The 51420-nt window shown below is 35.6% G+C and overlaps 1 protein-coding gene across 1 annotated transcript; it reads left to right on the plus strand.

Moving 5' to 3' along the window:
• The first annotated feature begins 8840 nt into the window (after positions 1 to 8840).
• LOC150088895 (MAP3K12-binding inhibitory protein 1-like) lies at positions 8841 to 50303 on the plus strand. Its single transcript, XM_090370348.1, has 10 exons — positions 8841 to 8938; positions 13504 to 13573; positions 16171 to 16296; positions 20090 to 20209; positions 26371 to 26482; positions 27380 to 27451; positions 31882 to 32049; positions 41363 to 41460; positions 46607 to 46669; positions 50211 to 50303. Exons 1-10 carry the CDS (start codon positions 8841 to 8843, stop codon positions 50301 to 50303), a joined length of 1020 nt encoding a protein of 339 aa, XP_090226474.1.
• The last annotated feature ends 1117 nt before the right edge of the window (positions 50304 to 51420 follow it).

Raw genomic sequence — 51420 nt, forward strand, 5'->3', positions numbered from 1 at the left:
GGGCATGTCAAACATACAATACCAAACCTACAAACGTACTTTTGACATAGCACAGTATACGAAATTTCTCACATATTACAAGACAGTATTTATAAAGAAGTGTTATGCATAGAGTTTCCATCCATCCAGTTTTGAGAGAGTCCTAATTTACAAATGCAAGTTAAGGCTTTAATTTTTTTTTTTTTTTTTTTTTATAAGATGATGAATTCTGTTAATTTTATTAAATTAACAGAATTCATTCTCTCATTTCCATAAACCAGAGCCATTGGAACTTAATCTACGGGAACATTTACATTTTCATTTTTAAATTAAAAATTACTGATATAGTTTTTTTTTTTTTTTTTACCCCGGGGGTGCGGATTAAAAGGCTTGTTCCGATTTTCATTTACATATTGGCATCACAAGATACTTCAATGTGACATAAATAAAACGTAAATATGACGTCACCCTGCCAGTCAGCGCCCCACAGTTCGGCTGTCTCCCAATTTCGAAATTTGAAATCATGATACCTAGTTATGCATAATCTTTAGTTGTAATAGTAGTAGAAGAGGCATGTGATTCAAGAAAGCAAGCTTACGTAACATCAGCGAAAAAAAAAAAAAAAAAAAAACCCATTTCCCACATCCACTCCCTCTAAAAGTTTGTCCAGTTCCTCATTGAATTTAACAACTGTCTTTCCTCAAATTGAATTTATGCCCCCTCAGGCTCGTAATCTGAGCAAGAGAAAGAATCCCATCAGAATTGAGCCTGCTCAATTCCAATGGGATGAGGCCTCCAGACCTGTACGCAGTACTGAAGGCGTGGCCTGACCATTGCCTTATACAAAAGATAGTCGCCTCCTTTTCCCTACTAGCAAAATTCCTATATATCATTGACAACACCCGATGACCTGCTCTGCCAGCCTGTTTGCACTGCTCAGAAACTTCATATCTGACTGCACAATTACTCCCAGGTCGTTTTCATTTTCTACCACCTAAGTGTAGTACCACTCAGTTGGTACGTTTCTCTGGGGTTACTGCTAACCACATGCAGTACTTTGCATTTGTCAATGTTAAACTTCAATTACCACTTCTCAGCCCATCTGCCCAACTTTTCTAGATGCTGTTGCAGTAGCACACTGCCATCATTAACAACCCTGGCAACCTTAGTATCATCTGCAAACTTGGATATTAAGCCTGATATACCTTCATCAATATCATTGATAAATACACAAAACAACAGTGGGCCCAATACCGAACCCTACCGGACTCCACTAAATAACATTAGCCCACGAAGAGCAGCATCCATTGATTACCATTCTCTGTCTTCTCCCACTCAACCACGCTTTTATTCATTGTAGCAACTTTACTTTTAATACACTGCTCCAATTTGTACAGTATGAAAAGTTGTACAATGTAATTACCCATTTTTAGTTTGTGATCAATATGATATGGAGGAAATACAGTAGGCATAATGTTGTTTAAATATTGTAAAATAAAAGTATGATTCTCTTATATTAGAGAATTTTAATTTTCCAATTTGATACAAGCCCACAAATATTTGATAAACTGTGTGCCCACCTGTTTTGCATTTTTTTTTTTTTTTTGTATTTTTGCATTTTGTATTCCAATACATATATATTTTTTTATTTTATTTTACTTTTTGAAACTTTGATGTTATTATTTATGCATTTATTTATTGGTAACAAACTTCTTTTAATGAATAACTTTCATTTAATTAAGCTAATTTTCCGAACACAAGGAAAGAAGTTTTATTTGACTTGCCACTGTATTTCGTTATTCACGAATCTAAGAAGGGTAATTTTGTTGTTTACATTTAAAATTTATAATGCTTCTTTATGAATTCTAATGTACTGAACAACGAAAGAGCATTTCTTGGATACACCAAAAACAAATAATTTACACGCTAAACTCTTAAATTATCCAATTTTATACAATTTCGAATTAAAAATATTATACAATATTTACATTTATAAGAGTTTCAAAATATTTAAATACTAAGCAAACCTGTTACAACTTCCGAAGAGAAATAACTATTAATTCTTTTCATTTCATCGTATGCTTGTTCTAATATGATTTCCATCATGAATTTTATATTGTGGACAGCGCCAAAGTAGAATAATAATGTATATCAAAGAGCTATAATTTATTAAAATAAATGAAAAGATTTAAATGGTTAAAGAGAAACAAATATATACACTTGAAATAATGGAAATTTGGATAAATCAAACGAAAATAACAAACAAACAAACAAAAATCAACAGACCCTTTTAATGTTCCCTTGAAATAAATACTTCCCTCTCCTGTACTTAAAATTTGTCTATTTTGGTAATTTGTTATTATTAAACACTATATAGAGTGGGTAATCTGCGCGGATAGCACAGTGGTATCGTCATCGTCATCCCCACATCGAGTGGAAAAGGCCGGGTTCAACTGGGTGTTGAACCCGGCCTTTTCTGGCCGGGGGGCGTTTTCGGCCAGAAAACTGGGGGGTTTCGTGCAGTAAAACAGGCAAATAGATCAGAGAACACAATACACGCGGGTAGTTAAAATTAAATTTTCGTATGACCCTACTAAAATAGTAAGATAGTTTACATAGAATGGGTTACAAAGCTCGTGCAGCTGCTTGTTAGCCAAAGCTGTCGCCCAGAAAGGACATTCACTGTTGATCCCATAGCAGAAACCGAAAACACTCGACTTTATAGCAGTGGTAGAACGTGGTGAAGTGGGGAATAGCACTGCACAGTCCAGGCACCAGATGGACTTGGGCAGGGCGTTTGCTTAAAGAATGGTTTCACTCAGGTTGTACCAGTGGCGATCACAGGAAGAGGCTATAGCCCCTATGATCAAAATAATGTGCATTTTTTACTGTTATATGATGATTAAAGCTTAATGGTGTTCTGAACACTTTAGCCCCCTTTAGAAAATCCTGTGACTGCCAGTGGCAGTCTCACATATGGGCTATAGTCCCCATGATAAAAGCAATGAGGATTTTATTTTTTATATTATTATAAAAAATAAAATTATAATTATTATTTGTGGTATAGTTTAGGGCTAAAGCCTCGGTTTACGTAAATAGTTTAACTAATAGTTTAACTATTAGTTTAACTATTAGTTAAACTAATAGTTAAACTATTAGTTAAACTAATATGTTGTTGCAATGATGCTCCCTGAGCATCATTACAACACCAGGATACCTGCCCGCCTACTGCTGAGGAGCCAATAAGCTCCGAAACAGTGCCGTATGGGTGATGGTATCCGCTGAAAATAAGTAACAATAGTCTTCTCCTGTGGTGAAGTGTTACTTATTCGAGGTAGTACAATATCATGGCAACTCATTGTGAAGATATTCACAATATGAGATATACTTAATGATGCCAATTTATGACTACTTATGTAGTTGACTTATGTACAGAAATGATGCAAATGCACTAACTTGTACATTATTATTATTATTTGTTTATTGCTAAGGATGGTACAACAGCCTCCGTAGCCGAGTGGTCAGGAGCGGGAGTGCAGTAGTACGCGCTCTTTGAGTAGACCGGGGTTCAAGCTCCTGACTGCTAAATATGGTCGATCTGCCAACCCGCACTGGACCAGCGTGGCCGATTATGGTCCATTTCCCTGAGTATGAATTGTTGAGTGTTAAGTGTATTGATGTCTAACGGCACCAGGGGTTTCCCCCATCTCCGCGTTGCTTTCATTGTAGGTATACCAGTTCACTGGGAAGGCCAGAGCTTTAATAGTGCGTGGATTTTGTATATGTGTAGTGTTGTGTATCGTTGTTCATCTGGCCGTTTAGCCGCTGGACCCCTACTGAGGCCCAACGTTGCCCACACTTGGCCTCGTGGAGGCAGACCAGGTACAAAATGAAATTTTACTCTGGCAGGCCCTGCCACCTAGTTTCTTGAGATTTCAGTGACTAGGGCCTAAAAAAAAAAAAAAAAAAAAAAAAACTCGGCAGGGGTGAGCGTTGGAATTAGAAAAGCCAATTGAGGTGTATGCGGTTTAATTTGGACGAGGTTAAGTTTTTGCAGTTTGTGTTGGGTTATACACTGGTGTATTAGGCAGAGTAGGGGGGGAGACTGCAGGCTGGGTGGAAAAGACAGAAGTATGGGGACGATAGAGAAGGCGACCGACCCCAGGATTTTCAGTGAGGCAGGCCCAAGCCCCACCAGGAGAAGAATCAGGGTTGGCAGGGGTGGAGAGGAGACAAGACCGTCTCCTCCTCCCCACCAGGGGAAGGGGAGTAAAGGTACCAGGCAAGGGAGCCCGGTACAGATCGCCATCAGGCATTGACAGTTGTGAGCACATGGGGGTCCAAGCGATCTGAACCGGATCTTCTTTGGTGATCTTTTCAATGTAGGAGTCAAATCCCAATCGCAGGATCATACATAAGCAGTCTTGTCCTATGGTTGGTCATGTAATCTGTTCAGGTCGCCTATTGTGCATGTTATGAGGATGCAGCATTGGGTCCTGGTGATATCATTTTCTTAGTTCGTGCGTTGGTCATTTGGTTTAGTCATCCGGTTAGTGGTCCAGTGCAAATAATTTGTAGCCAGTTCATATCAAGTCCTGTGTCAGTTTGTCTCTGGTTCAGACGTAGGTCTTCGTGGTTGTCAGTTCCCTCGTGAACAAGGCTAAATGATGGTCATGTTCGTGGTTGTGGGTTATTTAGTACAGTTTTCTTGTGTATTCTGGTTTTCTCTAGTCCTGGTTTTGGGATTCATCATCAGCTTCTGGGTGCTGCATGGTGGTTTGCTATAAGTGCTCGCCTTCTAGCAAAGAGTTTCTGTGCAAAAATGGTAAGGGCTTTGTATTCTTGTTCCGAGTCGAGAAGATGCTGTTCCATGTTCTGCGGGAAGTATGTGATAGCAGTGGTGAGCCTGCATCGCAGGTCCTCATACTGGTTGCAGTCATACATGAGATGTTGCCATGTCTCCTCGTGGCCACAGAGGCAACGGGGATCCTCAGTGATTCGGAAGCTAGATAGTTTTGCATTAAATGGCCCGTGCCCCGTGAGCAGAAAGGTGACTTGGAGCCCCGTTGGAACCAACTGGGGAGTTTTGGGAAAAACTCTGTTTACGCTAGGGAGGAACTTCTTGGTGATTTCCCCCTTAGTGGATTCTGTCCACCGATCCTGCCATTTCTGTCGGAGGTGGTCGAGCAGTCTGGTTTTTTCAAGCTTCCTGTTGTTGGCGAGATCCAACGTGAAATTCAGGATAGTACACGGTATTTCTTTTGCCCTATTATATGTCAGGGCGCATCTGATGATTTCCAAGTCCAGCGGGAGGACTCCAGCCAGAACCTGGCGTGCGTGCGTGCTGACTGTGGAGACAGCTCGTGTGATTGTCAGAATTATTGCCCGCTGGATGCTGTCCAAGGTTCTTCTATTTACCACTGTGGTTATCTTTTTTTGTACCAAACTGGTGAAGCATATGTGATGACCAGGATGATGGTAGATTTGTAGTGGAGGGACAGGGTCCGCTTGTTTAGCCCCCAGTTCCTCCTGGTCACTCTTGCGACCAATGCAGAATATTTCCGTATCTTTTGTTTAATGTACTTTAGATGGGGCTGAAAAGACAGATTTTTGTCAATGATGATTCCGAGATATTCGATTTCTGTAGCATGTTTTATTGTGGTGCCTTGGATTTTCACTTGCGGTGGTCTGGCAAGGTCGAGTCTGCCCTTCAGCATGAATTGTTGAGGCTTCCATCCTGCAGTGGGTTGATAATGGCTGCAGTTTTTTTTTTTTTTTTAAGAATGATAAAATAACAGCACCGCCAATTCCAACATTTAAGTTTGGCGGTGATGTGATGTCATAGGCCTGTTATTATGAATTTTGAACTTGATACACTGGATGCCATCGAAGAATTCGAAACAATTCTGCCTTATCTGCATTGTGAAAAATTCTCTGGAGAGAGACCATATTTGTATCATCACGGTAATGTTCCATATCACAAAATGTGATCAGTACAGCAGTGGTTTTGAGAGGAATAATGTGGTGAACCTGCAATTTCCAAACTGAAAAACACATCTGAATCCAGTTGAAGATCTTAAGGATTTCTGGAACAACGATTAAGACTCAATAAGAACGTCCTAATCCAAGCAAAAACACATCTGAATCCAGTTGAAGATCTTAAGGATTTCTGGAACAACGATTGAGACTCAATAAGAACGTCCTAATCCAAGCAGAGAACAAGCCGAAACCTTATTTAAATAGCGGAGCAAGATTTCAATCTCCACATGCCAAAATCATTAGGTGCTTGAGGGGCAGAGCAGATGAAATGCATTCGACTGAAAACGAGAGCCCCTAAATCCAAGCAAAGAGAATTCCTCCTTGATGTCTTTTCTCCAACATTAATTCTCGCAGCCAGGTTCCGTGAACTTTAGGACCAGCGCTGCATGTCATGAAAATTTTTTCCAATCAAGTGTTTTTTTTTTCATTTAATGTCCCAGTTCATGTTAGAGGATAATTTAGTTTTCCAGCAGCTTGAACATATTGTTTAATAGTTTCCGCATGATGAGTCTTTAAAAATCACAAAAAGCTTCAATTAATCGAGACAGCCAGACAGACTTCAATTAATCGACAAATCTTGTTGTCACGTTCCTAGTGACAACAAGATTTGTCGCTAGGAACGTCTCAGGACATGTGAGTATATGTTGTGGCTTAGGTTGGGCGACTCCTGACTTTAGTTTAACTTCGCCACGTACGCTGTGAAGAAACGTAACTCTGTAAATTGGCCAGTATTGAGTATGGTGTTATGTTTGCGAGGTATGTGCCTTGTGATGTTTTGTTGTTACTGGCCATTTATTACCCCAGAGTAACCGCGAGGAGGGTTGCTCCACAGTACTCATCCACCCAACGAGAATGTGGGCCACAACAATGTACGTGCCCTTTCGTGATAATGACAAGAGAAGAATCCCTCATCCACTGAGGAGGTGCAGTTCCAGTGAATGCTGCCAGATCCAGTACCACTGAAAGCTCAATCCAGTGGTGCCATAAATAAATATAAAATAATTTAAATTAATTATTAAAAGTGAACAATAATAATTAAAAAATCCAGTCCCCGGAAACTACCGCCACGAACAGTATTGTTGTACAGTACCTTATTGGTAATGGGCTTCTAAGTTTTCACCAAGAAGCCCATTACCAATATGCACACTGAGCTTCTAGGTGAAAACCTAGTAGTGGCTGAATCCAGGCGCTAGCTCTCACGGACGGAAAAATGAACACATTAATTTCATTTTTAGGGAGTATGGGTGACATAACGAGTATTCAAACCTTTTCATATTTGGGGAGTGAAGTGGCATTTTCTTGTTTACTTCTAGATACTTAAAAGTCTTCACGCGATCTTGTCACGCTCTTGATAGGAACAGGTTTAATATGAGATCATTAGTATAAGTTGAAGCATACATTGCCCCCTACCATTAATATCCGGACACCCCTCCATGGATGGCGAAACAGGTCCTATGCATGCAACACGTCACAGAACTTGCTAAAAATATGCACACTGGGCTTCGAACAGACAATTGCAAAAGTGGGCATGCAAGATGACACGTTCAACAGAATTCACAGACTTCCAACGTGGAATGTAGTAGAATGCCATAGTAGAAACGTACCAACTGTGTGGTACTACACTTAAGATGGTATAAAATGAAAAAGACCTGGGAGTAATTGTGCAGTCAGATATGAAGTTTTCTGAGCAATGCAGACAGGTGCCAGGGCAGGTCATGGGGTTTTGTCAATGATATATAGGAATTTTGCTAGCAGGGAAATGGAGGTGATTGTCCCTCTGTATAAGGCAATGGTCAGGCCACGCCTTGAGTACTGCGTACAGGTCTGGAGGCCTCATTTTAGGAAGGATGTAGATTTGCTTGAGCGTGTACAGAGAAGGGCAACAAGATTGGTGAGGGGAATGAAGGGATCCTCTTACCAAGAGAGGCTTAAGTTCTGCAAATTGCAGTGGCTGGCGACTGCAAATTGCAGAATTCAAGGCCTTATACACCTCAATCAGATCACTTGCGCGGTGATCTGATTGAGGTGTATAAGGCCTTGAATGGGTTGAGCACGCTGAATTCTGATGGGATCCTTCCACTTGTTAAGATTACGAACCTAAGGGAGGGGGAATAAATTCAAATTAAGAAAAGACAGATGTAGAATAGATGTGCGGAAATTTGCCTTTAGCCAGCGGCTGGTCAATTGCTGGAACAAACTTCCATCTCTCGTTGTGGAAGTTGATAGGTTAAATAAATTTAAGGAGGAACTGGACAGGCATTTGGAGGGAATGATGTGATATATATATATATATATATATATATATATTTTTTTTTTTTTTTTTGGCTGATGCTGCATAAGCTCATACATTTGTTTTCTTGCATCACATGCCACTACTACTACTACTACGTATCTCCATGCCATACTGCTTGGGTTGTAACAGAGTCATTTCAGGACATGGGTGTGGAAAAGTTGGATTTGCCAGCCCAGAGTACTGATCTGAACCCTATCGAGCATCTTTGGGATGTATTGGATCGTCGGGTAAGTGCACATGGAGATCGCCCAAATAACAAGGCCGAGCTGGTGACTGCGTTAAAGGCCGAGTGGAGGAATATATCACCTGAAATTTATAAAGAGCTGCATGAGAGTATGCTGTGAAGCTTGAAGGCTGCCATAAAACAAAGGTTTCAGCACAAAATATTAAATGACACAATAAAAGCTCTTTTTTTTTGTCTAGGGCAGTGAAGAATGCAATATGCAATGAATGTTTTCTTATCTTGTACTATAAAATATGCTTTCAGTACGAGTAGTAATTCCGTAATACATTACTGTTTGCTGATGCGATGTCAAAATATGTTATGTTAGTTTCTGATCTGTTGTTAACGAATCCAGAAAAGACGTTTGGGAGATTGGTTGTGGTGCATCTTGATGAAGTAAAAATGTAAGTGTGCTAGTTAATGGGCGAAACAATGCTCTGCGATTGATAGGTATATTAATTTCTCGAATACTTTGAGCAGGGGGCCATCCGATGGGAATGTGCCTAAAATCCTTAACTATGGTGTTTGTTTTTGGATCTGGTTTGGCAAAGCAGTTCTTCCAAATTGAAGGAATGGCGCCAGTTTTGGCTCCAACAAACGTTGAATTTTTTTTTATTTTTAATCATAGTACGCAGACTGTATAGGCACTGAAAATTTTAACAATAATAATAGAAAGCCATGCTGGCAACACCTGATGTATGACTGTCCATTATACGGCGACCTACGATGCATCTATGCATCTTCGTTACTAGGATAACATAGCTACCAAGAAACCAAGAGAACCTGTTAGACTCTGAACAGGATTACGAAGCATTCACATGCTTCGCGCAAAACCTCTTCACACGATGAAAAACCCAGCAAGTAGCGAACAGAGGAAATAATATCAACGACAATCAATTGTGAAAAGTTCCTACTCCTAAGATTGCCTTAGCCTCATGGCAACAAACTCTCTTCTTTTTTTTTTTTAATTTTATTTTTCTCTCTCTCTCTCTCTCTCTCTCTCTTTTTTTTGTAACTTGGTCTCCACCCAGGAAGCTTAGGCGATCCTGGCAGCGACCAGCCAGAGAAGCAATTTGTACTGTACAACCTGGCTCACCTCCTAGTGGTGTGTACGGGTAACGTGGGGTCCCAACAGGGGCCCGCGGCTAAGAAGCCAGAAGAACAACATAACCCGACATAAACTCACACTCCACATACTTCTGGCATTTACAGAGTACTGTTATCCTTACAAGAGTACTAAAGGCGCAGTTGTGGGAAACCACGCGTGGCGCCTCACCCCCAAACACTAAGTTGATTTGTTGGACAAATCCTTTATTGTTTTAATGATTTTGTCCCTGAGAGATATTTACTCTAGAAATTCCTCCTGTCGATGATTGGAAGAATTTCCAGTCGTCTTCAACCGGGGATAGAAGTTAGGAAGAGGAAGCAGGGTTTTTCAGCCGGCACAACATGCAGATCAGCCCGTGAACACACAGTTTTACTTATAATCGTCTATAATCCTCGCAGAAGTCGCTGAGGGACTTACAACCCAACAACAATCAATGACGAAACTACTATATCGCCATGTCTGCCCAGGGCCGACCCCAAAATTTGCGGGACCCTGTTCACGAGTTACTTGCGGGGGCCCTGTGTAAAAATAAATACAGGTTATTTTTGTAACAGCGATTTTTAATTTTTTTATTTTTTAAAATTTTACAGTATTCAAATTTTACGGCTCTTGTAGTAGCGATAATATGGGTAACTAGATAAGACGGCGGTAGGCTCGTTGACAGAAATGCGGATGATATTATTATTTAGACCATTTTAACGCGGGGACCTGTTCGACAGAACCGGTTGAACATGCTTATGGCCGGTGCTGTCTGCCAGAGCAGAGGGGGAGGAGGAGGTTAAGAGAATCCCGTTGGTTGATTTAGCATTTAATATAGTTATTAAAGAGTAGAAGGGGGAGATCCCCTTGCCTCTGTTTCTCACCCTCACATAGTAGTAGTAGTAGTAGTAGTGGCACATGATGCAAGAAAACAAGTGTAGGAGCTTATGCAGCATCAGCCAAAAAAAAAAAAAAAATCACACCATTCCCTCCAAATGCCTGTCCAGTTCCTCCTTAAATTTATTTAACCTATCAACTTCTACAACGACAGATGGAAGTTTGTTCCAGCAATTAACCACCCGCTGGCTAAAGGCAAATTTCCGCACATCTATTCTACATCTGTCCTTTCTTAATTTGAACTTATGTCCCCGTAGGTTGGTAATCTGAACAAGTGGAAGGATCCCATCAGAATTCAGCGTGCTCAACCCATTCAAGGCCTTATAGACCTCAATCAGATCACCGCGCAGGTGCCTAGTCTCCAGCCACTGCAATTTGTAGAACTTAAGCCTCTCTTGGTAAGAGAATCCCTTCATTCGCCTCACCAATCGTGTTGCTCTTCTCTGTACACGCTCAAGCAAATCTACATCCTTCCTAAAATGAGGCCTCCAGACCTGTACGCAGTACTCAAGGCGTGGCCTGACCATTGCCTTATACAGAGGGACAATCACCTCCTTTTCCCTGCTAGCAAAATTCCTATATATCATTGACAAAACCCCATGACCCGCCCTAGCAGCCTGTCTGCACTGCTCAGAAAACTTCATATCTGACTGCACAATTACTCCCAGGTCTTTTTCATTTTCTACCACCTTAAGTGTAGTACCACACAGTTGGTACGTTTCTCTGGGGTTACTTCTACCCATATGCAGTACTTTGCATTTGTCAAGGTTGAACTTCAGTTGCCACTTCTTAGCCCATCTGCCCAATTTATCTAGATCCTGTTGCAGTAGCACACTGCCATTACTGTCATTAACAACCCTGCCAACCTTTGTGTCATCTGCAAACTTCGACATTAAGCCTGATATACCTTCATCAATATCATTGATAAATACACAAAACAACAGTGGACCCAACACCGAACCCTGTGGGACTCCACTAATAACATTAGTCCACGAAGAGTAGCACCCATTGATTACCACCCTCTGTCTTCTCCCACTTAACCATCCTTTTATCCATTGTAGCAACTTACCCTTAATACCATTCTGCTCCAATTTGTACAGTAGTCTTCCATGCGCAACAGTGTCAAAAGCTTTCCTGAAATCCAAGTATATGATATCAAAATTATTTTTTGCATCCAGTTCCTTTGTGACCACATCATAATAACCAATCAAATTTGTCAGACAAGACTTTCCCTTAACAAACCCATGCTGTGTTTGAATTATTGCTGCAGTCTTGTCTAGATGATCCTGCAATGCATCTTTAACCAGCGACTCCATTATTTTACCCGGAACAGAAGTTAAACTAACTGGTCTGTAATTACTCGTGTCACCCTTCGATCCACCTTTGTGAATTGGGGACACATTTGCACATCTCCAGTCCGTGGGAACCTCCCCTGAGTCCAAGGATGCTCTCATAATTATGGCTAAGGGTTTGCTTAGTTGCTTTGCCGCCTCCTTTAAAATAACTGGATAGATCCCATCCACCCCTGGTGCCTTTTTTATGTTTAACTTCAACAATTTCTCCTCCACTTTGCTCTCAGTTATTACAAAATCATTAAGCACACTGCCACAATTTGATAACCTTCTTCCATTTTCAAATTGTAATAATTCCTCACGTGTGAATGTAGATGCAAAATACTCATTCAGTTTGTTTGCTATCTGAGCAGGATCATCAACAGTCGAACCATCGATGTCAAGTGGACCAATCATATTCATCCCCTTCCTTTTAGAGTTTATATAAGTAAAGAAATCCTTGCTGTTTTTCTTAGCATCTTTTGCCAAAGATTTCTCGTAATCCGCCTTCGCCTGCCGAACCTCCTTTGTGACCTGATTACAGACTAGCTTATATCTGCCACAGGCTTCTGCGTCACCTGATAATTTATATGCATCCCATGCATTTTTCTTCTCTGTCACGAGTCTCATTAGTTCATTTGATAACCATTTAGGCCTAAACCTTGAACGATATTTCTTAATCGGTATATAAAGTCTAGTAGCTTCCACGATTAATTCTTTGAATGCTTCCCACTTAGAATTTACTGTTTGTAACATCGTCAGTTGATCCCACTGTACAGAACTTAAAAACTGTCTGAGACCACTGTACTCCCCTTTACGGAAGCAAAAACCCTTTCCTTTACCCCTGACGGTAGTTACCTCTTTGAGTAAATCCCACTTCAGCACACTGTGATCACTGCCACCTAGTGGTTCCTTTATCTGCAAATTCTTAATACACGAATGATCACTGCTGATAACCAGATGAAGAGTGTTACTTTCTCTGGTTGCCTCTCGAACATGCTGCTGCAGAAAACAATCATCCAATAACTCCACATTCTTGATGATTACGTATTTTAAGTGACAGTCGTTTTTCAGTTTTCTTTTGAGTCTGTCCGAAACATATATAAAACCTGAGAAACCTTCGTTTACTTTTAAATTCTCCGGATTCGCAATTATTCTCAAATTTTTAAATAACATTACGTTGCCTTTTGTTGTCTTTAGATACATTAATCTGCTTTGTATTTATAGAGTTACTATGAGACATTCTTCCTGTTGCTGGTTTCGATCTACCTTATGTACATTTATTTAAACTCCATCACTTGTTTCTACTGAAACTTGTTGGATTCAGTTGTGTTGTTTGGAACACATGTCGAGGTCTTGTATTGGAAGTGACGTTTGCGTTGCTATGATACATAGTTCGTTTCTTCTCCGTTTGTGGCGCTGTTTGCAGTATTTTTTGTAGAGTATGGAAAATAATGACATGACAATGCTGGACATCGGTATTAGTGTTAGCGTTGTAGCGTGTAGTAGGCATTGTATTTGTCAACTGTTAATGAGCTTGTTTTGAAAGGTCTATGTTAATTAATCAACATAGTAATAATGATTAGCTAACCATTCTCGAGAATTATATAATGCCATTAATAAACAATTCAGTGTAATTTACATCTTTCTCTAGGAAGATCGAAGACAATATGAATTTGCACGTTTGTCGTGTTTTAAAACACGTAGAAGCATTTCTACTTGTGGTGAGTTAAATTAGCATATATATAATAGTAAGCTGATAATTTGTCGAAAAGTAAAATTTTGAGCAATTTCTTTGGATATTGAAGCTTTCAGCGAAATATGCTTTAGTTGCCATGCCACACGTGGGGGGGGGGGGGGGTTAACAGTTGATAGAGCACGTGGTTGGGAGATTGACTAGAATTTGTTTCTGGTTTTAAGAGCCGTTATTTAATCCGAATTTCGTTCGGGAATACTGGGCGAGGTCCCACGTTGGGTGGAAATTAGCCCAGAGAAATGTTTTCATGATAAAATTAGACCAGAGGCAGCAAAACTTTTCTATATCAAAGCCAAGCACAGATTATGAAATGTGAAATGTTTTTTAAAATATTTTTAGAGATATGAAACACTTATTTGAACATGTAATGTAGAATGTGCAGTTGTAAAAACTCCTTTGAAATGTTTCAAGCTAGCTTATGTGGTTCCATGAATTCGTTAAAGAAAAGTCCTTCCATAAGGGATGGTTGTGATAATAAGCAGACAAGTAATTTTATGCCTAAAGTACATGTATATATGGCATTAATGGCAGCCATAATAATGGAACCGTTTGTCAATATACCGGCCCTCCAGTGCTAGCTTCATATATGCAGCATATATAGGTTAGACGATAGAGGGGAACAGAACAGACATTCTAACCTATATATCCATTATGGTTATTGGGTTCCTACTGCCAATATATGCAGTGTCCCTAGACCATTATCCTTATTACTATATGTTAATATTCCTCATCAAACTCTTATAAATACAGTATATATATATATATATATATATATATATATATATATATATATATATATATATCTTTCAACCCATCTGAGGGAGAGGTTGAAAGATATTTCCTTTATTTTATTAGGAAGCCACCTTGGCTATTCAGATCATATGCAGTGGAGGATTGTTTGCTCCAGTGTTGGAGCAGCTAGTGAAGATTTGTCCTGGCCATTAATAGAATTCAGTGGTTCATTATGGTATTGGTTAGCCCATAGCTCCACGTTTAATTTTTTCTTCCAGATTTTTAAGAAAATGTTTTCTGATTTGACATGATAATCACTTGTGATATATCAAAAATTTGTGCCAGATTTCCAGCCAGTGAGAAATTTAGAATTTTTTTTGTCCAGTGAAAACATTTTTCAGTGTCAGAAATTATTGCTGAGAAGCACTGCAGCTGATAAGTAATGTTATATGATATTGTGTTATGCAGTGCTTTTTTGTAAAAAAAAAAAAAATAGGTGCCGGTACTCATTCTTTGCTATCAGGGAAAATTAAAAGGATATGAAAAAGTATTCTAAAACATTATTTCCTGATATTGTTACTTTAGTTGTTGTTTTTTGGTTTTTAGGAGCATTAGCAACTAAGGCCATATTGCTCCGGGGATCATTCCCTGACCTTTCTGCATCCTCCATATTTGGTGGTCACGGGCTCGAACCCCGGTTTAATCAAGAAGTGTGTGCTGCTGCTCCTGCCCACCTAGCTACGGAGGCACCCTAGTGTGTGTTACTTTAGTAGTAATGTTTTTAGAATAACAACAAATTAAGTATATTAACACAGTTTATTAAGCATAAATTTATTATTCAAGTATATAAAAAAATAATAAGTAAAATGTGAGTAAAATAAGTAAAAGTAAAAAATAATAAGTAAAATAATAAAAAAAGAGTAAAAATAATTTCATAATAAAGTTTTTATACAATATTCCAAAATTTTATTGTTCTCATCCACACTATTCCGACTTCTTTTCTTAGTGTTTGTGGCTGTAGCTGAATAACGTTTCCGAATCAGCCACGAATTGACATATTTTGCTGGATCGAAGCGTGTAGTGAGCCTACAATTTTAAGAAATAGTAGCGAAGAAACTGTTTTTGTCATCAGTGAAGCTCTGGTTGTGGGCAGACGATCAGATTCATTTTTAAAAATCTTGTTCACATTCACTTGATTAAATTGGTATTGTGTTGATTTTTCACTTTTTGAGAATTGGATATCTTGTTATAATGCAGCTGCATTATAATGAAGAATCCTAGTTTGAGTTCCAGAAATTCTGGTTGCTTTAACTGTAGTTTGAATAACTAATACACAAAAAATTCCCAACAACAAGAATAATAGAAATTATGAAAAGTTAAAATGTGATCTCCTACATATGATTATATGGCAAAATTACTCACAACATTGAATGTAATGCACTTAATGAATGAAACATTGAAAAATCAGCATGAACAGATTTTTGTTTATGTTGATTCTTCAATATGAACAAAAAAAAAAAAAGTGTCCAAATGAAGAAAAGTGCCCAAATTTTTGTTAACAGTATTATTTTCGTATTGCATTATATCAGATAAGTTTTAGAAGAACATAGTGTCTATTCACTTGATTATAGTACTATTGGTTCTAATGCTTCATTCAGCAATAGAACAAATTTTATAATTTATATCAATAAGGATGTGCATGATATCAGTAAGGCAGGGAAGAATGATTGTTATCTATGATCTTTAAATCCTGTTTTCATACATGTTTTTATTCTCTGTTTTGAAGATTTTGTACTGATGTATTTACTAATTTTTTTTTATACCCTATAACAGGCAAAAGAAAATGGTCTCATAAAAGATTATGTATTGGAGTGTAGTAAAATCGATTTGAACTCTGATCAGTTATCAAAAATATATGATGGATTTATCCATTTGGCTACTGAACTTTCCTCACTACAGGTAATTTATATTACTTTCAGTTATTTAAATTAAGAAATCATACTTTATTATTAGACCAATAGAAAGAAGCTGAATTTTTTTTTTTTTTTTTGCTCAAATTTAAAATGTTTTTTCCTTCTGTTTTTAGATGCTTATCACTATTCCAACTTTAAGCCTTTTATTACCAATATTTTTGTGATCTACTGACAGTTTGTTTTCTTGTAGGTTTACAATATCTTGCTGTTTTGGGATTATTTCTTTATAAATCTGATTTAAGTGTTATTTCACTTTACTTTTAGTTCTTTTTTTTTTAATATATCTGCTTGACCTTTGGTTACCGATCTTAATCGGTAACCAAAATTTCATTGCAGCTGCTTGTATTCTTTTTTATTGAATCTTTTTTTTGTCTTTAAAGTCTGTGATTCCTATATTAATGTCTATATGGCTATAACTTTGTAAAATTTACCTTTTTGAGTAATTTTATTTTATTTTATTGTTTGGTTGTTTATTGTGATGTGTTATATTATAGCCAGAGTCTTGGAAATGTGAAACTTGGTCATATGCATAATAATTTGACTAATTTTGTTTAAAAATATCATATTATTTTGTTTGAATGTCATAGTTTTAGTTTTCTTAAAGGCAGTGGTTCCCAATGTCAGGTTGAAATCGAAATGAGGGGCTCTAAAGTTTAGTATGATTGTAAAGGGGATCAAAAGAGAAAAATTTACCGTTTAACATGGAAAAGTGCCCAAAAATTTTTTGTGCATGTGTTGAAAAGGGTATTTAATATGGTGTTAAAATAGCATTTTATAAAAACTAGATAACTAGCCTTCTACTTTAATAAAGGCCAAATGATGCAAGGAAGCCAGGGTTTTGTTGTATTAGCCATAAAAAAACATTTGTCTGTGCAACCTATATCCAGTCTTCCCACTGCTAAACGGTATTAATCCAGCTACCCCTTAAGTTTCTCCAGACTATCAACTCCAACCAACCATGGAGGCAGCGTTATTCTGGTGCTCAAAAATATGATGATTAAATGTAAATTTTCTGATGATATTAGTTTTTTCCCTATAGTATGCAGTTTTGTTCCCTGGTTTCTGTGTTGCATTTCAATGTGAAAATTTCATTGTTGTTCATTTTGTACCCTCTCCCTCAAGTCCTTATACACTTAACAAGATTCTCTCCCCCCCACTTCCCCTGCTGCAAAATTCCTAATTTTAAAACTCCGTAATCCACATCTTTTGTAGTATGTCCTTAGATAGATGTCCCATTACTATTCTCACAAGGTGTCACCTGTCTATACCCTTTCAAGAAGCTCAATGTCTTTCTTTCTTCAGTTATGTCCTCTATATTCCAAATACAGTTGCACCATTAATCTGTGCAATGAAATTATAATTTCCTTCTGCCTACCTGGATGAAAAGCTATTGTACATCATTGATAAGATACCATGCAACTTCCTGGCCACATCGTACTACATAGTAATTTTGGTTATTCCCCACGAATGCATGAGAATAAATTATGATTGCAAATGGCAATTTATCTATTAAATGATCACTTACTCTAATAACTCACTAGTCTCTCTCCCATATAAACTGGACATGATACCATTTATATTTAATTTTTTTAAAAACACAATTGCATTGCATTTGGATGTACACGGATGAGCCAAAACAGCTCGTACCCAGCAAGGTATGGATGCTACAAGATTTCTAAATGTGTCTTGTGCTATCTCGTACGAACACGTAACCACCAGATCCTTTAACTCCTGTAAGGTCCATGGTTGAGATGCTGCAAATCGGAGTTGTTGCTCCAACACAAACTACAGATTCTTGATGGGATTAATGTCTGGGGAATTTGGAGGCTATGGTAATACCTAGAAGTCTTCCTCGTGTTCCGCGAACCAGTCTCGAATAATCCGGGCAGTGTGGCACGGTGCGTTATCCTGCTGAAAGATGGCACCACCAGAGGGGGGAGACCGTTGCCATGAAAGGGTGTACCTGGTCAGCAATGATGTTTAGGTAGGTGGTAGACATCAGAGTGCTCGGCATATGGATGACTGGACCCAGGGTATCCCAGCAGAACATCGTCAAAAGCAAAAGCATGACACTGCCGCCACTGGCTTGTTTTTGGCCCACGGTGCATCCAGGCACCATCACTTCCCCAGGTAAACGACACACATGTACCCGGCCATCCACATGGTGTAACAAGAAATGCAATTCATTGGACGAGATGACCTTCTTCCAATCATGCAATGTCCAGTTTCGATGCTCGCGTGCCCATTGTAGGTGCTGTCGCCAGTGAACCGTGGTTAGCATGGGCACTCGAAGCAGCCTGCGGCTACGCAGCCCCATTTTCAGCAGGGTTTGATGTACTGTGTGTTGTGACCCATTACTGCAGTCACCAGCATTCCAATTACCTACGAGTTGCGCCACAGTCACCCTTCTGTTGCCACGTACCATCCAGGAGAGCCTTTGCTCACCTCGAGCATCGATGAGCCCTGGTAGTCCAACACCTCTCTGGCGGTTCATGGGTTTCCCTCCTCCGACTATTTTCAGTAGATACTAACCATGGCTGACCGTGAGAATAAATTATGATTGCAAATGGCAATTTACCTATTAAATGACCGTGAGCACTCCATCAGCCGTGCCATTTCAGATATGCTCTGACCCAGTCATCTAGCCATTACAATTTGGCCTTTTTCAAACTCGCTTAAGTCCGCTGCCTTTCCTATCTGAAGAACAAGAGTAACACTGATTAACGGAGCTCAGTATCAGGTGTTTTTTATACCATGTCCCGACCCGCACACGTGCCGTAGTTCACCTGTAGTTTCTTCGATTTGCATAACAACTCGCTGGTCATAATGTTTTGGCTCATTGGTGTATGGCAGTAATTATTTTCTAAATTTGTCCCATTTTTTTATTTTTAATGATCTGATTAAAACTGTGTTCTTCATTTACTCTGAAGTGGCGTCAGCTATGTTTGCATTTAAGAATGCATATGATGCAATCTATTTGAAAACGAAATGCATAAGGCATAATCCTTATGGGTTTTGGTAATTAACTATATAATATCGGTGTAGGTACACCATAGTTAACCCATAAATTTGAACTAAGTAAGTAGTGTGAATGGCATCGTTTTAATTGTATCTCATATTGTGGGTGCCTTCACAACGCGATAGCTGGTATTGCACTACTTCAAATAAATAACACTTCTCTAGTAGAGAAGACTACTGTTGTTTATTTTCAGAGGATACCACCACTCAGACGATCGTTTCAAAGCTATTGGGCTTCATCATCAGTGGGTGGGCAGGTACCTTGGTAATGCAACAAGCCATCGCAGTTGCGAAGTTATATTCACAATATGAGAGATGCCAAAGGGTGTGGTAATAATGTATTTGAAAACGAAATGCACAAGGCATAATCCTTATGGGTTTTGGTAATTAACTATATAATATCGGTGTAGATACACCATAGGTAACTTCGCAACTGTGATGGCTTGTTGCATTACCAGCGTATCTGCCCGCCCACTGATGACGAAGCCCAGTAGCTTCAAAATGATCGTCTAGTTGGTGGTATCCTCTGAAAATAAATAACACTAGTCTTCTCTACTAGAGAAGTGTTATATATTTGAAGTAGTGCAACACTAGCTATCTCGTTGTGAAGGCACCCACAATATGAGATACAATTAAAACGATGCCATTTACACTACTTACGTAGTTCAAATTTATGGGTTAACTATGGTGTATCTACACCAATATTATATAGATGCAATCTATTGTATGATGTTAATTATTAGTTCTAATTGCTATTCCAGAAAATGTTTTCAAACAAGGAAGATGTACAAATGACAGAAGTCCAATCAAAACAGAACTGTTTGCCCTACAAGCAAGAACAGGATCCAAAATTGGTGCAGATATGTGTGAATCGAAAAGAAGTTTGTATACATTAAAATTTTAATAAGTATTTAAGATTGTGTTTTCCTTTAAATATATTGTCAAGTTTTAGTGAATTTGAACCCTATTTTCATACTTTCTTCAGTATACTTATTTTTTAAAGTTTGGCATCACTTGGGATGTAATTTCTTACTGTGATGTTAGAAATAAGTCTAGGTTTGAATTCTGTTGATGAAAACAGGAGATTATATAGAACCTTTTAAAGAAGGACCACATTAGCAATTTCATTTTTCTTGGATTTTTTTTTTTTTTTCTTAATGCAGGCATCTAAGGTTGCTACCCAGAAGTTTTAAAACCTGCTTTTCTGTGGCAACATTGATTAAAGTGTGGAATTTTTCTACTAGATGATGAGGGTGCATACCTTTGTGAGCAGTTTGATGCCAATTCTGTCTAGCTTGCTTCAGTATTATTTTACATACCTCCACATAAGATAATGTTGACTATCCTTTATGATTTCTATGTTTTATTAGTATGACAGATTTGAAAGAACAGGATTTTACAGTTCTCCATAGCCTATTGGCCAAACATGAGGGTACAGTAGTACACACATTTCAGTTAACCATGGTTCTAGCCAGCATAACTGCTAAATATAGCACTATTCTTATAGTCTCTCTATTTTGTAAATCTCCCTTGACCCTAACAGCTGTCCTGGAGTATAAAAATAAAATTTATATATTTTTATGATCAAATGCTAATCAGCACTTTTTCCAGCTGTTTAGGAAAAATTCTAGAAAAGATGGTTCACAAAAGACTCATCTGGATTATTGAAGATCAAGATGCTATATCATGCTAATAATTTGGCTTCTGTTGTAACAGGTCTGCAATTTTTATCCACATTAAAGTCTAAGAACACACTGAAAAAGCTTTTGTTAAAAAAACAACACATGGTAATGGTAACTTTTCATATAGAACCTGGAGATATAGAATCCTTCATGACTTATATAAAGCCTTTTTCTGAGAAGTAACCTGACTCGATACATTCAGAATTTTCTCTATCTCGGGATCTTTCAATATAGTTCAAGAATGTTCTATCCACAATTCACACACAAGAAGAAGGAGTGCCTCAAGGATCAATTTTAAGTGCAACTCTCTTTGCATTTCATACCAGTAACATAACTTGAGATATTCCAACAGTGGAAACTTATATGTATGCAGATGATCTTGCTATTTCCTGTCAATCATCAAGCATTACTACCGTTTAAAAGGCAACTACAATTGGCAATAACTAAAATTTAAACTTGGATAAAATACAACAGCTATTGATTAACTAAAGGAAAAACTACAGCAATCTTCTTCTTTGTCCTTGCCTTCTTCCCACGTTCATATGGGGTCGGCATTCCCTTCCTTAATTCTCTTCCTCCATTCCTTTCTAACCAGGGCTTCCTCTCTCCTCCATTTCAAATCTCTTTCTCTTTCAAATCCTCTGCCACCTTGTCCTTCCATCTCATCTTAGGTCTCCTCCTCTTCCTCTTCCCTATCACCGCCAGCTTTTCACACCTCTTCTCTACATACTCCTCACTTCTTCATTCCACATGACCAAGCCACCTCAAACTAGATTCCTGTATTTTTTTACTCAGAGGCCCCACCTTAACCGTACCTGTAATGTAGTCATTTCTTAACCTGTCCTTCCTCGTCACACCACACATCCATCTTAGCATCCTCATCTCCGCCATTTCCAGCTTCTTCTCCTGGACCCTTGTAATTGGCCATGTCTCAGCACCGTACATCAATGCGGGTCTAACCACAGTTTGCCCGCATTGATGTACATCTTTCTCTAGTTCAGCCATCCACATTGCACTCTGTGCTGTATTTCTGCACTCATTCCTCCATCCCTCTCAACGTTCGATCCCAGATACTTAAATTTCGAAATAGATGGTAGCTTTTCCTCCTGCAGTTTTATAGAACTCTCAACTTCTCCATTCAATACCATATATTCTGTCTTTGTTCTACTTATCCTCATGCCTCTATCTTCCAACATTTTCCTCCATTACTCCAATTTCTTCTCTGCCTTTCCTTGGGATGATTTGCACAGTAGAGTATCATCCGCAAACAGCATATTCTATGATGCTCTACTCTTCACTTCTCACCAATACATCCATTACCAGATCAAACAGATATGGGCTGAGAGCTGATCCCTGGTGCAGTCCAACTTCTACAGAGAACCCCTTAGTCATACCTACACTGCTCTTAACCTGAGTCACCGCTCCCTCGTACATATCTTTCACAAGCCTTACGTACTTTTCCGATGTACCCTTCTCCCTCATACATCTCCATACTTCTTGTCTGGGCACTCTATCATATGCTTTTTCCAGGTCTATAAACACCAAGTGCAACTCTACTTGCATCTCCCTGTATCTTTCCATCACCTGCCTTAAAGCAAAGACCGCATCTGTTGCTCCTCTTTCCGGCACGAAACCAAACTGTTCCTCTCCTATTTCCATCTCCTGCCTTAACCTTCCTTCCACAATTCTTTCCCAGATCTTCATTGAATGAGATGTTAACTTTATTCCCCTGTAGTTCCCACATTCCTGCACATCACCGTTTCCTTTAAAGATTGGCACAAGTATACTTTCCCTCCACTCATCGGGTATCCTCTCCTGCTGCCACAGTTTTTCCATCAAGTCCCATAGGATATCGATCCCTTCTTCTTCCAGACTACTCCATACCTCTACTGGTATCTGATCAGCACCTACTACTTTCCCTCTCTTCATTTTTCTGAGTGTGCTTTCCACTTCTTTCCTGCTTATGCCTTCCACTACTCTCACATTCATCTCTCCATCCTCGCATAGTGCTCTTGGGTTTTCCTCATTTAATAGCTTCTTAAAATAGTATTTCCACCTTTCCTTAACCTTCTCCGGGTCCTGTATAACCACTCCCCTCTCATCTTTTATCTGTTTTATTGATGAGAAGTCCTTCGATGCCTTATCTCTCACTTTGGCTATTCTCATCAGTTGCCTATCTCCCTCTTTCCAGGGAAACTACAGCAATACATTTCTTTAACTGCACTCTAACTGAAAGGCATAGAAATACTCATGACAAATTTCATAAGACTATTAGGTTTAGTTTTAGACACTAAACTAAATTTTTTTAAACATATTACCCACCTCTGAACTATATGCCTCCAGAAATTAAATATCCTTCTTGCAATATCTTCAACATCTTGGGGTGCCAACAGGCAATCATTGCTGAAATTTATACTGTGCTCTAATCCAATCATGATTAGACTATGGAGCTATAGTAAATGCTTCAGCTAAAAACAGCATCTTATGATCTCTCAACACCATCCAATACAGTGCCCTTTGATTTGCACTAGGTACATACAGAACCTTGCCAGTATGCTTCCAAAATAAGAAACCTTCCATCCCACTCCTGTTGGGTATATCCCAACCATCCTCCTTGGCCAACACTATGAATCTAAGCCTAACAAACCTAGGCCTGCTGGGATATGCCTTCGAGAAATAGTACAAAGTGGAAAATTGATCTCAGCAAAATTGAGGAATTGATCTATACTTCACTCACTGGTCAAAAAATACCATTCCATCACTTAACAGCTACATGCTGATTTCTGCAGAATTATATGCTGTCCAGCTTGCATTAAATGAAATGTGTCAGGAATCATCATTTTCTGCATTAATATATTCTAATTCACTTAGTGCCAACTCAGCCATACAGGGTAAACATCCTTCTAATCATTCCTTCCTACTGGAAATTGACATTCTAATCAAGCTCTGTCAAAAAATCAAATCATTCTGAAATAACTCCTTGTTGGATCCCAGGGCACTGGAATAGCAGACAATGACAAAGCAGATAATGCAGCTAAGTCAGCATCCCAACCAGCAAACAAAACGATGGGCGCCTCCGTAGCCTCCATAGCACACGCTTCTTGATTAGACCGGGGTTCGAGCCCGTGACCACCAAATACAGAGGATGTGGAAAGGTCAGGGAATGACCACTGCATATCCCTGGAGCAATATGGCCTTAGTTGCTAATGCTCCTAAAAACCAAATAACAATAACAATAAAACGATGATAGTCCCTTACACTGACTTTAAACCAATTATTAGAAGAGCAAGTGAAGATGATTGGGCCCAGGGGTATGGAAAAACCAAACTAATAATAAATTACATGAAATAAAACCTAATTGACAAATATGGAACTTCAGCATCAGGATAAATCATAGAGAAGAAGGAATGCTTGCTAGACTGTGAATTGGCCACATCTTACAAACTCATCTATTAGCTAATGAAAATCTCCCTCTCTGTGTTCAATGCCAAGTTCAACTTTCAGTAAAACACATTCTTTCGGTATGCCCTTGATTCAGAAATTCCAGATTACTTTGCTTCCAGAGCTTATGTAATAATCAGATGTACCTACCCTTCAACAGATATTAGATATCTCTGCAAATCTTGAACTCTTTCATATCATTCAACAAATCTTGAACTCTTTCATATCATTCAACAAATCTGCTTTCATAAACTAATCTAACAAAACCCCAGTTACAGTAAGAAACCCAGAAAGACACATCTTGGCCTTTGATGATCTTGTGTCATAAAACCCTAAAGCAACAACAGCACTTTTCCAAAGGAGTCTATGGGAGGTTGTCAGCCCCAATATCCAGAAAATGATGCACTGGAAATTGGTTGTTCCAATACTGTCAATGCCTAAGTGTGCATTTTTGACAAGATTTATTTTTAGATCCTTGGGACTTTTTCAAGTATAAAGTTTCCTCAGATGTTGGAAAAAGGGAAATGGTGTAATATCTTTTTGTTTTCTTTACAAAATTGGAGCAGTCTTTCTTCTTGTTCACTTCTGTTTCAAGTCCAGATGTCCCTGTAATCTTTGTTACTTTCTCTTCTTCAATGTCTTCATTTCTTTTCCTTCCTCATTATTATTAGCACTTCTTCTGACTTAAATAAATTTTATTCCTTTCTCTGTTTGTTCATAAAAACTGTTCTGTACCTTTGTTATAGCTGTAACAAAGTTATGGCCTATAAACTTGTATTAGTGAAATATAAAGGTTTTCCTCTGAATGTTATCTGGTCTATGTTCATTAGTCTGTATATGCTCCTTTACTGAGATTTTCCCTGAATCAGTTTTCTAATTTCAGCCAGCCCTAAAATTATGTAACTTCATTAATTTCATATTCTGTAATGTTGTCAAGATTCTCAGAACTAAAAAGATTTTATACATTACATGTGCTGATTTTTAAGAGCTTATCTCTGAATTTTAAAGTAACTTAATTAGAAAACATCTTTCCAGTTGAACTTAGATGTTCTCATTATTTCTTTGTTACATTTTATAAATTAAGACCATATACTAGTGTTACACCTCAACCGCCATTTTTGTCCACTTCTAATAATTTATTTTCATTTTGTTGAAGTAATATGTGCTGATTATTATTACTGATTTAGCAAAACTGTGCAGTATAGTGAGTTAAAATTTATTGAACAGATTTCATAATGAAGTGTAAAAGACTTTATTCTCTTTCACTTTATCATGATTCTTGTTTCCTCTTTCATCTTTTGTTTCCCAAGGCAATGGTTAAGGGAGGAGACTTTTTAATTGAAGGTGATTGCCTTTGACAAGATTAGTTGACATAGCAATGAAATTTACAAACTTTATCCTCTAAACAAGTATAAGATCTGTAAAATTTGGGATTCTATTAGACAAAGGGTGGCAGATGGAAATGGCCATCTCATTTGAAATTAATTTCAAATTGGTATACTTAGACTTGTTTTTTTATTGTGTATATTTCTGATAAAAATTGGTCTGTATTATTATAATGAACCAGTTGAAATAAATGCCTTATTTTTATATATATTTCCACTTTGATAAACATTTTAAGAGGAGCTTAGAAATAAAAATTTATTTTTTATTGAGATTAATTTTTTATAGTTGTCTTTTCTCTTTTCTTTTTTATCTCCTGTATGTCCATGTTCTACATCCCTTTACTTTTTTTTTTGTTACTTCCACTGATGCTCCACTTTTACCTTATGCTATTTGTGATGGTTTTTTATTATTCATTTCTTCACCAATCCCACAATGTTTCCCACTATTTAGAAGTTTAAAATACTTTAGAATCATGTAAGAAATTTTGATTATGCCTATACATAATTAATATTAGGTATAATTTTTATAAACAGATAGATCGGAGAATTTCAGCCTTCATAAGTAGAAAAAGGAAAGAAGTAGATGAGTGTAATGTTCAGGAATTTTGTAATCGTTCTGTCATTGATGAAGGGAGTCCAGCTTGGGGTAAATGTTTTATATATCATTATCCTTATCAATATAATACCATAAGGTACTCTTAATGTTATACCAGGATCCCTTACTAAAGGGTTGGGCAGTTACACTCCCAGTTAAATCCTACTTACAATTATATATATATGCTTTTTCTTTACTTTTCACTATTTACTATCTAACCCTAATTTTCATACCTCAAGATCTATTAGAGAAATTCGAGGGAAATTGAGGTACTATTAATATAAACAATCAAAATAATAATATAATTATATCACAACTGAATTGTAATTTATGGTTGGCATTCTTTTCCTATTTACATATTTGTCTCGAAACGTATCTGTCGGGCTAAATGTTATTTTGCCTGTTTGCTACTAAATTATAACATTATCTAGTTAAAATTTTGGACTTTGTTAAACAGGCAGATGGCAATCAGAAACAGATAGCTCTGTTAATTATAGTTGGGACACATTGAGAGGGCTAGCCCTTGAAAAAGTCCCTTTCAATGTATCTCTACACTAATAATTAACTACATAATCATCATTGTATTATATATTTATATTCTATTACTAATTATATATTTACTTCCAGGGTTTGGCCATGTATGCCTGCTTGGGCTATTTTATTTTTATAAGTTAATTTGGCCTCATGGTCTATTGCTAGCTGCATACTGTTGTGTTCATATACTTATTCAGCACCTGTATGTACTTATTATGCCTTTACTATAATAACTAGATTATAGACTTATGAAATATAATGCACTTATTGTGCTTTTATTATAATAAATAAATAAATATATATATATATATATATATATATATATATATATATATATATATTATTCAAATTGAATTTATCTTAAAATGATTTATTCTTCATTATTGATATGTGATCATTTCTGACTACTTTCAGAGGCTAATGTAACTTGTGCAAGAGTGGATGCTGTTTTTACTCCAAGGTTAGGTGGTTCTAGTCATGTTAGAGGTAATGTTTTATAATATCCAGCTTTGTAATCAGCTACTTTTTTTTTTCTTTTTTTTTTAACTTTTGTGTATTCAATGTGCTATATTTCTAACTTGCATTTATATTTTTAGAAATATAAAAATTATGAGCAATTACTGTAGATTAGGAAAATATAAGAAAACTTTTGTAAATATTAGTGTACTTCTACCCTTCTATACCTTAATTTTCAATTTGTATCTTTTTTGGCATTGTGCTGTACATAATTTTAGTCTTGTTCATGTTGACTTTTAAGTCCACTTCTTTGCTGACTATGTATTCAGCTTCTGTAATCTGTTCATTCATTCATTCTAATTCATTAATCCATTTTCATCTTGGTGTGTTAGATGATATCCTTTACAAATCTTAAATGACTCAGAATTTGATTTCTATACTGCACAGAATGAAAACTTTATCCTGGTTTTTGATTTTTACTTTAATTTTATCATACCAGCACCAATGTATTATGATTGTAAGCACTGGCCATGTGCTTTTAAATATTTCCAACAGATTATATCTGCATGCAAACTCTTAACAGATATAAATGATGATTCTGTATTATATAAAATTAAAAATTGTAATATTATACTGAAGCTAGCAGGGATGAATACCATTAAGAGACTCTAATTAAATGAACATCCATGCTCTGTATTGAGGTGTCAGTGGCTAATCAAGTTTTGTATTCAAGCAAGCAAGGAACAAAAACACTTATTTTGCACCCTGTATTATAATTTAAGAAGAGGAAGGTTTTCACATGGTTGGTTTCTACATGAAGGATGATCAGAAATGATCATCCTTCATGTTTTCTTCTAAATACCTGTGTTAAAATGTGTATTTTTTTTGTTTATGATATGATTACCATCATAAGGCAATTTCTACATATATTAACTGAAGTTTGGAAGAAGATTTTGGGAGAGTGGATATGTACATCTAGAGCATTATGTAAGATGTACCATTATGTATCAGTTAATTGTACAGTCTGTCCTCGTATACACGATAGTTGTGTTCCTAGAAACCCTCGTGCAATGCAAAATCGTGCAATATAAACAACAGGCCCTATGGGAAAAGTGGGGTTAGGTGCCAACCACCCAAGATTGAACACACATTTGGAACCAAAACATTACCAAACACAATAAATAATCGGGTAATTTTAATCGTTATAAAATACTTACGTATTTTATAACGATTAAAATACGTAATAAAAAATAATATAATATTTTATTATAATATAATAAATAAAAAATATTTATTTTTTTATTATTTATTATATTATAATAAAGTATTTTTAGTATTTTTAATACTAAAAAAGTATTTTTTACGAATAAAATACGTATTTTATTCGTAAAAAATTTATTATATTAAATAAAATAGTCGTAATAAAATACTTACGTATTTTATAATACATAAGTCGTAATAAAATGCTTACGTATTTTATTACGACTATTACGTAATAAAATATTGCTAATGCTTTTGCTTCTATCGTAAGCAAACTTGTTTTTTGTTTGATTTTCTATCCAAGCAGATAGAAAAGACAGCCGTTCCATCTCTTCCAATTCTTGTGTCTTAATCTAATGGATTTTAATTACACTTTGAGTTGTTCCTACTATGAAAGTTGTTTTTATTTTCTCCGCATTCTTGGTAATTTTCAGCGTTGCCTCATTTAGGTCTATAGCACGTGCAATATCACATGGTGTTTCATTTCGCTCAAAGCGTTTCACAATTTCATATTTTTTTCTCTATCGACAGAGGTGGACTGGCCATAAGCCTTACCGGGGAAACCCCGGTGGGCCGGAGGCCGGTGTGATTTTGTCCATAAACCGTAGTATGAGGCCACCATAAATTTTCCCGGGTAAGAATTTTTGACTCAGTCCGCCTCTGTTTATCGATATTGCTTTTTTTTTTTTCTCTCTGAATCTGCAGTGTCTTCGCCAGGACGCTTCCTTTTCACACCTTTTAAGTATTTTACTCATTTTTAAATCACAATTACAAAACGAGGAGGCACCCTTAATACACATAAACAAAGCTGCGCGCGTGTAGCAACTGAATAAACAACTCCGTAAAGGCCGAGATACACTATTAACACCTTACATTTTACTAAAGCACATTTCTGGGGGTTACTACCATAAAACAATAAAAACAATTTCCAGTTGCATTTCTGCTAGTGGAATCTGTTATAAACTGGTCGTAAACTCGATCTAATTGCAATCGCAAATTATCGATAGCTGGAATTGTGTGGGTTTTTACGTTATTATGGTGAAATGTGTTTCCCCTTCACTGATATAAAACACATAAATACATTTTCAGAATCTTCTTCAGTCCTATCGTGTTGCGTTCAGTTGGGGTGATTCCACGTTCGACTGCCATTTCTTGTAAACACGAAGGCGAATCGTGCATAAGCGAATTCGGTTGTGTTATCTAAGATATCGTTCCCCTATTTATAAATCGTGTATGATCGAATTCGTGTAATGTAAACACGTGTTATACGAGGACCGACTGTATTAGAGAATATCTAGGCAAATGTGGATGGATTAGAATTGGAATGACATTCTGCCAAATGTGTCACTAATTTTTATTATATTTCAGAAATTTGGTAAAATCCTGCTCCTTTATATTATACTGCGGGTTAGGTATGTACTGGTTTGCAACAACTTTTTTTTGGAGTATTTTAATTTTTCCTATTGGCTTTTTAGCCACATGTGGCTGAACCTTTGTTCTTTATTTTGGAAGTGCGGTAGTATATTTGTAGTCAGGTATTATTTGGAAATGTATGGCAAGTGTGGTGTGGATTCCATAATTAGCAATCACTAATTTAGTTCCTCTGTGGAATTGTAGGTAAAATACAGTTTTTTTCTCCCCCTTCGGTATATTGTCTCCGTTTTTGTATATACAGTTCTCATTGACTGATCCAGTATTTACATGCTTCTCAGTGGTTATTTTGGGAGGACATTTACATTTACAAGCACTGTTGCTGTTGGAGGTCCTCGCAAGACCCCCTTCTAAGAATAATCAAAACCATAAGATGGCTACATTTTCTTATTTTTCCAATTTGTGTCATCATCCCTTGCACAAGCTTTTGTTATTTCCAAAAATGGAAATAACCTCCATTTTTGATTACAGTAAACCCTTACTAACCCAGAATAATTGGGGGAGAGGTTATCCGGATTAAACGATAATCCAGATTAGTAAAGCAAAAGGTAACAGACAAAACCTAAAAGACAAAAAAACTTAGAAAACAGATAAATGGAAAATTAATAATATAGGTAGTGCTGATGAAAATAAATTTAAAAAATATCACTGTTAGAGCCTTTGTTTAAAAACTATAAAGAGACAATACATTTATCCATCAATAGATGGATAAATGTATTGTCTTTTTATACATTTATCAGGTGGCGCTGATGGCACACGGCAACACCACTTGGTTGTTGCTGGGTATACCACTTAAATACAGCTTCTTCCAGCAGCACTTCTTTTGGCTTTTATAATGTCTGTCTATTTGATGCACTGATTTTATCACTCCCCACATCGAATTTTAAAGGAAATGTCTTTATAGATTCTTTTTGTTTTTTAATATCTGACACAGCCTGTTGGCCAATACCAAATTCTTCAGCAATTTTTTGTTTCCAGGAACACTATTTTCAAGTTTTTCTATCACTTTGAGCTTGTTAATGATAGTTAAAGTAAAGTGTTTTCTTTTTATTTCACTTTTTAATTCTTTAGAACTCGTAATTATATAAAATATGTTAACTTATGTACATATGTATATAGGTATAAAGAAGTACGCAAATGAAGCAATATAAACAATAACATTCGTCAGTCAACAACAATATTTAACAACGCATAAGACATTGTAATGTATGTTCCATCCCTCTCTACACAGTCGATCAGCACGCAGTGAGAGTTTCTCATCTGCCTTCCTAAATCCCGTGTGTCTTTCAAAGTACTCAACTGTGAACAGAATTTTTCATATTTCGATCTGGATTAACTGTAACTGGATTAGTGAGGGTTTACTGTATTTCCAAAAATGGAAATAATGAAAAATGGAGGCTTAAAAAGAAGAAAGGGGAGTCGTTTGTCATTGTAAGGTGCAGTTTCCCAGAATTTATTGTTTATTACTATGTATCCAAAAGCAAGATGAATGCACCAATGTTTGTTTTTATTCTGCTGTAATTCAGTTTTATAATAAAAAATAGTAATTATCGCTTTTCGAACTTTATTTTTTTAAAATGTTTTTAACAAATTATGAAAAAATTGTAAAAATGTTTGAAAAAATGAAATAAAGTATGTTCATGGGTATAACCAGTCTAGAAATAATTCAATCACTATGAATAGAGTATAGCATTTTCATATTAAGTACTTGTGCTTTTTCTTTTTATAAAGTTTGCCCTCTCATTCTCTATAATATTTGCTATTTTCAGTTTCCAGAGTGGTGAATCAATGGGGTCCACAAACTCATTTATTTAGACCAAAACAACAAACAGAAGTAAATTCACTTAGCAAAAAGCAAAAGGTTTCTGGTAGTGAGCTACCCTTAGGTGTAGAAGAAAGGTTAAAAAATATAGAATCGCATTTAAAATTAAAATCAGGTGAGGCGAATGCTTATATACAATTTCTAATTTTCATTTTTTTTATCATAATATTTCTGATAATGAAATTTAATGCAGTTTTTACTTGCATAATTTTGGATGGAAAATAAAACTTTTACTGATAAACTTGTTTTTGAAGTTAGGTTACAATTTAGTTGGTTGGACATAACTATACAATATTCACAAAATAAAAAAGAAAAAAATTTGTTATATATAAATATTTTTATTTTTAGTAAATACATTTAATTTACAAGTTTTTCAGTTAATGTCCTGATTATTGTACTGATACGAGATTAGATAATATCTAGGCAAATGTGGATGGATTAGAATTGAAATGACATTCTGCCAAATTTGTCACTAATTGTTATCGTAATAAAGATTAATGACACATTTGGCAGAATTTGTCATTTCTTTATCACTTTTTATAATACTGGCTAGTGTTTGGTGGACTGACTAGTCCACCAGACTAGTCAGTCTACCAAAGGATAAAGGATATTGTTAATCATGTGAGTGAGTTAATTTGAAAAAATAGACAAGAACTGTAGCAATCAATGGTGGTATGATCAATGCCCAGGCACACAATGTAATTGATGAGACAGTGGATATTGAGTAGTGTGTTGCTGTTGTTATTGACTTAATGTATCAGCATTTTAGGACATATTGCACTAGTCTGTTATGTCTGTACACTGAGAAAATTTCACGGCATGATTTGCTTGTTGTGCAGGCTGAAAAACCAAGAATAAGTCATTGGAAAGAGTGGTATAATCCATTGCATTTGAAAAGTTAAGGATGAGGGGGAAATAATTCATTCTTTGCAGAGGATATAAAATATCAGCTGTGACTTTGCTGGAAAATGTCTGTCAGAGAGGTACACATCTTGGGACTCAAAATAAAGCAGCTGCTACAAAAATTTGAATATGTAAATATATCTTCTTTGCTTATACCCGTTAGGTTTTCTGATATACTCCTATTAACAGTCCTATATTAACATTAAATAGGTGAAGAAACTTAATTTAGGAATGTGAATTGAAAACTAGGTACAAAAGTTTTCTAAATGCCTAAAGAAAACAAGACAGGAATGATAAAATATGCCACTATGCTTTTTTCATATTACAGTCCAGCCTCAATTAATTTTTAAATGCAAATGACTTTATTAGTGGGAAACAAACAAGTAACACATCATCTTCCAATGGTTGATGGAACACCCTGAGGCAGGCAGTGGGCAAATGCTTGTTTATTGCCCATCTGATGCATGGTAAGCTTACTGCACAATTCAAATCTTTTTAAACTATCACATAAAAGAAGATCACATTAACTGGAAATTTGCATTGTGTAAAATGAAAAGTGGTATAATTTTTTCAAATAGTGGTAACTGAAAAATGCATTGATTGAACTTGCTTTATGCAAGGCCTGGTTGTATAACTATTCCTTGCATTATGTGTTGATTTGTGAATGATTTTTCTGTTATGCTCTTTTGATATTCTTTGGTCATAATATGCCTTATTTTTTATTATACTGCCATACTTAATATAAATTTTAGTATCTTGATTTATGTTAAGTACCCTACATATTTTTTACACCATACTGCTTAATATTTATCAGATTATTTTATTGCTGAAATATTTTTTAAATTTAATATTTTTGATTAATGCTGTAATTTTGAAATGCATTTTAAGTGAACTAAGTATATGAAAAAATATATTTGGGTTATACTTGATTTTCCAAGAATGCATCATGAGTGTAAGGTGGAAACTGCTTTTAATTTAGTAACAGTTAATCATGCAATTTTATTGTCCTACCTTAGAGTTTTCCAATGACTGTGAGAAGCAGTTTGTCAAAAATGCCTAGTAAGATGGAGGGCTTGGGTGTAAATGTTGCATCTTAATTATTTGCCTTTTACTCTAATTTACATATGGCAGTGTCTGGCCGAAATATAACATTACAATTGTTTATCTGTCATATTTAATTGATTTTTTTTCCTAATTTTGTTTCCTAAACTAAAGCATTAAGGAAAAGGGAGTACTTCCCATTTATTACAGGTACAATAAAAACATTGAGTACTCTTGTAAAACATTACTACCAGAGGTGTTTTCAGAAGCAAAAGGAATTATTGAAAAATGTATATACAGTGGAACTTCTCTATATTATGAATTTTTTCGCAAAACATTGCACCTTGAAACGAAATTACATGTAAAATTAACCCCATCTAGCAAAGTGTTAGTCTCTCTATAACGAATTTTTAAAAAAATTAGTAAAAGCATTTTTGAAGATTTTCAAGCAGTTACTGCTAAACAGCCGCTCAAATATACTGCCTCCTTCCTTCCGAAATTGCGCATTAGCATCTGGAATTAAATAATCATCCTTTTAGTGAACACTTGTGGCCATTGACGCCCATAAGAGGGTCTTTGTTTCATTTTTGTTACAGTTATTAAACCAAATGGGTTTTCTTAAAAGTGGTTGTAAACTATTACAATAAATAGTGTAGATTTGTAAATTGATGTTGGCTCAGGGGAAAACGAAATTCGCTGTGGTAAACCTTTAGCATGGTGCAGCGGCAATATATAGAATGCTACCATTGTCGGTTTTTAGTAACGCCTACCGAGTGACATTCACTTCTCACCTCAACTGTACCACGTGACCTTCCTGTCAATCATTATATGATATGTCCATTCTCATCTAACTGGACTCCCAGTAGATAGGTTTCATGAATTTTTTTTTTTTTTATTTCGTTCGCCATCAATCACATAGGCTATATATTAGTAAATTGATAAGAGGAGTTTACCTCAATATAGTACGTGGAACACTTCCGTATGATACCCTCCAGAAATTAAAACGAAAAAATCGACAACTTACCGGTACATTAAAGTAAAATATAAATAATTAAAGTGAAATATAAATAATTAAATAATCAATTTAACACAATTCAAAATCAATTCAAAACAATTAAAATTCAAATTAACGCAATTAAAAGAATCTAACGAAAATATTCAAAACGATTTTCCTTCCTGAAGCTGACAATGCTTTTCGACCGACTGTCGTGATCACAGGAATGAAAATTATCGAATCAGGCTAAACCTGCAACTTAAATAGTGATTATGTGTCTTCGCGCATGCGCGTAAAGGTCCACGCATCGGAGATCAAATATGGCCGCCGAACATTAACAGAATTCTCGTGTAATTTAATTTCAACGGTTTCTGCAATTAATAGTCGCGTATAATTACGTTGAACGTTAAGTATTTTGGCCTCGTTAAATAAAAAAGTATGTTTTTCGTTAATGGCATGAAAGGCTAATTCTGACGCTGCTGAACGAGAAGCACGAACAGAGGCTTCGTGTTGATTTACACGGATATTAAGAGAAAACCGCGTGGAACCCTGATAAGACGAGTCGCAATCACCGCAAGAAATGTTGTATACTAGATCATTAATTTGTGTTGCGAACGCCGAAAGAACCGAGCGATTGTTCAGTATAGTGTGTAACTTCCGTATAGGCCTAGCTATAATTTTAAATTCGGTATCTTTAAAGAATCTGTTAAGCTGTTTGTGCCACTGTTCAACATATGGGACAGAAATAAAGTATTTTTTGATATTACTATTGTTGATTGGTGCAGTATTTTGTATCCTATCCTTAGCTTGTACCCTAATTCGATTTATTGTGTTAATGGGATAACCCCTGTTCAAGAATCTGCTAGTTAATATTTGTATTTCTGAGTCTAAAGCAGAATCCGTCGTTGAATATTTATAGGCATTTAGAAATTGATTAAAGATAATCGATCTTTTGTAGGTGAACGGGTGGTAGCTATTATAATGTAGAAGCATACCGGTGTTTGTGGGTTTTCGATAGATGCTAAATTGTATTTTGTTCGAGTCCCGGGTAAGCGTGAAATTTAGAAAGTTTAAAGATAAACATGATTATATTAATAAGTTAGATTCAGTTGTATCTGATAGCTCCACTTATTGTGAAGTGGACCCGACACTGTTTACCAATTTGGTAAATCAATACAATAAAACGTTAACCACATATCGTAAAAACGACTACATTACTATGGTTCAGTTGAAGGAATTGAAGTCCAGAACATACAATATTCTTGCACTTTTTGGTCAGGTAAAATTACACAAGCCTGGATTTCCGATTCGAACTATTGTTTCCTACAGGAACTCGGCATTTTCAGCCTTAGCCACACATGTATATAACATTATAAAACCTTTTAGACAGGTTATACAATTTGGGATTAAGAATTACGATACATTATTTAATAATCTTAAGGACTGTAAACTCGGCGACAATGACAATTTATTCTCATTAGATGTTACATCATTATATACGAATGTAAACGTTGAATACACATTAGATATTATTTGGGATATGTTAAATAAAAACTCGACACCGATTAATTATACGAAGCTGCCTATAAAGGAGATTTTTCACTTAATTAAACTATTAGTTGAGGCTAACTACATCACCTTTCGAGACAAGGTGTACAAACAAATTTTTGGATTACCAATGGGTTTGAGCCTGAGTGGCTTAATGTCAGAGATCTATCTCTCAACGATTGAGCAGATACATTTGACACCTTTTCGTCCCCGTATCACATACTATGGGAGGTATTTAGACGATGTTCTAGTTATTACCGATAGTAGTACTATCCAAGATATTTTACATTCGTTTAACAATATTCATTCTAGACTCAAATTTACATTGGAAAGGGAAGATACGGATACTAAGTCATTAAACTTTCTAAATTTCACGCTTACCCGGGACTCGAACAAAATACAATTTAGCATCTATCGAAAACCCACAAACACCGGTATGCTTCTACATTATAATAGCTACCACCCGTTCACCTACAAAAGATCGATTATCTTTAATCAATTTCTAAATGCCTATAAATATTCAACGACGGATTCTGCTTTAGACTCAGAAATACAAATATTAACTAGCAGATTCTTGAACAGGGGTTATCCCATTAACACAATAAATCGAATTAGGGTACAAGCTAAGGATAGGATACAAAATACTGCACCAATCAACAATAGTAATATCAAAAAATACTTTATTTCTGTCCCATATGTTGAACAGTGGCACAAACAGCTTAACAGATTCTTTAAAGATACCGAATTTAAAATTATAGCTAGGCCTATACGGAAGTTACACACTATACTGAACAATCGCTCGGTTCTTTCGGCGTTCGCAACACAAATTAATGATCTAGTATACAACATTTCTTGCGGTGATTGCGACTCGTCTTATCAGGGTTCCACGCGGTTTTCTCTTAATATCCGTGTAAATCAACACGAAGCCTCTGTTCGTGCTTCTCGTTCAGCAGCGTCAGAATTAGCCTTTCATGCCATTAACGAAAAACATACTTTTTTATTTAACGAGGCCAAAATACTTAACGTTCAACGTAATTATACGCGACTATTAATTGCAGAAACCGTTGAAATTAAATTACACGAGAATTCTGTTAATGTTCGGCGGCCATATTTGATCTCCGATGCGTGGACCTTTACGCGCATGCGCGAAGACACATAATCACTATTTAAGTTGCAGGTTTAGCCTGATTCGATAATTTTCATTCCTGTGATCACGACAGTCGGTCGAAAAGCATTGTCAGCTTCAGGAAGGAAAATCGTTTTGAATATTTTCGTTAGATTCTTTTAATTGCGTTAATTTGAATTTTAATTGTTTTGAATTGATTTTGAATTGTGTTAAATTGATTATTTAATTATTTATATTTCACTTTAATTATTTATATTTTACTTTAATGTACCGGTAAGTTGTCGATTTTTTTCGTTTTAATTTCTGGAGGGTATCATACGGAAGTGTTCCACGTACTATATTGAGGTAAACTCCTCTTATCAATTTACTAATATTATTACCAACGTAGAACATATTGAGTAATACAGCTCTGATTCATACTATCTAATAGGCTATATATATATGCTCTTGTATTTTTTTTTCTGAAAAGTAACATACAGCATACATTAATCATAAATTTAATATATTTAATATTTCGTGTATATATGAATGAAAGCAGAATAAAAGAAATTCACAAAGTCGTATATTTCTTCAAAGTGATTGATAGGAAAGGTCACGTGATACTGTTGAATTGGCAAGCGAACGTCATTGAGTAGGCGGTACTAGCAATTCACCATATGGCCAGCGCAGCAAAGTTTGCAGTGTGTGTATCGGCAAGAGCTGCAGTAGAGTAATTTTTACAGTTGCGGGAACAATGTCGAAGAGAAAGTGTTTAAGTATTAATGATAAAGTAAAGTAAAGATTCTTCATGATATTGACCAGGATTTTAAGAAAAAAGATGTTGCGGAGAAATATGGCATACCTGCAAGCAGTTTATCTACGATTTTAAAAAATTAAGAATCAATTTTAAATGCAATTGAAGAAGAAGCAGACAAGAAGCGAATTAAGTTGTGTATATATGAAGATGTTGATAAAGCTGTTCTAAAATGGTTGAAAATGATACGTGAAAAGAATATACCAATATCGGGTCTAATAATTAAGCAACAAGCTCTGAAATTTGCACAGTCCCTTGGACATACAGAATTTAATGCGAGCACTGGGTGGCTAGATAAATTTAAGAAGCGCCACAGAATTGTGGAAAAGGTTATTTGTGGAGAAAGTGTTAATGTAAGCGAAGAAGATTGCAACAGTTGGAGGAACAATACCTTAAAGAAGATTTTGGAAGAATATGAATGTAAGGATATTTTTAATGCTGATGAAATTGGTTTATTCTTTAAATGTTTACCGAATAGAACACTTGCTTTTAAGGATGATAAATGTTTTGGAGGAAAACAAAGCAAAGAAAGAATCACTGTGCTAGTTGGAGCAAATATGCCAGGAAGTGAAAAATTAAGACTTTTAGTCATCGGAATATCAAAAAACCCAAGATGTTTTAGAGGCACAAAATCTTTGGAAGTTGACTACACCTTTAATAAAAAAGCATGGATAACAAGTGATATTTTTGAAGAATGGATATTAAAACTAGACAAGTGTATAACAAAAGAAAAAAGGAAAATCGTGTTGGTAACTGACAACTGTTCGGCACATTCTGCCAGTATTTCTGCCAAACTTAAAAGTGCGAAGTTGTTGTTTTTACCACCAAACGTAATGTCAAAACTCCAGCCGATGGACCAAGGCATTATTAAAAATTTAAAATTTCATTATCGAAAGAGAATAATAACGAAGATTGTCAATGCATTATCAGAAAATAAAAACTTGGAGGTTACAATTAACCTTAGAGATTGCATCTCTGAACTGGCAAAAGTTTGGACAAACGATGTCACTGAATACACTATTCAAAATTGTTTTTCAAAATCAGGATTTGCATTGAATACAGAAGTCGAACAACAACTGGACGAACAAGATGAACTGCCCCTTTCACAACTGAAAAACTTTTGGACATTATTAGAATCGTCTGGAAACATCGAAAATGAAATAACACTGGATAGTTATGTTTATGTAGATCAAGATCTAACTACAGCAGAACATCCAAATGAAGATGAAATACTGCTGAACAGTATTAGACGTGACCATGATCATGAAGGAATTAACGATGACGCTGAAGACGCATCAGAACAACCCATAGAAAAGCCAACTCGCGAAGAAATGATTAACGCTTTTAAAACGGTTTGTATGGGTCTACAGTTTTGTGAAAATGTTCCTGATAACGTTTTTAATGCTCTGAACAAATGTGAGGTTTTCTTTGAGAATCAGACAATTTTTTAATTGTACTGTGCAAACGAAAATTACAGATTTTTTAATTTGTGATACTTACCGGCGAAAATTGTATATACATAATTTAAATAAGTATGTTTTTGAAATAAAATACATTAAAAATAAATGTAGATTCGTTTTCATTTTCTAATTAGATAACAATTTCTAAAAAAAAAAATTTCTCTATAACGAATTTTTTCGCTGGATTTATCGAATTCGTTATAGGGAAGTTTGACTGTATATGTACACTGATTGGCCAGTATATTAGGTATACCCCAATCTTCAAGGTATTGACCTCTCTGTTAGAGACATGTATAAAGCAAAGCAGGTAGTCAGGTGTGTGTGTGTGTGTGCGCACGCACGCATGTGCAATTCAATGAGAGAATCGGTCAACAGTGCTACCTAAGTTACATTGAGAATGTATGACAGTTGATGTCAGACATGCCCATGCAAGTATCACAGACACTGTTGTCCTGATAGGGTGTTCATGCACAATGGTGTTTACAATGTAACAAGTAATCATAAAGTATCATAAAGCAGCCCTTGGCTGGAGATAGCTGATTAAGAAACTGACAGAGGATAAAATAATTGTGTAGTCTAATAGACAGGCCACAAATTGGTCAAATGGCAGTGTAGCACAATAAAGGGGGAGAGACACATTGGGATGTACACTGGGTTCCACCCTTGTGGTTACAGGAACATTGACAATGGACATTTGAGGAGTGGGAAAAGGTTTCCTGGTCTGATGAATATCAGTTTCAGTTGTTCCATGCTGTCAGCACTACCAGGGTTAGCAGCAGCAGCATGAATCAATGGACTCATCATACCAATTATCTGCACTGCAGGCTTGTGATGGAAGTATGATGGTGTTGGTAGTGTTTTCGTGGCACACATTAAGTTCTCTGATACCAGTGGATAAATGTCTGAATGCCACGGCCTACTACATTGTTGCAACCAAGCACATTCTGTCATACTTGCAGTATGACAGTGATCAGTTACAGTTACAATTACAGTGATCAATGATAATGGTTACTTCCAGGGTGACTTTACCATACACGGTCTTCTCGGTGATCAGATCTCAACCTGATTGAGTATCTGTAGGATAAGGAGGAAGGCTATTCTTGGCAGAGATCCACTGCTGTACAATCTGAGGCAACTGCAGGATATGATTATATCTGCATGGACTAGCATTTGTGTACAATTCTTTCAACACTTCACCTCACCTCTTGGAGGTCATATCCTCATGACATGAGGCTGTTCTCAGTGGGATTAGATATCCTGGCTTACTTACTAGTAGGTGAGTATATCTAATAAAGTATTTATTCATGTTTAATGTGCTGGTAGATACTTCAATAAAGAATTTATTTCCTTGGTTTATAAGTAAACTGGTGTAATAATTAGAGGCATTGTATGTGTTGATTATGTCTTTTATATTGCCAAAATTTTAACAATTTTCTAATTCCAAACTTTTCTTTTCTACAATGCTAGGAAGCTCTTTAAATTTCTGTTTCCAGTGCATTAAGAACTTAAAGGTTTTAAAATGTATAAATCAAGCAAAGTTTTTTTTTTTTTTTTTAAATGTAGGAAGTTCAGTTCCAATGGATATCTACTCAAGATTGAGGAAAGCAGAGGACAGAATTCTTTATTTGGAGGGTTTATCTCTTGATTATTTTGATAATACGGTAAGTAATTATTGTCTCTTTATATACATTTTTTTTTTTTTTTTTTCTGATTTCAGTAAACGTTTTTTTTTTTTTTTTTAGTGAGTTAATCAGACAGCTAATGTTATTTTATTCATAGTTGAAAAAGTCATCATGCTTGTGAAAATCTATATTGTAAGAACCTTTTATATGTTGTTAAGTATTATTAAAAACAATATACTCATCAGTACAATAGAATTATATTATTCCTGATCTCATTTTGCTTACACCTGTGCTGTTGTAAATATACAATTTGTAGCCCTAAACCTAATCCATACATTTAAAAAAATATTTTTAATCGTGGCTGCAAACTCAGACAGCTTTCACATATGTATCATCAGTTGGCCTAACCAAAATGAAGAATTACTAATTTAAAATATACAATAGAAGACAAAATAGTTTATTGTATAACAAATGGCTCTACTGCTGATATTAGTTACTGTTTGCATAAGTGAAGCTTTTTTTTTTTTTCAAACTTTTTTCTTATAAAAGCACTGTGGCAATATTGAAATAGTTCCAGGTTTGAAAATTGGTGATTTTGATTTATTTTAGAATGTTTTATCATTAGTTAACTGTAATATTTTCATAATCAGTCTGCTCACAAAATCCTCTAGGTGTAAACTTAATACCCTCTTGTCTGCTGTTATGATTTATGGTCTCTTAGCATAAGATGCCATAAATCTATTATAAGCATCCATTTCCTTGAAAAATGTTAGACTGTTCAAATACTTTTGAGAATGTGTATATTGCCTGTAATAGTAATACTTAAATGATGTCAACTCAGATAGTTCAAGTTTACAACATTTAAGTAAGTATTACCATTTTTCCAAAAATGGCACTTGTTGGCAATATTGAACTGCATGCATTTTAATCGTGGGCTTAAATGCTTGTATACGTGCTGGCCAAAATATTAGAAAAAACCTCAGTGCCTAGAACGTGTCAAAATTATAATTTGAATTCAATGTGCCATGGATTCATGCAGTGACCAAAAGATATCTAGTATGTTTTAAGCCCATTGCTGTAGAAATAATAATTTCTCTAGTTTATTCACTGGCTGCATGCCAGTATATCACATTCCAATGTTTCTCATAGATTTTCACTTTGGTTCAGATTTGGAGACTGGAGTGGAAGGCATGGAAGGTAATTGAATTCGCCATCATCTTCCTCTTACCACTTGTGAAAACAGATCTAGCATTATAGATAGTTGTGTTATCATCTTGCAAATGGCCATCTACTTGTGGGTAAAAATGAAGCATTTCAGGATGTGTATGTTGCCTGATAAGCTTATTAAATATATGGTAGCTTTTTGTTCTTTCAGACATATCAGTAGGTTCAAGTGCATAGTGTGATAACATTCCTCATAGTTATTCCATCTCCTGCAGTTTTTACAATAGGTATGCTATGATACACTGGCTCTACATTCTAGTTGTGCTTTTTATACCAAAAAGGGGGTTGTGTAAATAGGGATTCATCAGCCTATAATATCATTTCAGTCATCTACAGTCAAATTTCTTCAACTCAGATATAACTTGGAGGCTGTTTCCAATTTTTGGCTAAAATCAGTAGTTTCTGATTAGAGTGATGACTACCAAACTCCAGATTTTGCAGTTCCCTATGCATTGTCTGTTGTTTTCTTTGGCTTCCAACCACTTATAAATTTTAGACCTGAAGAATCCTGTGATTTTCATGATTCTCGCTATTGTAGTCATATTATTTGCCCATCTCCACATAACTGCACTGACAGTATTTAAAATTTCAAGGTTTATATGTGACAATAACTGTGTTATTCTCTGGCTTGAGTATATTTCCTTCACACTGTCAATAAAAATGGGGTAGGATTTCTAATATTTTGGTTGATAGACGGCCTGTATATATATTTATGGAATCATGTCTGCTATCATTATTGATGTAATGTAGTATTATAATCCTATCTCTTAGTGTATTTTGTTTCATAAGTTAATCAAATATAGTAGTTTTCTTCAAAAATCCACACACACACACACACACACACACACACACACAACACCGCAGGTGCCAAAATTATGCATTAAGTTCGATTAATAAGTTCCAAACACCATTTATTTCTATTTTACATATTTTTTAGATTGTACATTGTTGCAATGTATAAAATCATTCATATTGTGAGTTATTCAGTACTAGTTCACAGTGTAGTACTTAATAGTACAGTAGTATGTATTTAATTTTTAAGGCAATTCAATTGCCTTAAATCATATCACACTATTTATACCTCACATTAAAACGTATTGGACAGTCATAACACCCATACCAGAAGCAGCATTTAAACTCGTGACCTTTATTTCTCAGGCAAGTAAATTACCTACTGCACCAATCCAACAGTACAGGTTCATATTTTGGCTTAATGCTGGTGACTGTCATTCTGTGGAGGTTATAGAGATCAGAGCTATTGTATTATATAATAAAAATTAAGAATTACACCTGAATACTTAGGCATAACCTTCAAAAACCCAAAATTTTCAAAAATGCGGAACATGCTACGTTCCCAAGGTTGCTGGATTTGCGAGGTTCTATTGTATTAACCCTAGAACTCCCAAGGGGAGCCAAATTGCCTGCAGCTTTTAATTCTTCCTGTATCTCCTAAAGTTTTCATTGAAAAATCTCTAAAATAAGTGTATTTGTCATTTAAGGTATGTATTTCATTGAGGTATAACTGCGTTACTTTTTTTCAGAAAAAACAGGTACATATTTTACTGTGGGCAGTTTTTGTACCTCTTTGAGATTAGACATTACCAATTTTTATCTGATATAGGTACTGCTACTTACGCACATAATAAATAAATTTGTTTTGCTAAATGGATTTAGCAAATGTTTTGCCTTGGACCTTAGTGGAGAACAGACCTTGTTTTAGTTTTGTCTAATTTTTTAAACATAATTGCACATAAGCATAAGAAAAACCTCATTTATACAAGAAGTAATTTGCAGAAACTGTTTTGAAATGTACTTACACGTTTATCTCTCAGTCGAGCAATTTATTACTGTGCCCTTCGGATCACTAGTGAACAATGAGTGCAAGAGATAGAACACCTTTGACTGAAGCTTGAAGAGATTCTTCAACAAAGTGACTTTTATGATAGTGATCTGGACGAAGATGTATCTGAAAGTGAAAATGAAATAAACATGGTAGAAAGTGAGACAGAATCACAAGACTCATCTGATGATGAAGATTGTTATCAAATCAACATGAAAGTGTTTTGACTGCAAAAGGTGGATGTCAATACAGCACAGTTATGCCAAGAGCAAATTGTATAGCTCCACAAAATATATTTGATTTAGAGAAGGCTTGACAAACAAAGGTAAAACCAACAATGTGTTAGACCCCTTCAAATAGTTCTTGCCAATAGAAATTATAGATATGATTGTTTGGTTTACTAATGATGAAACAGAGAGAAAAGGTGTTGAGAAAACTAATGCTACTGAGATGTATGCATTTCTAGGCATTCTGATACTAATAGGAACCAATCAAGATACAGAATTATCAATTCATTATTTATGTTCAAATGTTTTTGGACGAAATATCTATATTGGTGCAAAGAGCAGAAATAGACTCATTGAAATATTGAAAGCAAATAATCAATAATAAAGATAATTTTGTTTGCAACAACTTGTTTTAATGTTATTTTAATGAAATTAAACCAAACTTGTACATTTTTAAAAAATAAAGTGCCAAAAACATATGTGGGCAAAAAGTGTCCCTCTCTTGGGAATAGACGTAGGTAATTTTAGCTTGGGAGTTCTAGGATTAATCAAATATTTTTGTAAATATTCTTGTGCTTTACCACTTTGATATAAACACACAAATGGCCAGTGAAATGGTAATTATGGTTTAATGCAACCAAATGTAAAGTCTTGCACTTAGTAAATAATAACCCAAGGGTAATCTCTAGATCAGAGTTAAAGGCATCACTAGCAAAAATGTCTTGGTGGTGACAGCTATGAAATTCTCTTTGCAATGAAAACAGAAGCTTATATTGTTTTTTCAATCACTGTCATTATGTAATAACAGTACTGTATTAAGTTATATTCTTATTAAATATTTGTAAATATTATTAAAAACCTTTGCATATAGGGAGAAACAGGTTATCATTCCATTATATAAGACAAAGCTGAGATCATATTTAAAGAGTGCAGTATATTCAGATCTGAAAAGACATGCACTTTTTTGAAAGGAACCAGAGAATGGCAACCAGACTGGTTAGAGGAGCTTTAAGGAGCTTTTTTTTTTACTAGAAAAGACTTTGAAAATGTGGTTTGCCTTAGTTCAATGAATTATTGACTATTAAAATTATTCAAATAAATTACTGCACAGTGTTGCTGAGGTTGAGAACCAAGATAAATTTGAAATGAAGCAAGTACTTATTAAGTCTTGCTTCATTGTATTATTTGGCCATTCTAATATTAATATTTGCCAACTTCGAGAAATTGAAATGTGTAAAATTTTTAATTCAGGTGTGTTTTTCTGCCAGAATCCACCAGAACAGTGTTCTGAAACTTACTTTCAAATTAATAACAATTAATTAATGCAAAAGATATGATGCAATGTATTTTTATTTGCTTTATTTATGCATTCAAAAAAGTACTTTAATTTATTTTTCTTATTTTGTTTAATTACATAGTATAGTAGGGCACCACAGATTCAGCAACTTTGTAGCTGCACCAGTGCCAGTTTATGGAATTTTCTGATTTATGGGAATTCAGATATTTTATGGTATATAAGTATTTATTCAATGTAAATAAAAATACACATATTATAATTTACATCACTACTATTTTAATGAACTCAAGAATCATGATGTGCGTACGTAAAAGACAAAAAAAAAATATATATATATATATATATGGATAATCCTTGTTGTAGGCTTAGTCTCATACTAAGTTACAATACTCAAACAGCTACTCACTTGAAAATGAGATGAATAGAAAATATGACAGCGTGACTTAATAGAAATACTTATTGGGTACATTTATTTTATCTGTATTAATAATATAAGAAAATTTATATTTCCTTTATTATTGGTTAATTACTATTTTGCTTCTGTATTACAAGTAACTTAAATAAGTATTAAAGTATTTTTTTAATTCTTTTTTCCAGAGTCTAAGCTCTGCCACTTCCTCAAAAGTGAAATCAAAAAATTCCAAAGATGTAAATTATTCTGTAAGTAGTAGTATAGAAATGCTAAAAATTTATATAATTGAATTTTTGTATATTTTGAATAACTAAGTTAAAATTTTGCTGAAATACTGAAGTGATGATTTATAATTTCCTGTATTCTTGTTCATGTACCCTTTTGTAGTAATATTACTTATGGTATTAGCCTCAACATATATTTAAATTATCTGTGCAAATGTTAAGTCATAGATAGGATAAAATTGTTTTATTAAAACTAAATAAATAAAACAAAGAAGTTGTGATCTATCTTTTTTAAGAGACAAATATGAATCGATAAGCATTTTTTTGTGTAATGTTATCCCACTTATATAAATGACCAAAAGAAATTTCTGGAAACACTTTTGAAGTTTTCACATGACAGAATTTTCAAGATTCACCTTTTGTGGTTGTGGGACCTTATAATAAAAGGTTAATCAGTTTTAAACAGAGGAAACAGAATTATTTCCAAAAGTCATCAGCACTCTAATGTTTGTTCTACTGATATCTTGTCTATTCAACTATCAAAAAATGTATTTTATTTGTTTTATGGTAGTAGCATAGGTAAAATGTTGGTATTAGAACTAACTAATATTCAGGGTGTACATTAATACTGCATAATTGACACAGGAAATAATTGCTTGGCCAGAAATAAACTAAAATGTTCTGAACAGTTTTTGATTTGACACTTACACTGATGAGCCAAAACATTATGACCACCTACCTAATATGATGTTGGTCCTCCATGTGCAGCCAAAACAGCTCTTACCGGCGAGGCATGGATGCTATAAGATTTCTAAATGTATCTTGTGGTATCTGGTACCAACTTGTAACCAGCAGATCCTTTAACTCCTGTAAGGTCCGTGGTTGAGACGCCACAGATCGGAGTTGCTGTTCCAACACAAACCACAGATGCTTGATTGAATTGATGTCTGTGGAATTTGGAGGCCAGGGCGATACCTGGAAGTTTTCCTCATGTTCCACGAACCAGTCTCGAACAATCTGGGCAGTGTGGCATGGTGCTTTATCCTGCTGAAAGACGGCACTGCCAGAGGGGAAGACTGTAGTTATTAACCACGGCTGACCATGAGCATCCCACCAGCCGTGCCATTTCATATATGCTCTGACCCAGTCGTCTGGCCATTACAATTTGGCCTTTGTCAAACTTGCTTAAGTCCACTGCCTTTCCCATCTGAAGAACAAGAGTAACACTGATTAACGGAGCTCAGTATCATGTGTTTTTTATACCATGTCCTGACCTGTGCACATGCCGTAGTTCACCTGCAGATGCTTTGATTTGCATAACGACTTCCTGGTCATGTTTTGGTTCATCGGTGTATGTAATGAGCCACATCCAGACTGAATGATTTGAATTGAAAAGGCAGTTCACATGTGCTAGCTAGATGGTTAGGAGTAAACCTTACCACCATTTACCACATTATGAGAGGAAATTGTTTTCACCTATATCACTTTTGCTGTTCTCAAAAACTTGCTTGCAGATTATGAACATCATGTGTCCTGCTGTGCATGGGTTCTGCAATGACAGGTCACAAACGAACAGTTTTGCAAGTGCACCACCCTGTGGACTGGAAAAGCATGCCTTGCATAAGAGGACATTTGGAACTGGCACAAAATGCATTATTGGATGGTAGAAATCTGTATTTTGCCACTCTGTGGTGGTTTCAGCATCAGTGGCATTAATGTATGGGCTATAATGCTCCCCAGTCATCTAAATGGGAAGTAGTATCTCATTTTAAGCTTCTGTACTACTGGACTTGTTAGGTAATATGCCCTTGACCAGGTGCTGTATATAATGTGGTTCCAACATGATGGTGCCTTTTCCATTATTCCATCAATAATCTGGGAGGTGGTTAGGCTCTGGACAACCCAGATCACCTGATCTGAATCTGTTGGATTATTTTCTCTAGAGTCATTTGAAGGAACACGTTTACACTGACTTGCCTTCAAGCTTAGAAGATTTAGTTGTGCAGCTATCACCACTGTATACTGTGAATGCCTGTACATTAGAGTATGTATATGGCAATCTGCACTGCCATATGGGTGCCTCCATAGTCAGGTGGGCAGGAGCAGCAGTGCGTAGCACACGCTTCTTGATTAGACCGAGGTTCGAGCCCGTGAGCCACCAAATACGGAGGATGCGGAAAGGTCAGGGAATGACCACCGCATATCCCGGAGCAATATGGCCTTAGTTGCTAATGCTCCTAAAAACCAAATAACAACATAACAACAGTGCTGTTGTTATGTTGTTATTACATATACTGTGGTATATACTGTGGCAAGCATCTTATTGCTTGCCACAGTATCCAAAGGGCATTTCTGTTCTAGGAGCGAATCCTTCCCTTTGAGCAACTAATTGCCTACCTACCTACTAGTAGTAGGTAGATAGTCTTTCTCCCCACCCCTTCCATGGACAATTTCTGGTGGTATTTTCTCACCTTGTAGTCTACTATGTTGTGTGAAAAAACTGCATATAATACTGTAAACTATGTAAACTACTTCCTGATAGTTTTTACTTCCTTGCACACCTTATATCTTTAACATTCCTAATAATTAGAGAAAATCTAATGCAGGAGTGGTTATTTCTACTTCCATTACAATCTTTACTAATATTTCACTTTAGTTAGCATTAGCTGACATCACATTCTATTTATTTCTTGCTTAGCCTTAATTACCTATCAAATTATTGAGATTAGAGGTTTTTTTTAATCCTCATTAAAATAATTTTTCCCCCTATTGACATAAGTGTAGTTTCTGGAGCCATCACTAGCATGAATAGGAGATTACTCTCCTAGAAAACTGAAATATAAACTTTTCATTCTTTATTCATATACTTTTAACTTTCTGTTGACTATTTTATCATGCTGGACTGTTAGGTACTTGTGGGCAGGAGTTGCCTATTTCTGTCCTTAAATAAAACTTTGCTAAAGTATTAATGAAGAACAAAGGCTATTTTTTGTTAAAGGCAATATTTGTTTCACATTGCCACATATCAGATCTCATCCTTTGATCCATTGTCATAGGGTATTAATGTTTGCAAACGAGTACATTATGTCTAAGCTTTGTTAAAGTTTTTGGCTAATCCAGATATCCCCATTATGGTTTTTTCAGTTGTCTAACATTGAGTAATGATTTATAGGTTGATTACCATTGTCTCCATAGCTGAGTGGTCAGGAGAAGAAGTGCAATAGTACACGTTTTGAGTAGACCGGGGTTCAAGCCCCTGATTGCTAAATATAGTAGATCTGCCAACCCGCATTGGACCAGCATGGCAGATTATGGCCCATTCCCTCAGCATGAATCATTGAGGAGGATTCCATCCTGCAGTGGGTTGATAATGGCTGCAGTTTACCTTTTTTTTTTTTTTTTTTTTTTACCATTGGTATAGTGAGTCACTTTCTTTGACTAGAACTGCACATTAAAAATTTATTTTAATTATTAATTTTAACCATTTATTATTATGATTACACTCTGTCAGATATTCTGATTGCATTCAATAAGTTGTTTCACAAATGTTTTCTTATCATTTCAGAATGTAGAAATTACAGAAATTGCCAATCATATACGAACTCTAAAAGAAAAACTGAAACAAAAGGCAAAAGGAAGCTGTGCATCTTTAAAATGACCCATTGGAATGAAATCTGAAGTTTACAAAGCTCTATTATAAATTATTGGTAAATATTTTTGTTCAGTAACCATATTCTCAGTTCTCATTTTCTAACTTTCTTCTCTGTCAGTCATAATACACTTGCAGGAAGTCATGTCCTTTTTTTTATAGCTGTTTTTCATATTGTGATTTATGTCTAAAAGCAAATTTTGATAGTTAATACTATGAACAAGAGTTTTTCTTTTATAAAACTGCTAATTCTAATAACTAAAATGCATAATGTAGATTCCTAAATTATGCTTCCTAAGCACCTTCATGCCAGGCTCATAGAAAGCAGAAGTCTTCGAGGTGAGTCACGTTTGTAACTACCCACGTTTGTAATTACCCTATTCATAATAGGTATATATATATGATTTGCATTTCTCTCTTGCACTGAAAAAAATTGTAGTAAATATTTTTAAATATTACTGCATGAATATTACAAACAATGTGACAGTTGTTGAGCATAATTTCTTGTAAATAGGAAAAAGTAAAACTGGCTATTCAGTTGCAAAAATTAGAAAGCAGATTATAAGATAGAAGCTTTGTTAAAAGGCTTTTATGCTAAACCTGATTGAAAGCCATAGAAATTTTTAGAGCAACTGCTTGAGCTTCTCCAAACTTTTCTATGAATTTGTACACAGATGAGTACATAAGTCAAGGTAACATCAGCAGATTTGACACTGATGGAATCCATAGTGGTAGTTGTTAACAGAAGGAACATTTCAAGGTAGCCTAAGAGTTGGCAACTGTTGGATTTCTCCATTGTGTTGGAAATAGTTGAAGTTAGTGCAGTAAAATAATATATGTAAGGGAAGTATTTGTTCTTTGTAGGAATGCCTGGATATGAGCAGATTTCCTATTATGCTCTTAGTGAAATACCACCAGGACCAAAAGACTTATTGGAATCTAGATTGTTCATTATTCTTCTAATTTCTTTCTATCAGGAGTCTAGGTGAGGCATGGAGTGGGACATGTTCAGTATAGTAGGAGGAAATTTACCAAGATGGAGTATGAGGAAAAGTAAAATGTCAGTAAGTGAGCTTTACCTTTAGGTGAGTATACAATAAAAATGTCAGGATGTAACAAAGGTGTA

The sequence above is a fragment of the Mastigoproctus giganteus genome, chromosome 3 (genome assembly GCF_048544385.1).
Source record: "Mastigoproctus giganteus isolate SK-2022 chromosome 3, ASM4854438v1, whole genome shotgun sequence".
NCBI lineage: Eukaryota > Metazoa > Arthropoda > Arachnida > Uropygi > Thelyphonidae > Mastigoproctus > Mastigoproctus giganteus.

What these genes read in the sequence shown, in the direction of transcription:
- LOC150088895 (XM_090370348.1), top strand. Translation starts at nt 8,841, where the DNA reads ATGTCAAAATATGTTATGTTAGTTTCTGATCTGTTGTTAACGAATCCA. An exon ending in TATGTGTGAATCGAAAAGAA is followed by an intron (nt 20,210 to 26,370) that starts GTTTGTATACAT and finishes TTTTATAAACAG; the next exon opens with ATAGATCGGAGAATTTCAGC. An exon ending in TGGTTCTAGTCATGTTAGAG is followed by an intron (nt 27,452 to 31,881) that starts GTAATGTTTTAT and finishes TGCTATTTTCAG; the next exon opens with TTTCCAGAGTGGTGAATCAA.